At 38.2% G+C, this 72,089-nt stretch overlaps 1 protein-coding gene across 7 annotated transcripts; it reads right to left on the bottom strand.

Moving 5' to 3' along the window:
* Positions 1-18,816: 18,816 nt before the first annotated feature.
* VSTM2A (V-set and transmembrane domain containing 2A) lies at positions 18,817-47,434 on the bottom strand. 7 transcript variants are annotated; one of them, XM_009453091.4, is made up of 5 exons: positions 46,947-47,427; positions 44,966-45,132; positions 42,793-42,843; positions 39,613-39,949; positions 18,817-21,006 (listed from the first exon to the last, which is right to left on the bottom strand). In XM_009453091.4, exons 1-5 carry the CDS (start codon positions 47,023-47,025, stop codon positions 20,960-20,962), a joined length of 681 nt encoding a protein of 226 aa, XP_009451366.1. In that variant the 5' UTR covers positions 47,026-47,427; the 3' UTR covers positions 18,817-20,959. The 7 variants fall into 7 exon arrangements, with proteins under 7 accessions (XP_009451366.1, XP_001155754.2, XP_009451363.1 ...); XM_001155754.6 differs by having other exon boundaries at positions 18,817-20,868; positions 46,947-47,426; XM_009453088.4 differs by having other exon boundaries at positions 18,817-20,746; positions 46,947-47,410.
* Positions 47,435-72,089: the final 24,655 nt, after the last annotated feature.

Genomic DNA, 72,089 nt, shown 5'->3' with positions numbered 1-72,089 from the left:
TGTGTATACTGTGTATATGTGTATACTGTGTATATGTGTATACTGTATGTGTGTATACTGTGTGTGTATACTGTGTATACATGTATACTGTATGTGTGTATACTATATGTGTGTATACTGTGTATACTGTATGCATATGTTGTATACATGTATACCATATGTGTGTGTATACTGTATGTGTGTGTACACTATATGTATATGTTGTATACGGTATGTGTGTGTATGTGTATACTGTATGTGTGTATACTGTACGTATGTGTTGTTGCTGTTGTTAATGTAGCACTGTCATTATAAGTGAGGAATCTGAAACCAGAGAGTGATGTATTTTAAATTCTGATTCTACCATACCATCTTGGTGACACTGAGTCACTGAGATTCTACCATACCATCTTGGTGACATTGAGTCATTGAGATTCTACCATACTGTCTTGGTGACATTGTGTCACAGATTCACATTACTTAACCTCTTTGAATCAAGTTTCTTCCCTCAAGAGAGAAAACTGCAGTGTCTACTTTGCATGTTTATGAGAATGAAATAAGTTAATATGTGTAAATATCAGAAATGTGGTTGGCACATTGTGAGTACTTGGTAATATTAGTTATTATCATATTTTGTGTAAAATTTCATGTTTTGATATTTTTCAAAAACATTTTTATAATGTTGTAAACACATATCCTTTTACCCACCCCCATAATGCTTTGATTATAAAACCTTTGAATTGATATATTGATTATTTTTTCCATGTTTGGATCCATTTGTCTTGAAATAGACTGTGAAAAGTGGTTACAAATAATTTAAGGCTTTATATATTATTACATTTATTTAAAACATAGTAGTAACACTTGTATCTGATTGGTTTTGTGATCAACATGTACCCTTTTCATTAAATCCCGCTGTTTTGGGTTCATTTATTTTTCAATGTATTTATGCATGAGTTTTCTCTTTTTGCAAAATAAGAACTAAAAGAGAGGGCTATATCAAGACCTATTGTCTGCTTTCAGGGTAGGAGTATTGGTCTCAGCATTTCTAACATCCACCCTTGTCCTTTGTGAGTTCCCATCTCCAATCTGTAACTGCTGAACAAGCAAAGCCTGGGAGTAAATGTCCAGCGATTCACTTCACGTGGTTCTGCTTGTTTACTGATGTTGAAGAGATGGTGGCATCGATGAAAAACCCCAATTCCCAGATTGCTTGGACATCGGACCTCTTCCTGTCTTCCCTGACCTCATCCTCTGATTGGGAGCATACATTTCTCTGCTGTCTCACAACAGCTACAGCTCAGCCGAGGATGGCCGCTCCTTCCTCCCGGGGAAGAACAATTGTAATCTGTGAGCAGCAGCCCTGTGTGATGGATTTTGAGTGTGGTAGACTCCCAGGGACAATTCTAAATCCAGCTTCCTTGATGTTGTAATTAATATAAAACCCTTGCAAATTCTAGCAATACACTTACTGTCAATCTTAGCTTTTAAAAATGGAATGAATTTTCATTAGTCTTCCTAGGCCTTATTTTGGAACTTTCTAATGAGACTTCAGTTTAATCGAAGCACAATCGGTAATCTTACTGAAAACCCAAAGGCATTGTACTTTAAAGAAGAACGTTTCTAAGAATTCTTAAACACTCTTAATCTTTTGCAAGTTTGCTACTTCTTCTGATGTCTTGAAGGCTATTTTAATTGGTAGGTGGGAAGGCATTAGTCACCATCAGTTTCCCACAAACCTTGGTTCCATCCCTAGCAGGGACTGTGCGAACATTTTGTTTAACATTGTTATTTCATAGTTTGGAAAAACATTAAGCCCAAACAGCTTTCATTATTTGCCATGGCAACACAGTAAGAGGTTAAATCTGGTATTTTTAATCCCAGTGCTCATGAGTTGTCTTTCATGTGCAGATAATAAAATGACACTTTTAATTTTTTATTAGCACTTCAGAAACTTCTTCACATACATTATCTTATTTGCTTCTTGCAGCTGCCATACGAGATAGGCAGGACAGAACTCATAATTCCCTCTGACAGATGAGGAAATTGGGGCTCAGGGAGGTTAAGTGGCTCATCACGGCCACGACACTTCTCTGGTGAAAGGCATCATTTTTATGGAAAGGAGCGTGGAGGAGGAGGAAGACACTGGCTTAGAAAACAGTATCTGTGAATCCTGTCTTTTCCTGTCTTCTGTAACTGGCTTAGCCATGTCATTTAAATTCCCTGAAATCTGTGTTTTTAAATGAGACACCTAAAATGAAACACACCAAATTACAGAAACACCTTAACTGCAAACCCCTAAGGTGAATTGGAAGCTTCAGATAATGAATGTGATGAGCCTAGAGTGGGTAAGTCAGGCAGGGTGGACCAGGCCAACAAAGAGGTCAGGTGACAAGGCAGGGAGGGGTGAAATGCTGGCAATGACATGGAAAGGTAGCTTTTGTGACTATTACAGCCATGTCCCACACAAGTTTCGGTCAATGATGGCCTGCAAATATGATGGTGGTCCCTGAAGATTGTAGTGGAGCTGAAAAAATCCCTATCTCCTAGTGGCTTAGCCTTCCCAGTGTTGCAGCACACACTTTCCTCAGGCATTTGTGGTGACACTGGTGTAAATGAATCGCTGTGCTGCCAGTCGTAGGAAAGTCTAGCAATACAATGATGTACAATACCTAATACTTGATCATAATAAATGACTATGTTACTGGTTTATATATTTATATACTATACTTTTATTGTTATTGTTTTTTTTTTTTTTTGAGACAGTCTGGCTCTGTCACTCAGGCTGGAGTGCAGTGGTGTGATCTCCGCTCATTGCAACCTCCACCTCCGAAGTTCAAGCAATTCTCCCACCTCAGCCTCCCAAGCAGCTGGGATAACAGGGGCCCACCACCACGCCTGGCTAATTTTTGTATTTTTAGTAGAGACGGGGTTTCATCATGTTGGCCAGGCTGGTCTCGAACTCCTGACTTCAGGTGATCCACCCACTTCTGCCTCCCAAAGTGCTGGGATTACAGGCGTGGGCCACTGCACTCGGCTACTGTTACTTTAGAGTAGAGTATACTTCTACTTATTAAAAAAAGTTAGCTGTAAAGCAGCCTCCGGCAGGTCCTCCAGGAGGTATCTAGAAGAAAGCATTGTTATCATAGGAGGTGACAGCCCCCTGCGTGTTATTGGCCCTGAAGACTCTCCAGTGGGACAAGATGTGGAAGTGAAAGACAGTGATATTGATCATCCTGACCCAGTGTAGGCCTTGGCTAATGTGTGTGTTTGTAAGACATTAAAAAAAATTTAAGAAGTAAAAATTAAAAAAAAAATTTAAATAGAAAAAGTTTATAGAATAAGGATATAAAGAAAATCTTTTATATATATATACATATATGTACATATAAAACCTACATAATGTGTACTTTAAGCAATGTGTTATTACAAAAGGGTTAAAAAATTTAAGTTTGTAAAGAAAAAGTAAACTAAAGTTTATTATTGAAAAAATATTTCTTTATAAATTGAATGTAGCCTAATTATACAGTGTTCATAAAGTCTACAGCAGTGCACAGTAATGTCCAAGGCCTTTCCATTCACTCATCACTCACTCATTGACTTGCCCAGAGCAACTTCCAGTCCTTCAAGTGGTAAGTGCCCTATGCTGGTGTACCATGTTTTCTCTTTTATACTATATTTTTATGTATCTTTTCTATGTTTAGATATGTTTATATACAAAAATGCCTACTATTATGTTACAACTGCCTACAGTATTCAGGACAGTAGTGTGCTGTGCAGGTTTGCAGCCTAGGATCAATAGGCCATACCATATAGCCTGGGTGTGTAGTGGGCTCTACCAGCTATGTTTGTGTTAAGTACACTCTATGATGTTCATACAATGATGAAATCACCTGAGGATGTATTTCTCAGAATATATCCCCATTTAAGTGACGCATGACTGTATTTGTGATTATTTCCTCTGTTGAAACACTTATCTGTATATATAATTGATGAAGACCTATGACGTTTTTTGTGCTGAAGAATACGTGGACCTTACTGTTTTGGACATTATAACCTTTTCCCATAGTATCTGCTACTTCTTGAAAATAATTGGATGAACAGGTGGTTTTTTGTGTGTGTGTGAAGAGACATTTAAAAAATAGTCTGAGATGTATCATCCTGAGGCTTGGGTTGTGTCACTAATGACAACTTGCAGTGCATTGGGGTGTGGTAAATAGGGTTTTTGTTGAACCAGAGAGTATCTGGGAAGAATCAGTATGGGATGGGGCCAAGACCATAGGGTAAGCCCAGGCCTTGAAGACTTCTAATTGCCGACTTAACATAATTTATGTTTTATGGACACATGGGAGATATTGAAAAGTGTTGAGCAAAATTATACTATGCATTCATTGGATGGGTTCATTGGTTACCAACTGGATTTAACAAGCTAAGTGACTTTAAAATTGGAAACTATTTACATTATATGGTTTGCATATTATTATAATTGTGTACATATTTCTTACTTTGTTAGACATTTATAATAAATATGATAGATATTATTAAGAATATATAGGTTAATGCCTTGTGGCAATAGTTCATGAAACCATTCAATATGTACATTCTCTCCTGTATATTGTGGGAAAACAATACAGGACCTAAGATGAATTAGAGTGCATCAGCATTCATTTAGGATTCTAATTTTGCTGAGTTTAATGGTGACATCAGTAACTTCACCTCTTCTAGTTTTCCTGTCAGTATAATTAGTATTTTGATTTTAGAGATTTTCGATGGAATTCTTCCCTATCATGCTTTAAGATTGGTCTCCTGGGGCCATCTTTATTGTTGTCTGGTACCAAAAGGATCGCCTATTTTTGCAATTTTATCTGTTCTTTCCCAATGCCCATACCCACTCTTCTCAAATTTATGAGTTTCTCCTTTCTACCCTCTCACTCCCTGAAACAGCATAAAAGGAAGGTAAAAGAGAAAGGAGGAAGGCGATCAAATTAATATGTAACAAAAAGAAGCATCATTGTCATCTAAAAGCCTAGTCATGTTCCTACAGATAGGTATAATTTAAGAAGCTTGTATAAATCATTTTCATTCACTGCCTGAAACTGTGGATAATAAAATGCAATGCTGCACCACAATAAATATCTAAAATGATGTGACAGTGCTGTTCATTCCAACCATGCTGTTGCTATAATAAAGGGAACAGGTATGTGTTAATGCTTGGGAATATGAGAATGTGTGCTGTTGCTGCCAATTTAAAAATGAAGTGAGGCTCTTATTAAACATTTGATGCATTCCTGTCTTGGAACATTAAAATATTTTAGGCACGTCAGCCTTATCCATAACTGTCATTGAAGCAAATACATACAAAACAGATTCTTTAAGAAAAATCTGCAAGAGGTTCGGAGGAAAATGAGCTTAGTTTCAAGGCAACCAGTGCTGTATCTAACACTTTCTGATATTCTCAGAAATTTGAAATATAAGTCAGATACAAGAGAGTTTGACTATCTTTCTGATTCCTAAAATTCTGTAGGATGGAGAATACTCAGAACTCTCTCAGGCTTAAACAATGAATTTAGGCATTTTCACACACAGCTCAATCAAGGAATCTTCATTCTTTCCTTTATATTTATTTTCTTTTGCTTCTCTCCTCCCTTGTTTCCTTTCTTTCTTTATATGCATGCATTGTATTTCTACTCCATTTCAACTCCAAGAGCCTACACTACTGCTAGAGATAGATATATTTTAGAGAAACTTATGAAATGGACCACTGGCATCCACCCATAGGTCTGTGATTCACATTTTCAAACCTTTGAATCTGACATGCAGGCAGAATGAAATCTTGTAGCAAAAATTCCTAACTTGGCATCATGTAGAAAATGTGTATGATGTACTTTAAGGGTTCATTGCTTCCATTATAGTTTTCTTTGCATAATCAACATAATCATAACATTTTTAGTAGCATAAGGTTTAGTGTGTATTTTGCATCTCGGTGTGTGAAGATATAATTATTGTTTGTCTTGATTTTTAGTTGAAGATATTGACTTCATAATTACTTAGTGACATTGGCATTTGACATTAAAGACATAAGAGTAATAGCAAAGTGATTGCTGCAACCCTGTCCAAATCCTTGACCTCAATCATGCTGAGTGGTTAGAGTGTCTCAAATTTTTTCTGAAACACAGTAAAGTGTGTTGACACATTTTACAGCATCAGAGTCACCTTTTAAAAAAAGATTAATAGCTTTTGTTTTTTAGAGCAGTTTTAGGTTTACAGAAAATTGAGCAGATAGTACAGAGAGCTCTAATATACCCTCTCTCTCCTCTACTGTTTTCTCCTATTATTACCATCATGTACTGGTGTACATTTGTAAATATTGATGAACTAATATTGATACGTAATTATTAACCAAAGTCTGTAGTTTACATTAGCGTTCACACTTTGTCTTGTGTAGTTCTAAAAATGTACTTCATGTACTCACTATTATAGTATCATACAGAATAGTTCCACTGTACCAAAACCCCTGTGCTTCATCTCTTCATATTTCCCCTGTACCCATGAATTCCTAGCAAGTATTAATCCTTTTAAGTCCCTATAGTTTTGCTTTTCCAGAATGTCATATACTTGGAATAATACAGTACGCACCCTTTTCAGATTGACTTATTTCACTAAGTAATATGCATTTAAGTTTCCCCCATGTCTTTTTTGTGACTTGATAACATTTCTTTTTGCTAATAGGCTTTTAAAAAATTCATACATAATATTTTCCATATATATGGGGTACACGTGAGTATTTGTTACATGCATATAATGTGTAATGATCAAGTCAGGATATTTGAGGTGTCCAGCACCTTGAGTAGTTATCATTTCTACGCATTGGAAATATTTCAAGTCCTCTCTTCTAGCTACTTTGAAATATGCAATACATTCCTGCTAACTATAGTGATCCTATGGAACCTTAGAACTCATATCGCCTATCTAATTATATGTTTGTACCCACTGATCAACGTCTCTTCATTCCCCCAACCCACACACCCTTCTCAAACTCTGGTATCCATCATTCTCTGCATCTGCATGAGATCATCTTTTTTAGGGCCCACATCTGAGAACATACCTTTCTAGCTTATTTCATTTAACAACGACCTCCAATTCCATCTATGTTGCTGCAAATGACATGATTTCCTTCTTTTTTTACGGCAGAATACTATTCTCTTGTGTATACAGACCACACTTTCTTTGTCCACTTTTCTGTCGATGGACACTTAAGATTCCTTATCTTTGCAATTTTGAATAGTTCCACAATAAGCATGTGAGTGCAAATATCCCTTTTATATACTGATTTCTAGGTTCACCGTAAAACTGAGCAGAAAGTACAGAGAGTTTCCATATGCCACCTGCCCCATGCATGCATAGCCTCCCACACTATTAACATCCCCTACCAAGTTGATGAACCAATATTGACACACCATTATCAACTAAAGGCCATGCTTTACATTAGGGTTCACACTTGGTGTTGTCCATTCTGTGGGTATTGACAAAGCCAGAATGCTATCTGTCCACCATTATAGTGTCCTACAGAATAGTTTTACTGTGCTAAAATCCCCAGTGTTTCACTTACTTACCCCACCCTCCCCCCAACACTTGGCAACAACTGATCTTTTTATTGTCTTCATAGTTTTGGTTTTGCCAGCATATCATATATTTGGAATCATACAGTATGTGGCCTTTTCAGATTGGTGTCTTTCACTTAGTAATATGCATTTAAGTTTCTTCCATGTCTTTTCATGACATGATAGCTCACTTCTTTTCAGTGCTGAACAATATTTGATTGCTGGCAAACCACAGTTTATTTATCTATTCACCTACTGAAGGACATCTCGGTTGTTTCTAATTTGGGTAATTATTAAAAAGCTGCTATAAACATCTTTGTGCAGAGTTTTGTGTAGATGAAATTTTCAACTCTTTTGGGTAAATACTAAGGAGAATAATTATTGGATCATATGGGACAAGTATGTTAGTTTTGTAAGAAACTGCCAAATTGTCTTCCCAAGAGGTTGTACCGTGTTGCATTCCTACTGGCATTGAATGAAAATTCCTGTTGCTCCACATCTTCACTAGCATTTGGTGGTGTCAGTGTTTTGGGTTTAGATATTCTCACAGTTATGTAGTGGATCCCATTGTTTTAATTTGGAATTCCCCAGTGGTATATGTGCTGAGCATGTTTTCATAGGTTTTGTTGCCATTGGCATCATACTTTCTTTTGGAAAATGCCATATTTTCTTTGGTAAGATGACTGTTCAGATGCTTTAACCATTTTTAAAATGAGTCATTTTTAATTGTTTTTTGTATATTTGGGATGCAACTCTTTTATCAGATATGTGTTTTGAAAATATTTTCTCTTAGTATGTGGCTTGTTTTTACCTTTTTTTTCTGTTCTTTCACAGAAGTTTTTAATTTTAATGAAGTTCAACTTATCAATTTTTTTTCTTTCAAGGAGTATGCTTTTGGTATTGTATCTAAAAACAAATTGCCAAATCTAGGGCAATTTTCCCTAAGTTTTCTTCTAAGAGTTTTATAGTTATAGTTTTACAAGTCTTACATTGCGATCCATTTTAATTTTTGTGAAAGGTGTAAGGTCTAGGTTTTTTTTTTTTTTTTTTTTTTTTTTTTTTTTGACATTTGAGTGTCTGGTTATTCCAGCACCATGGGTAAAAAACTATAGTTGCTCCAAAGCATTGCCTTTGCTCTTTTGTCAGAGGTCAATTGGCTATGAATGTGTGGCTCTATTTCTGAATTCTCTTTTTCACTCCATTGATCGATTTGTCTATTTTGTTAATAGCTTTGTAGTGAGTCTTGGAGTTAGGAAGTGTCAGTCCTTCACCCGTGCCCTGCTTCAGTGCTGCATTAACTTGAGTCATTCTTTCATAATTTGCATTATATTTTCCCATTGTGGATTTGCCCACCATATCAGAAGAGAAACTGCATACTGATTAAACCTAAATGGAAGTCTGGACTATTCCATGAAGTGATCTTGTCATCAAGAGAAACTACAGAAGGAAATATTTATTTTCATCTGCTTTGTGCTGGATGCTGAGCAAATCACTTTGGGAAACTTGAGCAAAAAGAGATTAAAGCAAATGTCTAAACAATTCATTCTCAGGCAGGTCCTTGATAGTTTTGCCGTATGTATATATAGGCTCCTGGAGGCAGTTTTTGCTGCCAAAAAACTACCATCACATCTTACAGCAACAAAAATGGCAGAGAGTGCTAATATTTAGATAAAGGTTAAATAGATAATTTGAGTGAGAGAAAAAATATTTTCACAACAATTTTTAACATTAAGGAATAAAATTAAAAACCCTAAAAGCTTTTAGAAAAAAAAATTGGATCAACCCTAAGATAAAATTCAGACTGTCTTCAGGCATTTTCTTTATAATGACAAATAACAGAGATCACCTAGGCAATGAATGTCTGCAGAGTACTGAGTGGATGAAAAAGCATTTAATGTCTATATCCTCACTACATTTATATTTTCAAATATATTCGCATAGATTTATATAAAATATTCTTATAATTTTAATTTCCTCTATATCACTTCTGTGTCCCTTTCTTCCTATTTTAAATATATTTTTCCCTTTTGTTTGGTAGCTGTATGTGTCTTCAGCCCATTTTCCAATTAGTCAGTTCTTTTCTTATTTATAATCTCCTTAATATTAAGGGTATAATTCACTTATCTGTGTTTTTTTTTCCTTTTTTCAAGTTGTTGTCTTTCAATTTTTTGTTTACTTACAGAAATTTTATGTTTCAACACAGTTTATTACTTTCCCTTGTAATTGCTTATTTCCAGTGCTTCATGCTTAGAAGTTTTTTTGCCACCAGTTTCGAATGTCTTGATTTTTCCATGTAATTGTCTAATCCTCTAGAATGTTCATGGGTTTGTGGTGAATAGGGACTATTCAATTGCCTTTTTAATCAAATCATAATTACTGATTGAATACCCCACCTTCCCAGTTCCTGTCCATCTCATCTTTATCATGTATTATTATTTAAATACAATCAAGCACTTTCTGGACCATTTGTTGTGTTTCATTCATCTTCCTGTCAATTTTTGGACCTGCACCACAATCTTTTAATTATTGTACTTTCATTATCTTGGTGGTTAACTCTCCATTCATTTATCTTTAAAAATCTTCTTTGGCTATTTTCCTTCATTTCTTCTCTAAGATCAAGTTTAAAGTAATTTGGCAAAATTCCAAGAAAGAAAAAATCCACCAAAACTATCTAGGATATATTTGGAGATGCATGACTTTAGGAAGGATTGTTATCTTTATAGAGACTCATTCTGAAATAGTGTATAATTTTCCAATAATTAATCTTCCTTTGCGCCCTCAGTATTTTGCTTTGTTTTGTTTTCTTCATATAGGTATGGCATATTTCTTGACATTGTTATTCTTGCTAAATTTATGTGTGTGTGTTCTCATTGCGAATGCATTTCCATTTCCATTATGTTTTTTCTAACTAACATAGAGGAAAATGCTGTTTTGTATATTAATATTTTATCTTTTATCATACTAGAGTCAATTACTAGCTCCAAAAAAGTCAGTTTATTCTGTTGTGCTTTTTAGCAGATAATTATATTACATTCCAATTGTAATGATTATACTCTTTCCAGTTTTTGTTTCTTATTTCTCTCTTTTGTGCTCACTAGATTATTAGATCAATATTAAATATTAAACATTAATAGCAGAGATTCTGGTTGTTTCTAAGCTTAATAGAAGTGTTTGTAGTGTTTAAAAGTTAAAAAGGTGGTCTGTTGTTAGTTTTAAATAGATTTAATTTCTTTTATTGAGAAAGTATCTTTCAAATTCAAGTTTATAAGGTTATTTAAAAAATATTTTAAATGTTATCGAATACTATTTATTGTCTATGGAGGTGATTACTATTTTTCTAGTGTATTGCAGTCTTGTACTATCTTGCCTAACTTCATCTTATCTTAAGTGTATACATATGCTTGCTTGGGCTCAATGCCTGGGGCTCCGCCACACAGGGGCTGTTTTGGTTGCTACAACTGTTGAGTGACCAACTTGCTGATAGTAGAAACTGGCGCTGAGACCCCCACATTCCCAGGATGCTCTGGTATTCAGTTGGTGACACTGGATTCTCTCCATCATGGAGGGGGTGGGCCTTTGCTTGGGAAAACACAGGCTTTCTGCATGTGGGTTTTCCTCTCTATGATCGTGCTTTTGCCGGCACTATTATCCCAACATTGCCTCTGATTAATGTGCTTATTGCACAGAGGACACGCGTTGAAGGACTCAGGCCCAGAGGACTCACCATACTACACCTAGCTTCCCTCTCAGCCAGAAGCAGCTAACCTGATGAAACAAATGCCCTGGCCTTGGGAAGACTTAGCTATATCCTAATTGGAGCCAACACCCAGAAAAAAAGAAGCACTGTCCTAAAGATAGTAGATGATTTGAATCAGCATGTGATATGGGGTGCTGATTTTTCCAAAGCTTGAATATATGGGTCCAGGAATCAAGGACCAAGTGGGAGTGTTTTCTCCACTATTACACAAGATTTCTCACTTACAGAATTTTTATATTCTTCCTCTATCAAGCTCTACTACCTTTGGTTCCAACGGAAACATGCCTGTACCAGGTGAAAACACTAGTTTCATTTAACTGAAAGTGGAGATTACTCCCTGCCATTTTAAGCTTTATATGCCACTGAATATGCTGTAGAGTATCATGACACGTAACTTATATTCTTCTGTAGTTTTTTCATGTTTCATCTCTCTCTTTTTTTTTTGTTTGTTTGAGATAGAGTCTTGCTCTGTCACCAGGCTGGAGTGAAGTGGCGTGATCTCGGCTCACTGCAACCTCTACCTCTGGGTTCAAGTGATTCTCCAGCTTCAGCCTCCCAAGTAGCTGGAATTACAGGCACACACCACCACATCCAGCTAATTTCTGTCTTTTTAGTAGAGACAGGGTTTCACTATGCTGGCCAGGATGGTCTCCATCTCCTGACCTCGTGATCCACCCCCCTCGGCCTCCCAAAGTGCATTCATTACCGGGATGAGCCACCACGCCTGGCTCATCTCTTCTTATGTCTTAAAAATTTATTTCTTCCACTTTTTTCTTGACTTTATTACCCAGAGTTTTACTTATTTTGCTATTATTTGTCCAACAACTTTCTCCTATCTGTTCTTTAAAGTTTTTCCATTATATAGTTTATTATTTTTATCTTTATTATTTCTTTTTATCCTGTGGTTCATTTGAATGGTAATTGTTACCTTCTCAGGTTGAGAATATAATTTATACAATTTCTTTCTTGTTTGGAAATAAAATATTTAAGAACATCCATTTTTCTAAAATTCAGAATTATATATACAAAGCATTAATTACTCTTTGTTTTAGTTTGTTCAGGCTGTGAAAATAAGAATACCATAGGTTGGATGACTTAATCAAACACTGACTTCCTATGGTTCTGCAGGCTGGGAGGTTTGCCGATTTGCTGAGGGTTTGCTTCCAGCTATAGGTTCATAGTCAGCTGTCTTCTCACTGTGTCTTCACATGGTGAAAAAGGAAGAGGCAGGTCTCTGGTTCTCTTTTATAAGAGTAATAATCCCATTTCATAGACTTCACTCTCATGACCTAATTATTTCTCAAAGGCCTCAGCTCTAAATACCCTCACTTTAGAGTTAGAATTTCAATTTATGAATTGATGGTTCACAAATATTTAGTCCATCATAGTCATGGTGTAATTGCTTTATTTTCAGTGAGGCTGAAAATTTTCATGTACTGGCTATTTTTTTCTAGAAAAATTATGATTTGCCCAAATTTTAAATTACTGAGGTATTTTTCTTTGTTTATTGAAATAAGATTTTTAAAACTAGTATGTGAAGTTACTGATTTTTGACAATTATGTATGTTGGTTTTTCTCCCTTAGTTTTACATCTTTTGATGTTGAATCTTTACCTACTTAAAATTTAGGTGCTGTACTCTCATTTACTCTTTTCTCATTTAGATTTTACTTTGCTAGATTTTTTTCAAAGAGTCCATGAATTATTCATTCATAATGCTGTAAATAGCCATAATTTATTCATTTTCTTTACTGCCCAGTCTTCCTTTTGGTGAATATACGACTTGCTTATATATTCTACTGCTAATGATTGTCATTTATGTTCTTCCCAATTGTGGATTAGTAAAATGTTCCTAAGAACAGTTTTGCATGGGAGATAGATGTGGGGTAATGGGCATTGTTGTTTTGTTCCTCATTTCTGATTATAAAAGGAAAAATATTCCATGTGTCATAATTAAGAACAATGTTTGCTAACATTTTTAAAAAATACCCTTTACCAGGGTAAAGATGGATGTTTTTCTGTTTCTATAGTTTTCTAATCATGAATGGATATTGAATTTCATCAAATGCCTTTCCCTCATCTAATGAGATCTACGTATGCTTTTTTCTTTTATTCTGTGAATTGAGCACGTCAACATGTAAGCAAGTCTCCAGCTGCCACAATCTGCAGTTCTCCTCCTGAAGACTGTCCTGGAAGCTGCAGAAAACTGTTCTCTCTCCTCATAAGGCGGACTTCAAGTGCCTGGGTATTAACCTCTAACTTTCTTTTTTCCCTCCCAGGGCCAGCACCCTCGATCAGTGACTGACAGGAGCTGGTATTTATATATTCCAGATTCTCCTTTGGCTGGAGACAACCCTGAGGTATGTGTTTCATGCTATCTGAAACCCCCGTGGGATTAAACTCCTGTTGCATGTAGTGGTAACGAGTTTGATAACACATTCTGCCTACATTTTTTAAATCTTATTTCCTCCTCCTCTACTGATGGTTCCTGAAACTCTTAAATAAATTGATTAGACTCAAATTCTTGTCTTGTGTCTGCTTCTGGGGGAAATCCAGTCTAAGACTGTTGAGCATTTTATTGTGGGTTTTTCCAACTTTGCATTCCCGGAATAAACTATGTTTATTTCAAGTGATATATTATATATTGCTGGGTTTGTTCTGTCATTATTCTGTGGATGATTTTTGCACCTACATCCATGAGTTAGATTAACCTGTAACGGTCTTTTCTCTCACACTGTCATGGTCAGATCCTCTAGCAAGATAATGCTTGCCTTATAAAATGTATTGGAGAGCATTCCTTGTCTTTCTATTGACTGCAATAGTTGGTGAAAGACTGGAATTATTACTTCCTTGAATGTTTAAAGATATGTTTGGAGCCATCCATGGCTTCACATATTTTATAAAGTTTTTCCATCCTGTAGAGTGTGTATATAAATACATAAAGGCCTCTAAGGTGCTGCTTCTTCCTGATCTCCAGATCTCATCAATAGGACATCCTAGGGGACGGTCAGGCTGACTAAATTATGGCTTAGATCTGGAAAATCAATGCAACTTGGAGGCAAAATTATAATGTAAAGGTACTTCCATCCCTTCCAGGTAAAAAAGCAAATAGAAAACAACAAAAAAACAAGCCAGACACCTCTTTTTAAAATTCTAACTGCAGTAAGGTAGAAAATTACCAAATTATAGACTACAGGACAGGAGCCAGGAACTCTGCTAATTTGCTCCAGTAAGGAGCCCACATGAGGACCAGCAGCAACCACTGTGCTCAGCACAGAAGCAAGCCTGTGATGGCCCAGAGTGAGGACTCCGCTGCCCCGGGTACTGCCAAAGAAAGAGGGAGATCCACATTTCCTCCAGGGACAAGACATTGCTTTTTACTGACTATTTTGGTAAAGAGGAGAAATTCCCAGCCCCTTCATAAAATTACAGCCTTTACAGGACAGAGAACCAATGCAGACTTTCTTCCATCTTTAAGGTATACCTTTCAACAGTATTTTTAGAAGCTGCAGAAATATTACACATGGGTATAGTGGTCTCCTAGGGCTTAAGGGGGTCTAAGTATTCTATTAATCACTTGCCCCCTAAATCTTTGACTAAAGTGACCTCAAGATATAGTATTAGTTCTGAGCCATTGTCTGATCACACAGCGAGGTGTGAGTATTTCTTTTTCTCTAATATTCTCCAAAGGCCTCTCTCCATGGGAGGCTGAGAGTAATACTCCCAGTACACACAGGAAATATTATCGCTGGGGCCATTGGGCTCTTCAGTGTTGGTGCTCTAGGCTTATAAACTCTGCTGGTGGGTTTGGATCAGGGGGTGTGACTTTATTGTGGTGGCCCAAAACTCTGCTTTCAATAACTGAAGAACCATTCTTATGAGGTTATACAAGCCAAGCGTGTCTTCAAGAAGGTTGTCCTTCTCTTTCCTCCCTAGTAGCCCCATGGGCCATGTACCATTCAAAGTTGGTCAGACTAGTGATTACCCAGAACTTCTTCAAAGTCTTCTGCTCACTCTCTGGGTACTCGGGATAGCACAGGTGGACTCACAGGCTGGCATGCTACTCTCCAGTGCATTCCTGTAGCTTTGAAGAAGGAAATGTCTTCTGGAAGAGCCCATGACTTGTCACTAGGGGTTGAGGATAACTCAAAATAGGAAGGGGTTCAGAGGATCATAAGCTAGAAAAGAAGGACAGAAACCCAAAACAACACGCAAAGACCACAGACATGAAAAGCAGCCCCATTGCCTCCCAATGCCAACAAGAGTCACAATCACTTTTAGCAGGGGACAAATAACGCATTTTTTTTTCTTTGAATCATTTCTGACTTCCTGGCTTTTAATAACATAATAAGACTGTAAAACTCAAGTTATCATTTTCTATGATATATTCTCATTTAATTATGTTTGCTATTGGTATTCTATTTTGGAATAAATACATCTGTGATTTTTATTTCAAATTGTAGGTTGCAAAACCAATTTAATGTTTTGTGTCAAGCATGAACAAAAAAAGAGACAGAACAAAATAGAAAATATTATAATGCACTGCATATACAAAATAAGGGTAAGTATTGTTTGGTGAAACTTGTTTCTTTTCACATACAGTGAGATACAATAAAATACTGAACCATTCTTTAGATTTAACACAATCTGGTGGACAGTTTATATTATCCCTATTTATTTTCAACCTCACCTTTGATTCCTATCTCAGCTGGGGCATAAAGCCAACATAGATTTCAAGAAGAGTAAATACATGCTATTCTCTGAGCTTTAACTACCTCAAAATGGTCTGTTTATTTCTTTAACAATGAAAACATAACTAAGTATGCAATGATTTTATCATAATATTTCTCCCCTGACAACACTGTAATCCATTGTCCTCTGGGATTTGTATTGTGGAGTCTAAGATCTAATTTTTTGAATGTCTGATAACGTGTGTGTGTGTGTGTGTGTGTGTGTGTGTGTGTGTATGTGGTGTATATGTTGTAGCTCCTTTCCCTTATCTTTTTAATTACACTGCTTTTTCAGCACCTGTCTAGGAGTCAGTCTCTTCTTTCTGTCCACCTGCCCTTTCAATTTATATACTCATGCTTTTACTTTAAATTGCATTTGTAGTTATTACAACGAGTTCAGTGCCATCTCCACTCAAAGCAGTCCCAATCTTTCACTCTTTCCTTTGGCTCCTCAAAGTGATCAATTATAAAGCAGAGGTACTGATTGCCTTCAAGCTTCAGGTTATAGGACCTTAGGCTGGGAGCTGATGGCCCCACACAGCTGATCTTCTGGTTTTGTAATGAGAGAAAATGGAAGAATCTCTCTGGAAGGAAATTGAACACTTTAATAGTTCTGCCTATCTTTCTTTGCCAGATCAATTGTAAGTTAGCACTAAAATGTCTCTAGAGTTACTAGAGATATTCTAACTCTAGAAAGTTACAGTCTCTCGTGCCTCCTGTATCCCTGCCATGTCAATACAAAGGGGCAGCCTGGCCGGAAGGCTCAGTGCTGTGCCCCAAGGAGTTTTGCTAACAAGTTAGTTAAGCACCAGAAGAGGTCAGGCTGGGGAGAGAGCCTGTGTCCTGATTTTGGAAGTCATTCACGTTGGAATTTCCACACAGTCCTGCTCTGCCCTGTGCTCTCCCCTTGGCGTGGACTTGTCTGAGGCGCCCTTGCCTGATGATCTTGCCTCTCGCCACTCTCCCCACACTTAATGTTCTTGTCCTCTTTCTTGTCTTTGAGCAAGCCTAGATGGACTTCACCTCTGGGGTTTTGCACAAGTCCTTCCCTTTCCCTGGAGGGCTCTGCTCCCAGATCTCTTGCCGGGCTTCCTATCATTCAGATTTGCATAAACATCACCTCCTCAGAGCAACCTCCTCTGACCTCCTAGTCACACCCCTGTATATCATCCTACTGGGTTTTCTTCTTAGAATTTATCAGTATCTCATGTTCTTGCTTTTGAATGTTTATTGTCTGTCTCTTCTTAGATCTAGGAAAGAGCCTTATCAATTTCATTGCTGAAACCCTGAAGTCTTAACACTTCCTGAAACACTGAGTGCTCCCATAATTAATGAGCAGTTCTGAAAATAAAATTACTTGGGCCTAATATTTGAAATTATGTGCACACATATTTTTTAGCTTCATAGTCTTAACTCCAAAATACAATCATCAGAGTTTTATGTGTTATCTCAGACAGGTTACATTTACGTCCTGCAATTATTTTTTCTTATACAAACTAAGTTATGTTTAATATTTTTACTTTAAAAAAATAGGATAAATAACAGAATCACTTATTTGAATGGCATCTACGTATCCATTGCAAAGTTACATTGCTAGTCCTGAAAATTCAACCAACATCATCCTGTATCATTAGTCCATGCTGTTTATAACAAATTGCGATGATATTTTTTCTGAACTTAAAAATGTGTTTTTTTTGTACTCCCCCTGCACACACCCACACATATGTGTGTCTTAACATACCTTCCTAAATTATATTCAAGAACTTTAAGGCAAACCAGTTCATAATTATAACTATCAGGTTTTCTTAGATGCTCAAAATCATCTAAACATTCTTCTTTTAGGCAAGCAAATCATAATCAAATCACTCAGAATCAATGAATTGATTGGCCGTATGAAGGACCACCTCCATAAAACAGATATGCAAAAATATACATGGAATTCCAGTGGGTTCATGAACTCCACTAAGCTTATTTACTAACCCCGACTAGTGGCTTCTGCTTTAAATAATTTTTATCTTATTTTATTATTTTACCCTCATGTGTTTTCATTTGCATTATTTTATTGCAAGCAATTTATAAGTCTTTAAGAAAGAACAAAAGCATTCAACTTAAATTCAAGTAAGCAATTTTAATATTTTAGGATTCTCTCTTATGATAAACATTACATAACCTTGGAAACAAGGTTGAGAATGTCTGATAACTTTTTTTTAAATCTTTATTCCTATTCATAGTTATGGTTATTTACAAAGTTATAGTCGCAGAGACACAATATCTGAAAGATCTCCTTAATTTGTTTTAGTTTCTGTTCCAATTTTTAAGGTTCCATATTAACTTCTTGAGTGTGAAGCAAATAGTGCACCATGTTCTTTCTCAAAGTAGCCAGTGAGTTGGACTCTTGGTGGCACAGTGACAGATAAATCTTCATTATTTTGGACACTGATACAACGAGCCTAGTAGCTCATTCCAAACTAGCGTACGTCTTTGATTATGAGCATGGTAAACATTGCTGATACAGGTACAAGTCTGTGTTGCTTTAGAAATGACCAATCTCATGACCTAAATTTTGAGTAAAAGTACATTACATGTAGATTTTTCCCAACTTGACTGAATTTGAAACAGTATACTTACTTATGCTTTAATGTATGCAATCTTTAAGGCCCAGATAAACTTAATAGATGGTGTTTATCTTACCATTATTTTATGCATTTTTAAGTATTAAACTTTCAAAGAAAATACATTTCTAGGTTAATAAAATAGTGCAATCAAAACCTTTATTAATTTTTCTCATTAAACTGAAATGATAAACCAAATGAATGAGAAAAGTGGCAGTAAAAGATTTAGCATGAAGTATTATTTCTCAGGTAATGTCAAGAATATTATGAAAATATATACTTGCTTATAACTGAATCAAAGAAAATGAATACATTTACCTTTGAAAAGCAGAGGTACTGATTGCCTTCAAGCTTCGGGTTATAGGACCTTAGGCTGGGAGCTGATGGCCCCACATAGCTGATCTTCTGGTTTTGTAATGAGAGAAAATGGAAGAGTCTCTCTGGAAGGAAAACTTAGGTCATTTATCTCTCAAGCTGTATCTATTCCATAATGTATATGGAACACTTTAATAGTTCTGCCTATCTTTCTTTGCCAGAGTAGAAAACAGGTTCAAAATAAAATAGTCTGAATTATCATAAAGACAAAAATAAGAATGGAATATTTAAAATTATAATTCACTTAACCAGTGAAAACTGAACACATTAATCTTCTTTAGTCGGGGACCTGCCATCATCTTTTGCATATTGTATTTAGCCAACAACCAAATTCTAATTTTTAATAAGGAGACATTAAAATATAATTAGCAGCAAATAACAGAATGACAAAGGTACAGAAATTCATAAAGGTCAAAGGAAGCAGCATTTTTAACCATAGCAAGAAATGTTCTAACATGAATTTAGGGAATTATGGTGAGTGCTTCACCTTCCCCACATTCGCCTCCTAGGCAAATTTTCTAGAAGCAACATTTCTATTTGACAAGATTATAATGATAATAATACAGAAATAGCTGTCAAAACCAGACAGTGTACATTCTTCACAGTCAAGAGACTCTCAAACCTCAATAAACACCATGTATAAAGGAACATCGTAAATTCCAACTTAGCACAGACATAACAAAATTAATTCATCGATCAGAGACTGATACAATTTTGAATATGCACTTTCCAGAATGAAGCAGAGGACAATAGAGACCATCTGCAGCTGTCAAACCTGTAGAAGTGAAACAATGAATTACAAAATTCACGCAGTGTATGAATTATCAACGAAAAACAAATGCTTCGTCAAAAAAAGTTGGTCATTGGCCCAACACATAGATATTCTTAAGTATATATTTATATATATAATGATAAAAATCAGCTTGCATGAGGGTCGCAGTACATCTACTTTGAAGTTATAGCACACATACTATAAGCAATTTACAGAATTTGTCAGGTTTGCATATACAGGAATTGCAAAATGAATTAAAATACACTGAAATATAGAACACTCAAAATGTAGTTCTATAAACCTCCTAGGATTGACGGAGATTGGCCATAACCAGCACTTGCCACCATTGAACACGAACTGTAATCAAGAAAAAGAAGAAAAATCCAAGAAAAAAAGGGGAAAATAAAAAAATTTCTTTCTCATGTTATTCCTTATTTAAAGTAATGTCCTCCTTGTTGACTTGCAGTGTTGATAGTTTTGTTCTTCCCCTAAAAAGGGGGTTTTGTCTGATGATAGCTTCTGTTCTGTAGCCTTTTGGTCTCTGTTTGCTTCCTGAAGATGCTGGGTCCTTTAGTAGGAAATTAGTGGTATCCATAGTAAATATTCCCTATCCTGATGACATTCAGGCCAACCCTTGAGCAGTCAGTGAGATGATTTTAGTCGCCGAAAGAAAAGGGAAAAAATAGATCTTGCTATTAGAAAACGTTCTATCACTTCACGTTAATTCTCTTAAAATAAAAGATCAGTGTTTTGCCAAAGAAAATATGATCAACAAAGCATGTGATAGCCTCTTCATTTATGCTTCCGGAAGCAGGCGCTCCTTGTGTGGTGAATTAGAGTACAGTGGGTGCAGGGTGGTGCTTGGAGTTTAGGGTCAACTTTGCTGTCCGCTCCGTAGATTTTACAGGCGATTTGCTCTTTGCTTTAAGAAGAGAAAGTGATATTGGAAAAAAGTCAGCACTTTAGATTAAAGCAAAGCACCCTTCACAAAGCCACAAACAAGAAGCAGGACAGAAAGTCCATGGCTTGTAGCTATCCTCGCACCTGCGGAAGAAGTTATAAGATATTCGCTCATCTTGAAGATTTCCAACGCTCCTTATTAGGCTGTTTTAAACACATACATATATATATTTAATTAGCTCGCCAGCTTGGCTCTGGTGCTCATGAATGTCTTGGCATGCACTGCAAACAACAACACATACAAAGGATTTCAGTCCCAGGAAGTTGGTGTTGTTTGTTTTGTCTGTTTTCAAACAATGCCACCCCACGGCTGGGAACACTGAGAGGGGCAAATCCAGATACTTTTCCCTCAAGTAATTCCTTGAGGATCATTCCCTGAAGTCATCTGGTTCTTCCTATACTGGTACCTAAAAACACACCTTTTTTTTTTTCCCTACTGCATGAGCATAAATCCACAGGGGATATGACACAACCTAAGAACAGCAGGCTCCTCAAAGAGGGGCAAACTTGTTCTAGGGTAGGTGCATTTGGGCATTTACTTTTATAGTGTTTTTTTTTTTTTAATCCTCGAAATCTTGGAGAAAGTTAGTGCTATCAAGAATTGGAAACTCCTGAAAGAGCTCCAAGACTATCTCAGGGAAGAAATTGTAGTTTTGCATTCTTTTCTTCATATATTTTATTCAATAAGCTTCTAGCTACAAATGACATATTGAATACCTTTATTAGTAAAGAACAAAAATGTGATGAGGATCAAAGCATTACCTTCTTTCATTTTTAACTGGAGAAAGATTAAATGTGTTTGAAGGGGGTAAGTGTGGGGAAATGCAATCTTTTGAATACTTCATCTAAATCATGTTTGGGTCCACACTGACAATGATAAAAACTGTGGTAGAACCCCTTGTTCTCTAAAAGTCACTATATGTAGAATAAATATATGGGGCTTCCAAAGTAGCCATTTAGTAAACTCACATTACTGTATTTCTGCTAGGTTACTTTAGTGTTGTAATTGATTTGCCTTACTGGTAGGTGGGCTATATATTTACCAGTATACAGTATCTCCTCACAGAAACCTAGTGACTGGAGGAAGACCCAGAGGTTAGTAATGGGGCTCTGCAGAGTGGTCCTCTATTCAAGCTGGGTGACAAGTTTCAAAAAATGCAACAGTGATAGCTCAGTTCACGTGCAGTTCTAAGTACAGAGATTTTGCAAGGAAAATGTACACAATCTATGGAGAACCAATAACATCAGAGCTTTCCAAAATTAAACACGTATTCTCATTATCTTTTGAAGAGAAACTCTTTGACAGGAATTCATTTAATGAAAAAAAAAAGAAAGAAAAATAAATTATTAAATGCTTCCCCAAATAGGCAATAGTACTTGATTTCACACAAAGTATGTCTGGTATTGAATACAAGTTTTAAAATGCTGAAAGCAAATACAACTTGGTAAAATAATTCACTATTTAAAATGTATTTTGTGAAATAATGGTTTTCTTTTCAGCATGGGCATTGCAGATTGGCTCGAATTTGTTGAAACTGCACCATAATTTATGTCATCCCTTTCTTAATTAATCAACCCTTCATAGGACATGCCTGACCCCATTAGCCCATTGAGATATTATGGAAACAGCTGCTTCATTTTGATGCAGCATTTCCTATCATACTATATCCAGCATGTGCAAGTTAAAGCATGATTTACATGAGTATTATAACTAAAAAGAAACCCAATTATGCAGTGTAAAGAATATTTTGAGGCTACTAAAATTTTGAACTTCCATCAGATATGTAATATACTATTGAAGCATAGTACTTTTGTTTTCAGATTGTAATCATTCAACCACTCTAAGTACATGCATTTACTAGCATATTTTTAATTAAATACAATTAATTTTCGCCAGGAAAATTACAAAGATTTTTTCCTATATAGTAAATTCTAAAGCAAATCTGTATTGTCATCAAATCACTGATTGTGTTTCTCTCCTTTCTGTTTTTTATTTATGTCTTGAATGAAAAGATATGTACTTCTTTATCTTTGTAGGCCCAAAGACTTTTAGAAATGAAATCTGAAGATCTAAAATGCTATAATTTGTCCTGTGTAATTTTAACAAATAATCATCATAGTCATTTTCATTCAGATTTATACTAATTACATAATGCCATTACTTCTTATCAAACATGTTATGGTTTATTGTATGGAAATATTAACTTTTATACAAGTAAACCTCGGCCACTCTGTGCTCATTTTAAAGACAGAAACGCTTTTCTTTTGTGAGATACGCAGAGCCAGGATTGCCGTCAGGACCGCTGAGTTCTGATTTCCTCTGCTGCCACTCACTTTTGAGATCTTAAATGAGATACTATTTCCACATGTTTCCAAAAGTGAGCATAATAACTGTGTAAAATTGTTTTACTCTTGTCATATTAGTATGCCAGGTATTGCATTGTGATAGGATTGCCTATTTTGTTTTATTTGGTTTCTTTTGCTCTCTGCTGAGGCCAAGCAGGATAATGTTTTCCCCTTAATACAGTCACACATTTAAGCAACTATTGCCCTCAGATAATTGCCTGTCCATTTATCTGTTCCTAGTAGCTAGTTGTAATCTCTCTCTCCTCTGAACTTCAGCAGTATTTTCTTTTGCTAGGTTCTTTACCAGGCCTACATTGTGTGTAATTAATCATATTTGTATCTCACCTCACTGATTATGCTATTAGCTCATTAAAAGCAAGGAGTAAAATTTTTTGCAAGTTTAAAAATTACTTTCAATGTGTACAACAAGGCCTCGAGAGTTTTCAAACTTTACCCCCAACATAAAATGCTCTGTGAAGAAGAAAGGAAGATGCTATTATCTACATTATGTGAAGAAAATTTACAGGCAGCAGGCCTAGATGAAGAGAGGCCTAATGGGACCTAGAGGTTTCTCTTGGACACAGAATGCCATTTCATAACGTCCTTCGACATCTATTTAATCATGATGCCTTTCATTTGCTTTGTTTTTATGCTTGAAGATTTTCACAGTGCTCTCGCGACTGTAATTCCCCCGTCTTTGTAAGGCAGAGGAGGTGTTTTCTCCATTTTGTAAATGGAAGAGTCTGAGAAGTCTTAGAAGTCTAAGCAGGGCAGAAACTTGGCTTCCATTTCTCATCCTTTTCTCTTCCTCATGCAAGAGTGGTGTGGGCCTCGCCTCCCCTGAGATGCATCAGGCAAGCATTTCTCAAGAGAGTTGACAAATGAAAGCCCAGCCAAGGAGAAACATGGAAAAAGCCTTCCAGATATTAACTTCACTATCGTATGATTTCAGAGAATAACAGAAATTCCATATATTTCATTACAAAAAGAAAGCAAAATTAAAAACAGTCAAAACATAGTAGTTGAGATCTTGGCAGCCTCAGCAGTCTGGCGGAAATGGTGTGAGGCTGCCCCTCCCTCCAGTGGACTGCCTGTTGCCAGCCAGACAGGGCCACTGCCTGGAGAGGTCAGGGCCTGCTTCCGCGTCACTGCCTGAGTGCCACCAGCTCCTGTTCTCGTGCCTCTTGCCCCTCCGTGCCCCTCTCACATGTCTGCCAGGTAGAAGTGCTCAGCTGCCTTTCAGCACCTTCCTTTTTAGTTTAGACCTCCGTCTGTGCTACCATTTTTTCCCTGCATCTGCAGTCATCAGGCTGGGAGACAGTGGGCATGCTGAACAGTGCTGCATCCCTCCGCGTGCCCACACCTTGCCCTCCAAAACGGCTGAACCTATTGGGGACCTGCTAGGTGCCAGGCAACATGCAGTAGGCACCGTGCCTCCATCATATTGGTCAATCCTCACAACAATCCTGTGTGGCAAATATGCAGATCAGGAATATGTAACCCAGCAAAGTGAAATAACTCATCCTAGCAGGGAGTGATGCAAAGACAAAGATATGAAGAAACAGCAATGTGGTCCATCAGCACAGAGCAGAAATATGCCGCTTTCGGAAACCACCTGAGGCAAGCAACCTTTCTGCAATACCCCACATTTGTTAAATTGAGATGTGCAGCTATCATTTGAATGTATACTCATCTTTTCAGAGGAAATGTACCACATATACCATAGTTCACATATAACATACTTCATACTTGATATAAAACTTAACTTTTCCCCAACTCTGAACTGATATTGGATATGAAAACATTATCAGCCTCTTGGTTTTTCAACGCATTAATAAAATGTAAAGCTTCTTTGTTCTTTGTAATGTACCAAATTTCTTACGATATAACAATATTTTGAACTTTTCATAGCATAGACTTTTACAGCTTACAAAGGTTCCTCTGAATTCTTTTAAATATTCATTTAATACCTGGCTCCACTATTATTTTAGCATTCCTTCTTCTTTTCAAAAACCTCTTTTCCAAGCTTTTATTCAAATTTGGTAGTCTGGGCCCAGGAAAGTTTACATTGATGGGTCAAAGTGCCATCATTAGTTAGTGACAGGGAGAGAATGAGAACCAGAGCTCTGGGCTCTAGGAAAGATCCCAGAAGAGGATGTGGGTATTTAATTCAAGGCACTGAGTGGAGAAAACTAAGTAAAAAACTTATTCCATGTACATTTGATAAGTTCTCCAAATATCTACTTTCTCTTGGCTTTGAATATTTTCTGATGGATTAATTTCCTGTGTAAATACAAGTTTAGTTGGCTTAGATAGGGGGCACATTCAGCATTTTCAGGGCATCGTTCTGCAGCATTAGGCGTGATTCCTGATCAGCTTTTCTCTTCTTTCTCTTCTTGTCTGGGTATCTAATGTAATCAAAAGGAGCAAGAAAAAAGAAAGAAAACATTTTCTACCCCCACTCGTCACCCCACTGTGGCTGCATGGTCTGACTCCAGAATCTTTGTTTTGTAAAAGTGAATATTAGTGAGGCTCATAACAACAAACCTAAAAATGGAAATCCTCCAATAGTAAAAGTAGCAACAGTCAAATACTTCTCTGTCTGTGAAGAAGGCCAGCTTATGAAGAACTGAGTGTCCATTACAGCTCTTCGAGTAGACGCGGCCCTTCAACATATTTCTCTTTTATTACAGATGCCAGCTTCAGAAATGAAAATCGCTGTGTGAGAAAAACTGAGCTAGCTTCTAATGCAATTTTTATTCAGGTTTGCACATACTAAATCACTGTTTAAGGGGAAAGGTCAAATAATAGAATGATTTTATCCCATAATTTTTTGAGAAGAGTATCTTTTTATTAGAATGCTTACATGTCCGGTGCCAATTTCTTCCAGAAATCTGTTTTTTAAAAGAAATGTGCTTCACTTTGACCTAATACATAAATTGCCTATTTTGTGTGCCCTGGCATGCTGGTAGCAGCTGTTTAAATTCCCTTTCTTGCTTTCCTTTAGTCAGCAAATTTACAGCTCTGTTCTAGTTATGAGGGCTCTTACCGTAGCTGAGGGAGAGTACAGTTGCCCATGAACGCAGGTCTACAGGACAGGGTGCATGGGTGCCACTCCATTCACCAGAGACTGTTCTCTCTTGTTGCTTAGAACCCTGCTCTGCAGCTGTCAGACCTTTCTACCTCCTGCAGCTACTGAAGAGTGGATGCATGCACACAATGCTGCCTTCCTCCTGCTGGGGACACTGCACATCTGAAAACAGCACATTTTCATGGTAGCACACCCATTCAAGCAAGAACTGATTTTGTGCAGATGGGATGATGGTTATGATAGAAGCTGCTAATAATTTTGAACACTTACGATTTCTTTACCTCTGGCTGTGATCCCAAGAGGTAACCATAATCATTTTACTGATAGGGAACTGAAGCTGAAGGGGATTATGTAACTTATTGGAGTTTATTCAACTAGTAGGTAGTACAGGTGAGACTCAAATCCAGTTTCTGTTTGACTCTAGAGCTAAGATGGTACAAATATTTGCATCATAATTTCATCTGGCAATTCCTCATATCTGAAAACTTTATACTTTCCTAATTCTGCTTATTAAAAATATATAGAGATATGAATGGCTTTGGCAAAATGCAAAGGAGAACAATATAAATTGGTGGAAAAACAAACAGAAACCTTTCCAAGAACGGAATTCTAATACCACATATATTTAATAACTGCTTTAATGCATAAATAAGAATGATTTATAATTAGCACTACATTTACTGATATATAGACAAATGTTGCTAAAATGCTTGAAACTATTTAGTCACAGAGTTTAAAAATGCTTCCTGACTGTCTGCTTTCATTATTCATTAGCATTCTCTTTATTAATCACGCATAGGTGGTTTTAATCCAAAATTTATTTGAATAATCACAAATTCCATATTAGGAATTCCACATGTGGTTTTGTTGCCCTGATCATGAATGGTGCTAAATTTGACTAAGGGTTTCAGAAAGTGTATTGAAGTTGGGGAATGCAATGGAGACAAATGGCATCCATGTGCACTGGTGTCCTTTCAGCGATCATGCACCCAGAGCCCTTCCCTGGCTCAGTCAGGACAGCTTGCCCTGAATTAGGAAGCCAACAGAAGTGCATCACAGCTAGTATTATTGACTACTAACTGAAAAGGGCAGAGAAAAGAATAACTCGTGAGTTGAGGAAACAGAGGTCAGTTTGGCTGCATATCTGAGAAATCGCTCATCAGTTGGTGAAATAAAGAATACCTCTCCTTATCCACGCCCTCTTTGAATGTTTCTATAGACCTCCATCACCAATACTGTCAGAGAAAAATCTCTCATCAAAGTAGGAAAAACAACTCATATTTTTAAAGAAATGGCAACTGAGGAACTCAGAGTGAAAAAAATAGAAGAAAAAGAAAGAAGGAAAGAAACATGGCTCCAAATATGTGATTTCATTTTCCACATATCTTCTTATGTAAATTGAAAAATAAAGATATAGCCATGATTTATAAATATAAAAACTAAAGGCTGGGAGCGGTGGCTCACGCCTGTAATCCCAGCACTTTGGGAGGCCGAGGCAGACAGATCACGAGGTCGAGAGATCAAGACCATCCTGGCCAACATGGTGAAACCCTGTTTCTACTAAAAACATAAAAATTAGCTGGGCGTGGTGGTGCATGCCTGTAGTCCCAGCTACTTGCGAGGCTGATGCAGAGAACTGTTTGAACCCGGGAGGTGGAGCTTGCAGTGAGCCGAGATCACGCCACTGCACTCCAGCCTGGGTGACAGAGTGAGACTCTGTCTCAAAAACAAAAAAACAAACAAAAAACTAAAAAACTGATTTTTATGGTTCATTAATGTCTGACTTTGAGGAAGGAATTATTGGAGGACCTAATGTCAATAGGACCTACAAAAGCATAAATTACATGGCTTCAGAAAACACACCTGTTTTAATACAAGGAAAATGTCTTAAGATTTTACCCATATATTTTCCAAGTTTGAGCCAGTGGCCTTACCCTTTTCCTTAATTTAGCTATTTCAAGTTTTCTTAATTAGAATGCTTTATTAATTATCTTCATTAGTAGAAGTTATCTTCTTAGCTATCAGCATTAAGTAACTAGAAATATTTGACGCAAGATTTTTAAAATTCACATCTCATTTATCAAGATATACAAATAAAAGGACAGAAGTAAGCCATTGCCTGGAATTTGTTCATCAAACTTCCCAGACATAATTTGTCATTAAATATCATTTTAAATAAATTAATATTATCATCACAAATACATAATGAAGGATGGTCCAAGGGCTGTTTTTTAATCTTTTCTGACCATTGCTACATAGGCAGTCTGGAGTTGTTTTCTTGAACGTTCACCAAATTACATTAAACTTCATGGATATTCTTAGCAGTGGTATTATCCTCAGAAGTGCTTTGCACTATACATAAACCAAAACGTAACTTTCTATCCCTAAACATTTAACTCTAAGTACATGCTAAACACAATGCTAGGTGCTGCAATGACACCCAAAGTTCAGGACACAATTCCTATCTTCACAACCCTTATAATATTTTCAGATAGTTTGAAATAGAGTGAGGTTTTAAATTCTAAACTTTTTTTTTTTCTATTTAGTGGTTGTGATTCTACAGCTTAATCCCTAAATGTAGGATTTTTCAAATTAACTATTTACAACGCTAGAAGTTAGAAAATTGCCTTCATAGCATATGGATTTGTTTAATCAGAAAAACTAAAGATAAAAGATTATATACAAGGCTGACGAACAGGCTCCTCAGGGTGTGTCTGTAACAGAAGCCATCAAAATGAAGCAAGAAAAACATTGACTCATAACAGAGCCCAAATTGCTTAACTTAATTTCATCTTTAAAATTTTCTCTACAGCTTCATATTTGTCAGCTTCATGGAAGAAGAAATCACAACTCCTGGATTTTACTATTTGCTTTAATTCAAGCACTGTTTCACCTATATTAGGTATGTTTTATACCTATAGGATTCTGAATTCATGCAAAAATGCTCTCTCAGAGTCTGTTGTGAAGCAGTTGCATTAAGTAAAACATAATTCTCATTTATAAATCTTCCTGTGTCCGATTTCCCTTGATACTCCCAATGACAATGCATTGCTCCTCACTTTGATCTCCCTTGGAATTGGGGGTTGTGTGAGTCATCTCATTGACAGGAAAAATGATTGCATGATATTTTATTTGCTTGTATGTGTTTATTTAATCAATATGAATTCATCAAGATCACACCTATTTGCTTAGAAAAACAAGACTAACTTGATGGTCAGATTCTCTACCCAGCCTCCAGGAAATAAGATATAATAAAATACAAAGTTCCTAATTTCAATGCTACTAGCAATTTCTGATACCGACCATTTTCACAACAGTACTTTGGGTACATATATGTACATGTGTAGATATTTTTAAGATTTTGTCATGAACTCTATAATTATACACCATTATTTTACTTTGCTTCTCTTTATTTGTTGAAATATTTTATGTGTTTGCTAATTTATTTTCTCTCTCATGAGACAACTGTTTACCATTTTTTAATTGGAAAAAATTTAAATTTTCTTTTTCTGCTTATAACAAAGTAATACATTATCATTGTACAAAAGTTATAAACAAGCGAAACAATAAAAAATTAAAAATCATAACTTACATTGACTGCTGTACATTTTCTTTCTTTCTTTTATTTTTCTATGCACATGGCTCAGACTGATTTAAAGTTCTGTATGCTATATATTTTTTCACTTTAAAGTTTTGTATCCTATGTTTTTTCATGTGATGTCATGTACTGAATCCTTTCTAATGTCTCCAAACATTCTTTGAGAATATGATTCTAGAAGCTGCTTAATGTTCACTGTATGCTTTAACACATTCACTAGGTAACTTTCCTTTTGGTCATCTGTGTATTTCCAGGTGTATGAAAAACTCCATGGTAAGTATTGCAATTCATGACTCGCTATGATATCCTTGGAATTTCTTCTCAGAAGTATGATTTCAGGGACATATGGGCTGCACAATCTAAAGCCTTGTGAGTACTCTTCCCTGACAAATTTTCCTTCACAAGGGAAGTACTGATTCACCATGCCAGTGGCAATGTAGCAGAATGTCTGATTCACTGTAACCTTTATGATGCTTGTTGATTTAGAAAACTTTTGCCAAGATTATACCTGTCAATTTTTTTTTAATGAGAAGGGGTTTTGACTGGGACTGCATCAAATCTATAAATACTTCTGAAAAACCTGACAGATTTGCAATTCTGAGATGGGCCATCCCAAAACATAGCATTGTAACTCATTTATTCAAACCTAAACTCTCTCAATGAAATGTTTTAGTGGTCTTCATATTCATACTACTTATTTGCAACCATACTTTGTAAAAAAAAGATTATATATTTTATATCTTTTACTTGTTGCTACTATTGAGGATTCAATATTATTCCTAAAATATTTTCTATTTTGGTATTGGAGTTATGTAGAAGGTTGACCTAAGTTTATACTTTTATCTTAATTTTATTCATATTATATGATCACTTTTAATATCTCTATTACGATTGATTAGGAGTGATTAGGAGTGGGTTACATAATCACAGCATCTGTAAATATTGACATTTATTATTTTCCTAAGTATTAGACACAAATATTTCCTTGTTTGATGCTTTACTTTTTAGTTACATATTATTTAGTTAAATAAAATTTTAAAGTTATAGCAAAATATTTTCACTTGCAAATTATTTTGTAACTTTTAACCTTCAAAGCCACAAGTATCTTATTTTATGCTAATCTTCCTATATTTGATTTTTCTTTTCTGCTTAGTTCTTTAACTGGCCTTCATTTGGATATATATTGTAAACTGTGATCATATGTCTCCTTTTGGCATTATTAATTAAATAAGTCCTTCTTTAACTGTTACATTTTTAAATTCATTAGATATTATTTTGTATAATTTTCGAGCTTTCCAGGCTTGTTTTTATTTTCTTTAATATCTATTCATATTTCTGTTTCTTTATTGTCCTCTTAAATAATAGTTATTTTGTAGCATATTTTCCTATCTGGTAGGTAAAGAGGTAGAGAACTAGGCATTGCTGAGCTCACTCACATGCTAGGTTTACTCTCCTAGATTTTTAAAATCCATTATCTCATTTAATGCTAAAAATGACCCTTGGCAAATAAGTATTACCATATCAGTTTTATACATAAGACTTTAAGGTTCAGAGAGATTTTGTGAGCAGCTCACCCAAAGTAACAAGCTGGTAGATAGCAAATCTAAGAATCAAATCTGTATCTACCTGGTACCATAAACTATGAAATTTTAATTATTAATTTATAGTCCTATTTTATTTTTGTCTCTTTTTAAGGCTTTACATAATATTCTAACTTGTTTATGTTTTCAGATGTATTGCTAATTACTTTGTGATTTTAAAAACTCAGAAAATCTTTTTTGAAAGCTTGAATTTAATTAAGATGAACACCAGTTTGTATAATTATGGCTTTAGAATGCCTGCTATTTATTCAGGTTGCAGTTTAAATTCTTAAAAATCCTTTGGAATTTTATCATGTTTTATAATACAGATCTAGTTACAACCTTGGGCAAGACAGCTGGTGGCTAATATGTTGTGCTTTTTTAGAGGAAAATTTATCATCAATTAATGGCATTGTGACAGAAGAAAAAAAAGCAAGCTCTGAAATTATAAATCATAAAACATAAGCCAGAAATGGAGATCTAGTCTTCCTTCCTCAACCCATCACTTCCACACAACCAGCAAGGAAGATATTTGCCTAGAAGAACCAGGTGGTAAAGACCATTAACTCTAATCATTTCATTGCTGATAATTGTATATAAGCATATGCAATAATAGTCATATTATTACAGCAACTAGTCACCATTCATTCAGGGATTATTAAGTGTCAATCTTCATATGTACATCGTTTCCTTCAATTGTCAAAACCCTGTGAGGATTATAGTATAGTTCTCATTTAAGGAATGAGGAAACAGGCCGGGGACAGTGGCTCATGCCTGCAATCTCAGCACTTTGGGAGGCCAAAGAGGGGGGATCACTTGAGGTCAGGAGTTTGAGACCAGCCTGGCCAACATGGTGAAACCCTGTCTCTACTGGAAATACAAAAATTAGCCGGGCGTGGTGGTGCGCACCTGTAATCCAAGCTACTCAGGAGGCTGAGGCAGGAGAATTGCTTGAACCCGGGAGGTGGAGGCTGTAGTGAGCCGGGATCACACCACTGCACTCTAGCCTGGGTGACAGACAGAGCAAAACTCCATCTCAAAACGACAACAAAAAAAAAAAAAAAAAAAAGAAAGAAATGAGGGAACAGACATACTGTGCTGTGAGTGATGGAGCTGAGATGTGAAGCAGCCTTCCTCTTTAACCGCTGTGCACTAGTGCCTCTACCAATGAGTAGGCAGAGCCAGAGGCAGAAGGTCTGAGGAGTGTGTCCCTGCTCATTTATGCCCCTTCGCTGCTCAGATGAAGGCACTGGTTCAGCCTATCAGTGGCAGAAGTGGTCCTTGGAAGAAGGAGCTCTTGACCTTTCTTGCTCTTTTAGGGTGTGTGTTATTGTGACCAACAGAGTGAAGCCTTTCTAGCAAGTTTTCAACACTTTGGCCATCTAGCCAGGAAGCTGCTCCTCTGGTGGCTTCCTGAAGTGGCAGACATCATGGAATCACTTGAGACAAGAACTTAGAACACTGGCAAATTCCGTTTCATGTCTTCTTAATTACAGAGGAACTAGTAGTCACAAGCAAGCCTTCATGTGGCCAGTTATGAATGGAAAAACCCACCCAACCTTGATATCATAGGCCCAAATAGTTCTGAACTTCAATGAGTAAAATTAAATATGGTTTGCAGGAGAATTTAACCAGTATAGACTCTTAATCTACATAATTCTGGTTCAAATATAGCCCTAGCAGATTCCTTGGCCTGTATTATCCAAATCATTCCCTTATATCTATTTTTGTCTTATTCATAGACACTTGATTTACATAGTTGCCATTTATATGATAGAATTACAATGATTAAATTAATTTAACCTGTGTAAGCAGCCAAGTTGGATCATTTAAACAAAAATCAGCAGTAAGGGCTGAATTACATGACTGACTCTACCTCAAAGCAGTGCACCATTTACTCACATATTAAATGAGACAAGCACTCTCCCTGCAAAGACCCTCAGTCCCTCATCTCCCTCCTCCCAATGACTTTGACATCCTGTGTTAAGATCAATCCTGCTGAAAGTGGCCACTCTTGGCTCCTGGCAGCTGTTGCAGCAGCTGCCTCTTAACAGTCAGGTTCACATCATGGTGAACACACAATAATTGTATTTCATAGTTCAGAGAATCAGCATTCCTGCTGAGCTACTACAGACTCCACACACGGAGACACAAGTACCACCTTCACCGCAGCCAGTTTCCTTACAAATACCAGCTGTTGATCACAGGAGTGAACAGCTTCACAAAAGTCCATCCCAACATTGGAAACAATAAGAGCAACAGAACAGAGCCTCTAAAAAAAGTATTTTGTAGCATGACACAGATACACATACAGATATATATCTCATAGTAAATGATAAGAAGAAAATTTTTTTACCCTGAAAAACTTCAAAAAGCTAATGATTCTTTTAACTTTTGGAACATAGAATACTTATTTCTGGTTCTACACTCAGAGATGCTGATTCAGTAGGCACTGGGTGGAGTTCTGGAATATGAATTTTTAATAAGCTCCCTGATGAGTCTGGCATAGGTAGACTGCACAACTCACTTTGAGAAACACTGTTTGGGAGTCTTGATCAGTTCTAGAGTAGTGGTAAAATTATCTAATTATGAAAACATAATTATACAAAATAATAAGAACATGAGCCCCACTTGTTCAGGGCACATAGAGGAATTGCAGAAACAAGCTATAGTATTTGTAGCCAAGAAGTTATAGTTAGGGTGATCAACTGTCCTAGTTTGCTTAAAACTAAGAGGTTTTCCAGAATGTGTGACTTTGAGCACTAAAGGTTCAACAATACAAGGCACAGTGAGGGCTTCAAAGTAAGTATAAACGAATTGCTGAGAACTTGATGAGTAACCAATTCTGACTAAGAGAAAAGGAGAAAGCTTTAACAAAGGAGTTTGCATTTTTGTAGGAACTCAGCAAATAGGAAAAGACTCATACAAAGGAAACAGCATTTGCAAAGCCATAGAGGTAACAAAATATCTGAAAACATTCAGGCAATACCAAATGGAAAGACTGAATGAGATTAGGAACTCAGAAGAAACAAGGCTGGAGTTAGACTACAAAAACTAATGTTGGCACTTTGAAAAAAATAATCATTTCACACATGCTCTGTTGTGATACGTCCCTTGTAGTAGAGTTAAAACGAAATTCTTTTTGGAATAGATTGGATTAGATGAGGAAAGTGAAGAGGGCCTGTGTTGACAATGAAACCAGTATTGGTTAGAACAGAAAAGACGCAGTTTCTCAAGGATGTTTTAGGGAGACAATTACTAGGACAATTCAGTGTGGCAGCTGACAGAAGAGATGAGAACATTTTCAAGGCTTCCTCAAGACCAATGACTGTGATGAATGCTATTAAAAGAGTTTGGGATCATAGGAGGAAGAACATTTCTTTTTGGTGAGAAAGCTAAGATAAATTCAGTCTTGAATATTTGAGTTTTAGATGTCCGATCTGGGTATCTATCATGAAACAAACCTCACTACAACCTAGTGCCTTAAAACGACAGGAGATCATCATCTGTCTCTGTTCTGCGTGTTGTCTGTACTTAGCTGGGCAGTGTTTGCTTGGGCTCCCTCATGCTGCAATGAGACAGCCACTGGAGCTGTGGCTGGAGGAAGGCTGGGGTGACTGGCTGCCCAAGGCTGCTTCCAGGCTCGCACACCAAGGTCCTTGGCTGGGCTTCACTCAGTAAGGTGGCTGCACTGCTTCCACAGTGGCTGGCTTCCAGGAGGGCTCAGCAGGTGCTGCCAGCCCCTGTAAAGGATAGGTCTAGAATTGGCACAGCTCACTTCTTCATACTTTACTGGGCAGAGTGGTCACAGGCCAGCCTACGCTCAGGGGAAGGAAAATAGGCTTCAATGCGTGGGATGGAGACAAGTGTGCAGACATCCTTACTCTGCCACAGTTTTTGCAGGATATATATGTAGATACTTTGGGGACAAGAGTGAACATGAGTCTGGATCTACAGAAATGAGTCAGAAGTACAAAGTTGACTCGAACAATTTCCTAAGAAAATTTAGCAGTCAAAACCATGGAAGTGGATGAGAAGATCAGGCAGTTGACAATGGGAAAAGAACTATATTTAAGAGAGGAATTTAGTTGGGGAGGAGGCCAATAAAGGAGAGAGGAGAATGCTAGGAGCCAGTAAATAGGGGACCAGCCTGCAAAGAGAAGAGAGGTAAGAGTGTCAGGAAGGAGTGATCGAGGGAGAAAGGCTGCCTAGAGACTGGGAAGGACGAGATGTGAGAGGGTGGGGAATTGGAAGCAGGAGACACCAGTGACTTGCATGACAGCTTTGGGAGTGCGAGCGACCTGGGCAATTTACCTGGAGGAGCCAGCACGCAGCTCTGCACACCAGGCGTTGATCCATGGCCAGGTTGGGGAAGAGGAGCAGGAAGCTGCTTCACAGTTCTGTGTGACGTTGGGAAGGTGGGAAGGGGGTCAGTAGAAAAAAGTGAAGACAGAGAGAAGAAAGGAAGGACTAGTAGAGGTGGTCTGTGGAGATGTTTGACCTCTGGAAGGATTGGAGACACTGGATGAGACAGGAAGAAACAAGTAGAGAATGGCTTAGTATATTGGGGTATTTGGGGGCATGGTGGAGGGGCGTTGAGTCCTGTGTTCTCTGCGAAGAGGGACCTAAACCACTCCATCCTGGTCAAGATCCTGGGACTTCCACAGTCAGTTGTGCTTGGTGCCACCCTCCTCTCCGAAAGGTCTTTCTTCTCCATATTTGCTTGTATGAACTCTCCCTATCCTCCAAGTCCCTTCTTCCAGGTTGCCCTCCCTGACTCCTCCAGCAAGAAGCAGGAATTCACCTTCTCAGAACATCTATAGAACATTTCTTCTGCTTCTAACTCTATGTATTGCTTTCCTGATAACATCATATTTATTGGCATCTTCTCTTGATAAGCTTCTTGCAAATAGAGCCAAAAAAAGTGGGCAGAGGGGAGTGGGTTTGATATGATCTAAGGTGGTCATGGTACACAAAACTGGAGAGTGTTCAGAACAATTGAAGACGGCAAACTTCAAAGGGATTGCAAAAGCCAAGTTTTGTTTATCTGTTTGCCTAACCGTTTTGCTTCATTATTTTGTTTTAATTGCTGATTACTAAATGGAGGTAGAATTCAAATAATTTTACAAGTGAAGGATTCACAAAGATAAAAAAGAATTTTAAGTGGGAGGGGAAAGTCACATGCTCAAAAACTTTTGGAAAATATCTGGAAAAGGTATGGGACTAGCCATATTAAATAACAGTTAGCTTTATCCTGTGATAGGCAGATGGTCATAGACTATCTTTTCCATCTTCTTCTATTCATGTAAATCTCTGCTCTAGAAAAACTGGTTAAATTAATTGTATGAAAATTTGAAGATTTTATATAAAATTATTTTCAGCGAATATGTTTTCCTTCATTTAAAAACAGAAATTCTTTGAAAGAAAAATAGTATCAATTAAGAGGTGAGTGTTTCAGTTTAAATAATTTAGTCAACTAAGTCAAAGATTATGATGAAAATAAAGGGCCAAACGGGCCAGCTTTTGTGACAGAGATGACAGTGTCCCATATACCATAGATGAAGGGTGCCTCTTTGTATCAAACAATAAAAGATAAAAGGCTAGTACAATATAGCTATTGGCTTCCAAAAGCAAGATTTTGATTTTTGTGCTTTCATCACATCTTGCCTTTCATAGAATAATGAAATAAAGATGGATGATAAATGGAATGTACAAATATTTTGTTTTCTTGCAAACTAAAATACAAACTCCTTGAGGAGAAGAAGTGTGTCTTCCATGTTTGTGTCCCTGTGCCTGGTATGTGAGTTCCTAGGCGGGATGGAAGGTGAATAAATGAATGAATAAATGAAGCATGGGTATTGAAATAAGCTTTATTTGAATATAATCTGAAAATCGTGAGGCAAAAATCATAAATCAGGATGTGGGTATTACAGTGAATATAATATATAAATATCCACCCCAGATACTGAATCATATATAATAATTGTGCAAGTATAGGAACTTACACATAAGTAAAGTGAGTGACTGGACTGCCCCAGCTTCTGAAATCGAAATTAGAAAATGTTGATAGAAGTATATAAAAATATTATCCAGTATTCACTGGTTGGAAATATTGAAATTAAATATTTTCAGATATTTCAGGTTACTCTTTGATATAAGCAGATATGTTTAGTGAACAGGACTTTTAATGAATATAGACTTCATGAGTCACTTTTTTCTCTCCTTCTACCTTTACATCTAGAAAAAGCAATTTTGAATCTGACAGCAAGGCTGGCAATGGGATGCAAAAAGAGCAGTAATTTTTATTTGATAATTGTTAGAAGAGATCTAGAGTTTATCATTTAGCACTAATCACAGCGCTAAGAGATATTAAAATAAAATAAATAGATATTTTGAGATTGCATTATTAAACCCCAAAAGCTAAGAAAACATTCTAGAAATAGATAAAGCATTTCATTCTACCCTTGGAATTCTTCACTTGGAATAGGTAATCTGTTTGATTTTATTCTGCCGAACAGATTGATGACATCTAACTTGGAACAGTCTATGTAGGATAATAATAATTTCACTTCCATGATTTGGAGTTCTTGCTAATTAGGTTGTAAATTGTCTGCTTAGGCTACTCTGTAATCTTGCCTGTAGTGTCTCACTTCTTTTATGATAATGTGAAGAAAGAGGGGAAAATCACTCCAAAGACATTAAATCTTCCTCAAATAATAGTCACAAAGTTGTAACCATCATTTGGTTACCATTACAATTTAGCATATACCTGTGTGTTTAGTGTGTATGGATACACACATATATGTTCCAGCTATATTAGTTTGTCCTTTAATTTGGTAAGCAGAAAAGATTATAAAGAAAAAAATTAGACAAATCCACACACATTGGGCTTCAGAGAGGCTAAGCCATCTATTCATCAGACTGACATAAATTGCAATGACCAAGGCATGCCAGGAGAGTTGCTCATCTACATTATAAGGCAGGGCAAACTCAGAGAACCCTAATCCAAGTGCCCTACAAATCTGCAAATCACATCCATTAGGAAGTAAAGCATTAAGAGAAAACCTATTTTGGCATACAGTATTTTAAAAACATTTAAAAGCATTGTTCACAAGCAAGGACTTAAAGATACATACCTATATGTATTTCTACATGTATATATATATTTGATATATATAAAGTCTATATTTGATTAGGATGATTTCTGAGATGTGTGTGTGTGTGCGTGTGTGTGTGTCTGTGTATTCAGGACGATATGAGATGAGATCTCAGAAATCATCCTGGTGAAGTAATCAGACTTTTTAATTTAATGGCTGAAGAGACCTTAAATATTAGCAATATAATTTTCCATTACCGATGGTAGCATCAATACTTCTTTAGGGAAAAACCTAAAGAAGGATAAAGTCAGTATGTTTGTGCTCCCTTCATCCCATGTCACGTGTTTGAGGAAATCGGGACGGCCGCGGGGTTGTGCAGGGTACTGCTCATTCCACGAAGCCTTTATCCCACATCAAGGTTAAAACTTCCACGCGTTTCCATTGGCTGAATGACTGCATACATTAATGCCATTCAGAACAGCTTTAACTTGCACAGCTGCCTTCAGAATCCTGTGACTAAGCTTCTAAATTGGCCTGGAAGGCAAATTCACAGAGGAGTTGCCTTATCTTTGCACCACTTACAGTCTTCAATCCCCCCTCCATCCTTCCATTATCATCATCACAGGCAGCTGAGGTTTCTCCTTCAAAATCAAAAGCCCTTGGAGAATAGTCCTGCTTAGAGCTATGGGTCGCTGAAAATGCATGATATGGCATGTCTCTCTCATTTACATTTTGATTAAGTGAAAGCCTCTTAATTTGGGTCATTATCGATACATAAATCTGTAGAGAAAATGAACATGCATTTGTAATGTAACCAACATTACATGATTTATTGTTCTTATAATGTGTAAATACAGAAAGGATAAAAACCAGAGTCCAGCTCTCAGATGCCCTGGAAATGAAGCACCACTAGGGGACTGACGGGGTGCACCCACATGCTTTGAGCTCTGAGTGAATTGGTGCAGGCTCAGTGCTCACCTCTCATAATCACTTGCACTGAACTAGGTCTCCGATTTTAAAAATCACCATTCATAAATCTGTCTGCTCTATACAACTGACCTTTCTGTGGAGCGTTTGTGAGTGGTAAAATAAAAGGCTCGAAATGGGTTTCCATACCTGATTGTGGACTTTGTTTGGGGATTTTGGCTACCGCTTGAGGGCTGGAGGTGGAGTGCGTTCGTTGGTTGGCAGAGCCATGGATGCTGCTGGGGACGGCTGCGGAGACGTTCTTGCGGGGCTTCATATCCTGCAGCCACATGGGCGAGGCTTCGAAGGCCTGCATTCTGCGGGCATGGCTGTTGGCATTGACTTTCAGATAGGCCTGGGCCTTGTGTTCCTGAAGCTCCCCGTAGTTGGCATCAGTCACCCTGCACTCATATAAGCCTTCATCCTTTTTCCTCACTTTGGAAATCTGAAGCTTGTGGGAGATGTCATTGCCTTGGACTTTCACTGTCTGAAAAATTGCAGGTAAAAAAAAACAATAAAGTGCTACATCAAATGATTTTGTTCCCATTTTTTACCCTGAGCTTGCTAATACTGGAAAGTTAAAGGGTCTTAATGGCCCCATAGCCATAGTGAAGGAGCTTTTTATTTCCTTAACGTCACATCTGAAGGCCTTGGCTATCCTATTCCACCAACCACTGCACTTGCAGACTCAGGAGATAATTAGTTCAATGCAGCCAGTGCCAGATTTCTGTCAGCCACGTGCCCCCCATTGTCTACATGCCAGTAGCAGCTCCGTCATTTTTCCATCATGGGATTGGCCTCTGCCTGCTTAACTCAGTTCAATGAAGCACAAACCAATAAGGCCAACTCTATAGGTGAAACAACCTCTTTTCTTCCCTGTGGGCTATAAACTAACTCCCTCAACTCTGAGACATCACAAAAATATTTTGTTGGTCATGAGTTTGAGTGAGAATGCACTTGTATCCCCACACTGGGATGACTACTAAAGGTGCTATTAATGAACTTGGATATTAATATTTTTCTTCTTAAATTTTAGATGCAGTCTTGCCTCTAGTCATAGGGTGGCATGGCTTGGGGTACAGCTTCATATCACCTGAAGTCTTGTTGCTCAAAGTATGTATCCCATGCCATTATAGGGACTTTATGCTACAGGGACTTGGGATGCCATCGATAAAACACTGGCTTGATTTTCAAAATTGAAATTGGCTTTCTTATTTCTTCTAATAAGTTTTATTCCAGATTAATAGCAAGATCATATATCTGATAGATATATTAGATATATGATTTTATATTATATATCCTATATTATATATATGAGCATCTTTATCAGAACAGTTAGGTTTAATACATAATCATATGTTCTTCATAACTGAGACAATGATAGGGTTCATAAGACATTTGGGATTCAAGAATTTGGTTCATTTTGAAAGATACAGAAAAGAAATGAAGGAGGCCGAAAGTTATTTTTTCTGCTAATGGCCACTACACTTTCAAACGGCCATAAATTACTAGGAAAACCTGAGAAGCACTCATCTGCTTTTACATATGGAGGTATATATACAAATAATTTCCAACATTTGAACCCTATGGGTTTATGTGTATATAAAATTATATATAAATATACTAATACTATAAAAATGAAATGAATACTTTCACATTTATTCTGGGTTAAATCTCCTAACAAAGTTTGAGGTAGTTAGAGTATTTATATTATTATCCCATTTTATAGTTGAGTAAACTGAGGCTTGGGGTGTTTGGGTCAGTGATTTTCAACACTGAGTGTACATTAGAATCACCTGGGGTGCTATTAAAAATACTGGCATGTGGAGTAATGCAGAAATATTAAGTCTGCATCTCTGGAAGGTGGAGCTTATATCATCAGTATTGTATAACAACTCTCCTGGGAATTCAAAGTTAATAACTAGTGGTTGAGAAAATATGTTCAAGGTCACACAGTGGGTAAACAGGGAACAAACTACTTTCTGCCTCAGTTTGTGTCTAAAACTCTCTTCTACTCATTAACTTTTATGCATTATTGGCATAGGTAATACTATCAACAGTTGTGTGTGTAATCATGTTTCTCAATGTATGCATCAGGGGTCAGGATGTATGAAGACTATTTTTGTTACTGGCCTTTAGATGATAGGGGGAAGGGTGAAGGGTGAAGGAAGAATAGTCACCAAGCAATTTATCTAGTTATATATGTATGTGAAAAATAAAATAATTAAGAAAAAACTAGATTTTACCAATAAAGCTTTTCTAATATTGTAGGAAAACAACAGTTTCTGTGATATAAGAATAATTGAAGTATTCTAAAAAGTCAGTAATTTTATGAGTTTTAAATCAGAGTTTATGGCTGATATTTCATCTTTGTCATTTTTTCTTCCATGTTGAGATTACACATTTAGGTCACAGAACTAGATTCTGTGTACAATATATTTGTACATTTTTAGTTATGATGTAAGTCCAATCTTCTACCACTTTACGCTATTGTAAGAGCCTTAAAATACATTTTCTTTTAAAATGTAGGTCATTGGGATTTTAGATTTCTAAAAACAAACAATAATATGTTTATGCTTAACAGATTTCCTCCTTTTGTATTACATAACTATTTCGTTTCTATTTATCAAATGAAGCAGTATTATTAATATTAACTGATGCTATGCGGCTTATTTGAGGTATAGTAAAAAAATAAGACTCACTTTTTAAATTTTACACACACTTATTAAAAGTAATAAGCAATAGAGTGGAACTATAAGTTTACATTTTCAATAGGTCAAGCTCCTATAATAATGGTTTTACATTTAAATTGGCTTTTGGCATTATATTTATATATTCTTAATAACAGCACTGGAAATACACTCCATGCATTAAAGTGACATTCAAAATTTAGTTGCTTAATTTCATCACAATTTCAGTATCCTGTTGGATGCTTTATATTTTTCTCCCTAAAAATATTTTCCTATGTTAGTGTTTTACTTTCTACTAAAATATAATTGTTTTCATGATTTTGAATAGATATTAGCAATGTATTTACTCTTACTGTTAGGTAAGTTACAAAAAGCAAGGAAAGAAAGTGTCACACAACTTCTCTGGATAGCAAACGATCCTCTAGAATGTTTAGACATTTACATGACTAAAATATGTAATTTTATTTAGGGACTCTAAATGTGCTTCCATTTGTATGTATCTAATGAGGCAAGCAAGGGGCACCCGGCTGTCCGGCTGTCCTACTGTCCTGCAGCGCTGGCCAGCCGCCTTCTCGGGGACAGGGAAGGGCTGTGCGTCCCGGGCCTGGGCCCGCGGCCCTTGGCGCGCCCCCGCACTCACGCTGATCTTGGTCCCGTCGCTGTCCGGGTCTCTGTCGGGCAAGAGCTCCACCTGCGGGCAAGGAGCGAACGCTCAGTCCCGCGCCAGACCCGCCCGACCACCCGCCCCCACGCGAGCATAGCCTTCGCGGCTCCGGGCAGGGCCGTCAGGGTGACCTGGGGACAGGGAAGCGACCAGGGGCGTGGCCACCCCTGTCCAGGCCCGGACCGCACCGCCCCCACGCTGTCCCTGGCATACCCCACGCCGTCCCCGGCATACCCCACGCCGTCCCCGGCATACCCCACGCCATCCCCGGCATACCCCACGCCGTCCCCGCGCTTTCCCCGGGGCTGTCCCGGCGCTGTTCCTGCCGCGCGGCTGCTGCGCTCGGGAGGCGGGGCCGGGAGCCGCCGGGTCTTTTTCGCGGGTTGACCCGTGCGGACGCGCGCCCGGAGGTGGGCGGGCGCCAGGGGTGGGGCGGCCGGCGTGAGTGAAGGTGAAGTGCTCCGGGACGAGTTTTCGCGCCTTTGTTCCGGCCACCATCCCGCCTGCCGTCCCGCCCCGCGCTCCTGGCCCCAGATTCTCTTGCTGGCTCGCAGGGGCGCCGCCTCTCGCTCAACTAGGTCTCCCTTGCCCGGACCCCCTTCCCCTCTCCCCTCCTCCCGCTATTTTCCTTTTCTTCATCTCCTCCTTTCTCCCTCTCCTTCCCCACCTCACCACCCTCTCTCCTGTCTCTTCCCAAGTCACCCTCCGTCCCCTCCACACTCCCCATTCCCCTACTTCCTTCTCTCCTCGCTTCCTCTCTTCTCTCCTCTTCCTTCCCTTCTCCACTCTCCTTCTCTCCTCTCCCTGCCCCTTCTCTACTCCTCTCTCCCTCTCTTCCTTTCCCTCCCTCTCCCTTTCCTGTCTCTCCCTTCCCTCTCCCTCCGTCTCTCCTTTTCCTCTCCTTCCCTCTCTCCCTTCTGTGCCCTCTCTCCCCCATGTCTCTCCTGCTCCCTCTCTTCCTCCCCCCTTCCCCCTCTCATTCTCTCTCCTCTCCCACCCCCTTCCCCATCTCTTACCTCTCTCCCTCTCTCCCCATTCTTTCTCCCTCTACCCTTCTCCTTCTCTGCTTCCCACTCCAATTCTCCCTCTCTTCCTTCCCCCTCCCCTTCTCTCTGTCCCTCTCGCCCCCTCCCTCCTTTTCCCCTACCCTCTCTCCCTCTCTTCTCCTTTCTCTCTCCCTGCCCTCTCTTTCCCTTCCCTCTCTCCCTTTTTCCCCTTCCCTCTCTCTCTTTCCCTTCCCTCTCTCCCTTTTTCCCCCTTCCCTCTCTCTTTCCCCTTCACTGTCTCTTCCCGTCTCCCCCTTCCCTCTTTCCCAGCCCCTTCGCCCTCCCCTTCCCTCTCTCCCTCTCTCCCCCTAATTTATCCCTCTCCCCCTCTTCTTCTCCCCTCCCCACTCCAATTCTCCCTTCCCTCCTTCCCTTCTCTCTGTCCCTCTCCTCACTCCCTCTCTCCCTCTTTTCCCCTTCCCTCTCTCCTTCTCTTCTACCTTCTTTCTCCCTCCCTTCTCTTTCCCTTCCGTCTCTCCCCTTTTCCCCCCTTCCCTCTCTCCGTCTCTTTCTCCTTCTCTGTGCCTCTCCCGGTCTCCCCCTTTCTTCTCTCCTCCTCTCCCTCCTCCATTTTCCCCCTTTCCTTCTCTCTCCCTCTCTCCCCGACACCCCACATATCTGTTAGAAGTGGAGATGAGAGGAGCTGGCCGCCTTGGTTCTCTGGTTGTTCAGCCTGGGGGCTGCGGTCCCAGATGGTGCCTGGTGCCCCGAGAAGGGAGAGGGGGTGGGGCGGAGGGTGGAGGCCGCCCACCGATTCCCCTGCCACTCCTTTCGTCCTGGAAAGGGGCTCCCGGATGTCCCGGGATGTGGCAGCGCGGTAGGGGCAAGGCGGGCATCTGCCTAAGTACCAGAACTTACAGGAGGAGGCGCTTCCCGGTTTAACAGGAAGATACTGGGCAGCAGGACTTCCTTCTGGGTTTTAACTTCGCGTCCCCAGGACAAATTCCCTTTCCCTCCCTAGAAGTCCTGGGGGTCACTCGCTTCCACAGAACCGGGCAGGTCCCCAGGGGTGTCCAGGCAGCACCTCGGCCCCCAGCCCCGGGCCGGACACCCTGAGGACCGGGCGAGCGAAGGGGAGACGCGGGGTCGGCGGGCTCCGCTACCTGCGCGCCGGCCCCCTCGGCCCCGGGCTCCAGGTCCTCCGGCCCCCGCAGGAACCACCATTGGATCTCCAGATACACCGAGGCGGAGCCGCTCTGGAAGGCGCAGGACATCTCCACATTCTGCCCCTCGGTCGCCGTCACGTTCCGCGGAAACTCGGTAAATTTTGCTGCAAAACAGAAAGGCATCCTGTTGGAATATCCACACCCCTCTTGCCTGAGTCTCTTTCCTTGAGAGCTCGCTACATTTTTCCTGGACTTAAATAGCAACAAAACCCCTCTCTTACATCCTCGGCTTCGTCTGGTTCCCCCAGCCCCCTTCCTTTGCCTCTTTCCTGTCTAACTTTTGGTATCATACCTAAATCACTATGTTGTTGATCAAATCCAGATAATGGAAAGGTTAACAAGCTTGCCAATAACTCTTAGCCAAGATCCCCGCAGGTAGATCCAAATACCTTTTGTCAGATTGCAGTATTCCACAACATTTACTGAGAGAGTCAGTGAGATACAATTTAGGCAATCTGTCAAGTTGATAAATGAGGAGAGTCTCTTGCCTCTAAGTTTCTAAACAATCTACCACTAACTGGATGTTTCATGTAACAGAGTAGATCATGATTATCTGTCAAAATGCACATTCCTGATACATCAAAACGGTTATTAGCAACACCAGTGAAACACGCCTGCAGCAGTGAAACAAGTTGCACACTTTATAAACTGTATATGTTTCCTTCTCTCCAAATTAACCTTTATTTGTTCCCATCAAGTCACTGTATTTTGAATTGCCATACATCTTAAGATGTAATGATCACACATCCAGGCTTAGTTCAGATTAAATATTATTTAGAAGTCACTATGGAGATGTTTCTCAGCCTTTTCATTACCAACCTTGACACTGCTAGTTTGCAAGATTCATGCAACCCTGGTGAAACTCACAAAAATATAATGTTTCCTTCCTCCTAAAGGCATTTCTTGAACATGCAATGCTCTTATCTTGTTACCAACGTGGTTGTTCTTATCTTATCTAAGGGGCACTTTGCAAAGAGCTGATGGTTCCCTAAAAGCAGTCCTGGGAAGATTTGTATGGCCAGTGGAAATGCACAACCACAATGCACACTTATGGAGAAGAGGGCCATGGGGAATGCAGAAATGATTTGGGGTGGATGCACTCCTCCCCCCACCCCTCACCTCACCCCCGGTTTAAAGAGAGACACTGTCTCTTTTCAACATTTTATGAAATCCCAAAAATGATCTCTAGTGAAATGAAACTATATTTGTACCTAAAACAGGGAAGCTATTAAGGAGACATTCTGATCGGAAAAGGACTTTTCTATTCTAGCTGGCAGAAGGAGTATGGCATTTCTGCTTGCAGAAGTGATGCAGTCTTTTGGCACCAGAGATGTGATCTGTTCATGGTGCTGAAACGACCACTGCAGCCTACGATGTCCTGAACAATCGGGTTCAGCAGGCTGCCGCTGCTTGTCATGCAAGTTGTGGCTTTTTATGGGTCCTCAGAGGAGTCTGTCCTTTGATAAACACACATACAAAAGGAGTCACACGGACCTAGAAAAGGGAAACTCTAAGCCCAGTCTGACTACACAAGGAAGAGGGACTGGCAATGGAGAGTCCCAATATCCAGCCCTGTGTTTGTTTGTGATGATTATGTATGCATGAGTGGCTACCCTGTGCATGCACACAGATAGAAAGCACACACACACGCACACACACACACCACACGACCCTGTGTTTGTGCTCACCGAGGAGCCCACCTCATTGTCAGGCACCAGCTAGATTTTCTCTCCAGCCTAGCTAGTCTACAGTTTAATAAACTTTAAAAAAAATCGTCAAACAGAACACTATTTATACAGCCTAAGCCCACTGTTACTTGCTAGGAAGCTTATTCTATCTGCCTGTCCATTCTTTTTGAGTGTAGGAAACACGCACACACACGCAAGCAAATGTATATTTGCCATTGAGCAAGACTTACCTTGAGAAGAAAGCCCTTGTTGTACATATAAAACGGAAAAGAAAACAAATCCAACATACACCAAAAAGATCCCCATCATTCCAAAAAGGGAGGGGGGTCACATCAGTGTAGCCAACAGCCGAAAAACCCTGAAAGAAAGGCGTGCGAGTGGATGGCAGGCTCAGTCTCAGAGCCCTGGGCGCGACACTGCAAACATCCTGCTGCTTGCTCGGCGAGGGCTGGCTGTGGGGAGAAGGGATTGCGATTCTGGAAGGTTAGAACCAGCTGGCTGGGATTCAGCGAGGCTTCCTGCGGAGCCCAGGCTGGAATCGCTGGGAAGTGTCTCGGCTGTCTGGCTGCCTGCTTCCAGCTACCTGGCAGCTCGTCCAACGTCAGCCCGCCGCTCCGGCTTGCGTGATCACTGCCCTCCCTAAACACGGAGCCGGCTCGGGAAGTGGGGAGTGGGCAAGTGGGGCGGGCTGAGGACTTCGCCGGGCTCGCGGCGCCGCAACTTTTCCCTCTAATGGCTGCGATGATGCCTTTAACTCTGTGCGCGCTGGACAGCGCCCCGCCCGGGAGCTCGCGCCGGGCGGCCGCGGAGGGCTCAGGGCTCGGCGGCGCCGCTGGGGTCTCCCTTCTGGAGAGCAGGGACGTCGGTTTTTTCCCACTTTGCTTCTCTTCCCCATCGGGTGTCTTTCTGGCTCGGCGGATCAGATCGCTCGGTGCTGAGGAGGACAATACAGTGGCGGGATTGCGGCGCTGGCGGGGGGCTCGGAGCGAAAGGTTCCGGGAGGGAGTTGGGGCATTGCTGAGGACCGGGGAGCAATGGGATGGGGGAGAGACGGGTGGGCCGAGGAAAACAGCCATTTGGGGAAATGCCGCTTAACCAGTTATTAACTGCTCCAACCAGGAGCATCACATGCTACGATTTCACACGAATTTCTTGCTGAACAGCCTTCAGTACAAGCAGCTCATGCAGGAGCCGTATCGCTCCAGCTGGCAGACGGAGAAGAGAAAAAGTACAAAAAGTCACGCAATGAGGGAATTTTCTCGAAAGAAAAGCCTACCATACTATGTTTACTTTTTAAAAAATTACGTACCTCCTGCCTTCTTTTCCTTCATCTTCCATGTATTTTGGAGGGGGGAGGGGTTTTAAATACCTTTAAGGTCTTCATTACGTGATTTTGTTTTGTTTATTTGCTTTTCTTTTGCATAGCACAATACTTATGTAATGTTCCCTGGGACTAAGTAAATAAGGAATCTTATTTTAGACACAAAAAATCACAATAAGTTTCAGAATGTGGAACAAATCTACTTATCTGCCCTGGTGAAGATTTGAGATGTACATTCTATTTTTTATTAAGAACTGAAACAACAATGTATATTATGTTAAAGACTCTATCTGTCCTTATGCAATCCAACTATTAGTGGATTTAAATTTTTTTAAACAAAATTAATAGCATTTGCCATCTAAGAAGAGTACACATTTTTTATTTCCATTATTATTTCTGTGCAACGATACCACAAATTTTCAGTATTAGTTTGAAATATGAATTAGTCTTAATAATGCTATCAGGAAGCCAATGTAGGGTATGTATTTTCATTTTACAGATAAAGAATTTGTAGTTGGCTAATGCCTTTACTAGCCAGAAAAAAAATTTACCTTAACATAGCGGTTGCATTTTAAATCACTTATCTTCTGTTGCTGAATGCAGCAATAACTTAAAGCTCAGAAAACTAAAGACACAATAACGTCATCACAATATTATTTATTTTCCGAAAATATATTTATTTTTTACTGTGAGTAGGGGCAGAATATGGGATTTGGAGACAATCATGGGAGATATTTTATATCTGCTCATGTTTAGGCCAACCAGACTCTGTATCCTCCTTGTATTTAGCAAAGGATTTTGAAGTTTATCGTTCTAAGAAAAGAAATCTTTTTATGTTCAAACATTCATGGACAATGAGTTCAGAACATAGAAACATAATCCAAGTTAATACACCTGAACCATACTAAGCATTACGTGGAAAGTAAACAACAAAACCTTGCATATGCTTTAAATGTTAAGCCTAACAGGATGTTTTCAATGTGCTAACATGATTTTGGCTTTATTTCAACCTTTAACATAAACATGGGTATAATATGTCATGGAAATGACCTGACTTCAAGGTTATCTGCTGTTAAAACAGTTCTCAATATAAAGGGCATTTATTTTAAGTAAGAGGAGTTCTAAATTAATTTAGCAAAGCATTTCAACTATTTAAAAGAAGTACTTGATCACTGTAACAATAAAAGTACAATAAAAATAAGCTTAAGAGTGTGAAAAATAAAGTGTGAGAAAGCTTTTATAGTACAAGTAAGCCATTGAATTACTTTAAAATAAAGTTATAAGCGTTTAAGCTATGAAGGAAACAAAGAAGAAAGGAGGGAAGAAAAAAAGGAAGGAGAAAGATGAAATTGAAAAAGCCTTTTGTTCTTATGAAAAGTGCCTGATGGGTATTTTAGTTTTGCCAATGTAGACCAACGTTTTTTCTTAAATATGTGTTATATCATCTCAAGGACTGTAAATAGTGCTAATAAACATGTATGCATTATCTTCTATAGGTCATTTGCCTTGTTAATGACAAACTGTCTCTATGTTAACAGTTTGAAATGAGAAAATTTAATTAAGAAGTAAATATATTCAGTATATCACATGATCACAGTTCTGAGACTAGGTCCAATTCTTTATACAAGTTCTTGTAAAACACTGTACTCTCCTACAAGATTGGAAGTAAATTATCAGGACAGACAATTTGTCTGCATCCAGATATAAGATAAATATTTCCTGCCCATTTCTCCTTTGCCAAAGTGATTGCTGATGCCTTATCCTATAAAAATAACTGCAAATCTCTTCTTAAAAAATACCTATTGATAGTGCTCCAAAAATCAAATTCTACCATCTCACTTTTTGATTGCTTTGTTGCCCTCTTAATGAGCTTTTGGTCATTATTTTGCTTCTTAAAATTCAGACATTTCCCCCAAAACCTAAAATAGGAATGTTTATCTGAATATGCTCTTTCCTCGGGCATAATAAAATCTGTTGGAGATCATTCCATTGTGTTCCTTTGGCATCTTATTTAGATTATATTTATTCATTTTTTACATATTCAAACTTATTTAACTTACTCTTTCAAACACTGTTTCTTTGTGATGTCTGTAGGCTTCTACATACACTTTGAGAGCAATTGATCCACCTAGGAGCTGAACTGGCGAGGGGGAGGGTCTTTATATTTTGTGGCTCTGTCCTTTTCTCCTAAGGATTTGGAGACATTTTTCCATCTTGAAGTTGAGGGAGATCACTGTATTTCACTCCCATAGGCTCATGATAGAATGGCTTTCCATATCACACTTTCAAAATTTGTCATAAGTTGAGGCTTAAGAGCCAATGTAAACTTTAAAAGCTTTTCATAAGTAATTGGAAGATACAAAATTAGATATTTCCTTTAGAAGTGACTTTTAAAATAGCCATCTAAAGAATTGGAAGACAGTCCTCACTGGGTTAGATGAGCTGTTCCTGTCCATGCCCTTCGATGTGCATCCTACTGTGTTCTTGAACACTTTCTTTGGAGATGATCAAAACTGCATAAGACAGAATATTTCAGGGTATTGAGAAACATTTTCACTCACAATCTCATTCCTGGATTAAATTCTTTTCTCACTTCAGGAAATAAAAGGAAATAGTACAGAGTCTTTAAATGTTGAAGCAATATAAAAAATATCCACAAAGAAATTCTATTTCATTTGAAGAAAATAAGAGTACAGGAGAAAGCTGCTAACTCATACTAACCAAAGATGAGCTTTTCACATTTGCTTTCCACTTAATTATACCAGTCAATGCTTTGGCCTGCTGAATGTACCAGTCTCTCCCTGTTGGCAATTTCAAAGACACAGGTGAGTCTGTCATGTGATAATGATGGAAGAAGCAACATGAATAATACCTCTTTCCATATGTGTACAGTGTCTTCACAGCGTGTGTGAATTTCAGAATTGGAATAGAGTTTAATAAGCAATTAATACAAACCACTCATTCTACATATAAGGAACCTGCCATGACTAGTCACTTGTGTCACAGAAGCAAATCAACACTTTATTTCTTCAGCATCCTAAGATCTAAATTGCTTTAAAGGTAGGGTAAAACATTTAGTGTCTTGAGGTAAGCAAATAAAAGTTGTTGTTTACTAAGAAAAATACCACATAAAACAAAATTAATTGCACCCAAACTCTTTTCTAGACACTGGTAAACAAGTCTTTTAAGATTCCAGAATCCTAGATAGTCCCCACATCTCAACACAACTTGTTGTTTTCTCAGAGCTTGTGTTTTATAAAGTAAACAATTGGTAGAGAGAGAATAACTGCTGGCCACTGGAAGTGTCAAACATTTTAAAGAGGCAGGTGACCTATGTGGACACTAACTGCCCATTACATGGCTACTGTTGATTTTAATCTTCCAGATGGCATTTCTCCTTTTATCTCTTCCTTTTATACATGACTAAAATGTAAATTACTTACATCTGGCTTTCATTCTGTGGAAATCTATGTAACTTTATAATTGGAGTTCACGAAGTTAGACCTCAGATTATTCATGAGGTCATGTTATGTCATTTTAAATCGTAATATCTGGCCTAGAGGCAACATCCAGGAAAGGCAAAGGGAAGCCTCAATATCACAATCAGCTTAGATGCCCTCTACAAAACTCATGGCTACTTACATTCATTTTTTTTCTCTTATGAGAAATTAAAATGGGCTCATGATCAAAACTAAGCTGTGCCTCTCAATGTCTTCATTAGCAACACAGTTAGCATCAATATTATGTGTCCATCCCTTTGTGAAAAAAATCTTCAACTAGAGGCCACCAGGTAAGAAAAGCTGAGGATGCTGTGGCTGAATCTACTGTCTCAGGAATGCTCCTTCCTGCTTCAGAATTATGCTGCGGTTAAAGCTCAGGATTTGTGATATTTAATAATTTCAATATATGTGTATCTCATTAAAAAATCTGTTATGGATTTTTAGCATGAATAACCAGGTAACTGCCTTCCATATCTATTTTTGTGTAGCAGATAATTATTTAGAGAAAGAAAACAAAACTATGAGAAAAGCAGCAATTTTTGATAAAATCTATAATTTCTAAGTTTGTCTATGGTTCTATACCTCTATTTACAGTTTGAATGAATGTAAATAATGACTTAAAACAATGCTTTTGAAAATCTTTCAAGAAACAAAACAAGTTATAAACATTTAGCTAGCCTTACATTTTTTAAGTATACACATTCTCAGTTAAAAGTGGTTTCTGGGCCAGGTGCGGTGGCTCACGCCTGTAATCTCAGCACTTTGGGAGGCCAAGGCAGGCAGATCACAAGGTCAGGAGTTCAAGACCAGTCTTCCAACATGCAGAAACCCCGTCTTTACTAAAAATACAAAAATTAGCCAGGTGTTGTGGCACATGCTTGTAATCCCAGCTACTCAGGAGGCTGAGGCAGGAGAATCGCTTGAATCCGGGAGGCGGAGGTTGCAGTGAGCCGAGAGCATGCCATTGCACTCCAGCCCAGGTGACAGAGCGAGACTCCATCTCTAAAAAAAAAGTGGTTTCTGAGTTCTACCAACCTGGGGTCAAATTTCCTCTCAGTATTTATTGTCTATATGTTCTTAAGCAAGTGGCTTACCCTTCCTAGACCTCACCCACTTTCCCTGTAAATAATAGTTCCTTTTTCATATTTTGTGCAGATCCATTGAGATAATGCATGCAAATGCTTAATCACAGTGTCAGGCATACAGTAGTGTTCAATAAAAGCTAACTGATTTTTATTGTCATTTATCCCTATCTTTGACGCATGAACCTGAGGCTTTGTAAAATTCAGATGGAATGAAAAGGGAAGTCTCATTAAACCTTGTAGTGATATTTTTAGGAGAATGCATGGGAATATTCTGAGCTTCTCCTGAGGCAAACTGTGGTAAGTATACTCTGTGGATATTGAGGAATTAAGAACTAATATTTGAAAGAAAAACTGAAATTAGTTCAAAACAAGACTACATAAAAAATACACTAGGGCCTTGAGACTATATTTATGAGATATGTGTGAGAAGAGGGGCAGGGCAAGAGTCTGGAGTTCTATATTTGATTTAGCAGTGTTCTAGCAGAGTTATTTTCGGAAAAGCGTTTTGGTATGACTCCAGTATGTATGGAGCTTCCACCCATCCTAAAGTAAACTGAGCCAGGTATGTTATTAAATGGCGATGGAGTGATTCTTTATGATAATAAACTTGATTGGAGTTATTCGAGTCACAGTAGGAAGGGCTCAGTGACTTAGGAAAGGGATCCTAGTCATCACAGAGCTCTGTGTAGTCCCTGGACTCTTAGAATCCTGAGAATTAGGGGATCATCATGGAAATCCTAGGTTGGTTAAAAATGTGACACCACTAGAATGGTACTGATTTATGTCAGTTGTCCCATTGTAATTATTAATAACACACACTTTTATTATACTGTCAAAAGCTGTGCCCTTTGGATGGTAAATGATATGACTACCCTAGCTAAAGAGTAATGTGAAGACCTTAGATCCGATATCAAGTTAAGCATCATGACTGGGTAACTGGCAAGGTACAAGATGAAAGATCATTTAAGAGTCTTTTAGGCTAGGCGTGGTAGCTCGCACCTGTAATCCCAACACTTTGGGATGCCGAGGTGGGCGGATCATGAGGTCAGGAGTTCAAGACCAGCCTGACCAACATGGTGAAACCCTGTCTTTACTAAAAATACAAAAATTAGCTGGGCGTGGTGACATGTGCCTGTAATTCTAGCTACTCAGGAGGCTGAGGCAGGAGAATTTCTTGGACCCAGGAGGCGGAGATTGCAGTGAGCCGAGATCGCGCCATTGCATTTCAGCCTGGGTGACAGAGCGATACTCCGTCTCAAAAAAAAAAAAAAAAAAAGGAGTCTTATAAACAGTCAGAATTTAGTTGGGGGGTTATTTGAGGTGGATAAAAGTAATTTTTTATCCCAAGTCAGAGCGTCCTAAATTCAGGATTAGGAGTCGGCTTACATTCTCTTTGGAGAGACCTATAGTTCCTGTGGGAGTAACCCCAATGGCTGGGCTGAATCATCAATTAGTCTTGGTAATTGCTAAGATTGGGCAAAGACACTTTAGATTTAAGGAAACATGGGTACAGGAAACTATACTTTGGAAACTGCACTGCGATTTAAGAAGGAGAAAAGAAAAAGATAAAGCAAGTCTTCAAAATTTCCTGGGATTTGTGCTATATTCAGAGGGCTTGGTTACTAATTGTGAATATTGTGTTTGCTGCTCCATACTGAGAGGGGTGGATATGTGTGTTGTGTGCATGCATGCACGTGCACAGGAATGGTGTGCTGTGACAATGAATTTCAGGGGTGTGATAGAACTGGAGAGAAGGGAGTAAATGTAAGAGTAAAGGAAAACTGTAGCTGGCACTATTTTAGTTGCAGTCTTTTAGCCAGACAACATGACTGGACCACATGTGCTAGATACCCTCATTCTCCAAGCAAAATGTACCAGCCTTCTGTACTCTATGGGACCCTCTCTTTTCCATACTGGTCCAGACCTTCTCCAGTTCTCTCCATTGCATCCTAGAGTTCTCTCTTCTTCTTCTTTTATTTTGTTTTTGAGATGTCTCACTCTGTGGTCCAGGCTGGAGTGCAGTGGCATGATTTTGGCTCAACGCAACCTCTGCCTCCTGGGTTCAAGAGATTCTCCTGCCTCAGCCTCCCAAGTAGCTGGGACTACAGGCATGTGCCACCATGACCAGCTAATTTTTTTTTTCTTTTAGTAGAGATGGGGTTTTGCCATGCTGGCCAGGTTGGTCTCAAACTCCCGACCTCAGGTGATCCACCTGCCTTGGCCTCCCAAAGTGCTGGGATTACAGGCCTGAGCTACCATGCTCAGCCTAGAGTTCTCTCTTCTAAGATTAGAGACATAGAGAAACTTCTCTATGTCTTCTCCCTCTTCAGTAAATATTCTCTCTCTCTCTCTCTTCTCTCTCTCTCTCTCACACACACATACACAAACACACACTCAGTTCTTAATAGAGATCTACTCTCTGGATGATACCACATGCCTAGTCATGTTTCTGTTGACCAGATCTAAAGTCTTTTATGTTTTTTCCCAGTTGTATATATTGGGTAATACTATGTATCAGTAGTTACATATTTAGTTTCTAGGTCCATCATGATTAATGGGCCACAAGCAGAGATCCATACCAGATTAAAATCCCTGGATGGCCATGGCACTATTTGGCTTATTACTGCACTTTTGTGCTTAATTAAATGTTTAACTGCTGCCATGAAGAAGTCATCCCCATCAAAAAAGGAGCCCATTACAATGTTGCACTACAGAAGGCTGACCCCACAGAGCTGGCTTTATGGCAGCTAGTGATGCTTCACTGATAATTGGTAATGTCTTAGAGAACAGGGTGTCTTCTGAGCCCTCCCAGGGAATAGCGGGAAGGTAAATGTGTTTCACATAATAAACACATACAGCATTCCTATCTTCCTGAATCTTTGGTATCTTTTTCCATATTATACTATGGAAGTTTATAATTTTAACTTCCTTGAATGTAAGCCATCTTTAAATCCACGTTTCAGTTACCGAGCCAAGCAAACTCTTAGAACCACTTTCAACTTCTAATGCTAGCATGGTAAATCTTGGATCTCATTTAGTGAACTACTTTAAGAAATTAATGAAAATGTAATAAAACCAAATATCAATTTGTGATTATTATTTAAAAATTTTCTTAACACAAAAATATGAGAACTGTTTTAATATTAAGAAGGACATCTATTACATATCAAAATCAAATATCATATTTAACAGCAAAATGTTGATGTGTGCCTCTGAGTTTCGGACTTAGAAAAAATGCCCACAACCTTCAGAACCATTCAACATTGTATTGGCGGTACTAGCTAAAAGCACATTAAATCAAGAATAATGAATAAAATATGTAAGAGTCAAAAAAGTGGAAATAAAACTGACAATATTTGCAGTTGATATGACTATATATGTAGAAAATTCAAAATCTAAAGATAAATTGTCAGAATTTATATGTAAATTTAGAAAAAATTGTTGCATATAAGGTCAATGTATCAAATCAATTGTATTTCCATATCCTAGCAACAAAGATTGACTATTAAAATAGTTTAAAAAGATAAAATTTACAAGAGAATAAAATTATCAAACACCTGTGAATAAATCTAATGAAAAAGTGCAGGATTTCTGTATAGAAAACTATTAATGAGTTGAGAGAAATGTAAGAATATCTAAATAAAATGAGGGTATTTTCATCTTCATTGACTGGAAGACACATGACTTTATGTATTTATGCAATCTAATAAAAATGTCAAAAGGTCATTTGTGGTGATTGACAAGGAATTTTACATTTCTTCTGGAAATTTTTGAGAATAAAGAATAGCAAAGATTTTTTTTTTAAAGAAGAGAAATTGCCGTAGTCAATCTGGGCTGCCACAACAGAATACCATAAGGCTGGGTGGCTTATAAATAACAGAAATTTATTCCCCATAATTCTGGAGGCTGGGAAATCCAAGATGAAGGCACTGGCAGATGGTGAGGGTGCACTTCCTGGTTTATAGATTATTGTCTTCTCACTGTGTCTTTGCCTGAATATCCATGGTGAAAGAGCTCTCTGGGGTTTCTTTTATAAGGACACCAATTCCATTCATGAGGTGTCCACTTTCGTAACCCAATCATCTTCTAAAAGCCCCACCTCCAAATGCCATTGCATTGGGGATTAGACTGTAACATCTGAATTTTGTGGAGGACACAAATATTCAGACTATAGCAGCTATGAAGGCTTGATCTACTAGATATCAAGGCAATATAAAGAATTGTTAGGACATTGTCATATTAGCATGAGGTTAGAGAAATGAACAAACGATATTAAAGGAGAGAATTTAGGCATCTGAATGTGTATATATGGACTTTTATATATGATAAAGGTGAGATTTGAGGTAAATAATCAAAGGAAGATATTTTCTATAAATGATGGTCGGTCTTTTGGATGGCTGCATGGAAACAAAGGAAAATATGATTCCTAACTTCAAACTCTGTTGAGAAAAAATCTAGGTTTAATATGGTCGAAGTTAGAACACCAAAACGTTAAAGTTCCTAGACAATAATATAGAGGTAAATACTCTTGATTTTGGTATAGGGAAGTATTGCTTAAATGGGGTTAAAAATACCACCCATAAAGGAAAAAATGGACAAATTGAACTCCATTAAAATTAAGTTCTGTTCACCAAAAGATACTATTAATTAAGAATGAAAGATGTAGAGTAGAATGGGAAAGCTCATATTCAGAATATATTAAAAATTTCCATAGATCAATAAGAAAAGACATACTATTTTTTAAAATCAGCAAAACACTTTACACTCACTTCACAAAAAAGAATATCTAAAAACTGAATAAATACATGAAGACATTTCATCTCTTTAGCAGCAACTCAAATGTAAATGAAAGCACAGTGAGATAGTATGCTCCCATTAGAATCTCCAAATTTAGAAGATTGTTATTTTCAAGTATTATTTCAAGTATTGATCTGTGAAGGAATATGTGAAGCAATATAGGAAGGCTCATGCAATGTGGTGGGAAACCACCAAATTAGTACTAGCACTGTGGAACACATTTTAACACGTCTACTAAGTGTAAGATGTACTTACACTATGAACTCTAATTCCATTCCTAGGTATATATGCAATAGGAATTTGTGTATCTCTACACTAAGAAACTTATGCAATAATATCACAATAATTACCTGGCATAATCCATCATAGTTACCTTTAAGAGATCAAAACTGTAAATACCCCTAATGTCTATCTACAGCTTAAAAAGTTGTGGCATATTCATATAATTAAATATCAGACATCAAAGAAAATCAACAAGTATAGCTATAGACAACAAAATTGATAAATCTCATAAATGTATCGAACACAGGAGGTTAGACGCAGAAGAGCACATACTCTATGGTACCATTCAATAAAGTCTTAAAACCAGGTAGAGCTATACTATGGTAACAGAAATAAATATTGGAAAAGTGAAAGAGGTGTCATGTGGGCAGAGGCCCAGCGGGTCTCATCATATTCTATTTCTTGACCTGGGAACTGGTTCTATGGGGGTTCTCTGTGTTGATTTGTTGATCTGGACATTTATGTTTTCTGCAGTTTTCTTTAATTAAAAAAAACAAGAAATTCAAAACCATTACCATTAAACTGATATCATGAAACGTTCATTCTTAGTAGTCTCAAATGGGCCCTTGGTGTTGCTTGTAACTCTATTATTTTCATAGCAATAATTATAAATCTATTAACTCTATTATTTTCAAAGTAATAATTATCAATCTATTAATCCCTTACTTGGTTCACTCCACACTCTCCACAGTCACTATTTCACTCTCTTGCCAGCTACCCCTTCCTTCAGCCTCAAGAGCTCTCCTTTTGTGATAAAAAGACAGCCACTATTGCTGCTCTAAATATTCAATAGAGGCTATGGGAGGAAAGCTCCTTCAGCTTTCTGTCACCAAACACACAAACTTACCTGCGGGAGTGAAGCTAGCATCGTTAAGGCAGCAGGTTTTTTAGAAAGAATTAAATTATGTTCAGAGTGACGAAACCCCCCAAATAACACCTTAAGCGAGATTGAACTTTATCTACCTGTCACACAAACAATGTCTGGAGGTCAGAGATTCAAGGCTTTTCTGACATTCTGCTCTTTGAAGTCTGAGAGAGGCTGAATGTTGTCCTCATCTTTGTGGTTCAATGTGACCACATCTACATTCCAGACAGCAGGCCCGGAGATGGGAGAGGGCAAAGGACCAACGTGACGATGGTCACAAGACTCCAGGCAGCTGATGCAGTTTCCCCAGGGGTGGTTTCCAGCTGTTCCGTTGCTCTGTGGCTCATTCCACACAGACTCTGTTGGTGTCGCCTTATTCCCCAGATGGTCCTTATGGGCCAAATTTAGGCTGGTTCTCAGATGGCTTTCTCTTTTATAAGATATCCATTTTCCATTCATGACTTAATCCAGTGTAATCTGGATTGAGCCAACAGAAATGCACTGAAACTCATTTCACCAAGGTGACTAAAAACATTCTTGCAAAATAAATCAGTGGACATTTTTCATGTCTTATCTAATTGGACCTCTCAACATAATTTAACTCTGATGGCCAACTCATGCATCTAAAACTTTATTTTCTCTTGATTTTTAAACATCACAGTCTTCTATTTCTCTTCCTATTTCCTTGGCCGTCCCAGTACCTTTTTCCAAGGCCCTCTGTTTCAACCCTTCATTCTATGCTAGTACTTCTAAGAACAATGTCCTATACCATATTCTTTTCATTCTTTACGCAAGACTTAACAATCTCAGCTATTTCAATTTCAGTTACATCATTGAGAATTTCCAGGCCTGTATCTTTAATTCAAAACTTCTCTTCTGAGATCTAGGACCATCTGACTATTGAAAATATTCACTTTAATATTTCCCAGGCACATCAAATTCAACATGGCCAGGACTTATCTTGTGATCTTCCCAAATCTGTACTTATTTTACTGTTTCCTAACACAGCAATGGCACTATATTGCAATCATTCTGCAATTAAGAGAGCTTCAAGTCATCTTGCTGTTTTCTTTTTTTCCCCCAATTTCCAATGAATCAAGTCCTGTTGATTTATCCTGTTATTACTATTTGAATTTCAACTCTTAACATCATCACCAGGCTACCTAGATTACCACACAACCTTTGAATGTGATTTTCTATCTTTACTGTTGCTTTACTCCATATCTTTTCCACCCTGCAGTAATAAGGAGCTTCCAAAACTGCAAATCAAATATTGTCTCTCTTTCAACATCATCACTGGAATAATTGCTGTAACATTTTGGGGTGCCATTCCTGCCTAGCTCTTTAGCTTTACCTCTTGCCATTGACACATTTAATTTTATCTTTTTTTTTTAATCTGGTAAAAAAGAATCTATGCTTTGTCAGCAAAAAAAGATGTTTCTCTCCCAGAACAACGTTTCTACCTCCACCTCTCCCATTTCTAGTTTTCAGCTGGATCACTCTGAATCAACATAAAGATAACACTTGAATATCGCTTCAAAAAACTCTTTCTGATCACTCTATGCTATAGTACACCTATTCTGTGCTTCCAATCACCTGCATTTCTTTATAAAACTTGTCATACTCTGTGGTAATTGCATATTAATATTCTATTTTTCATTATAGACTATTAGCTCTGTTTTTTCATAATTTGAGTTACTTTGCTCAATATTTTTTCTTTAGTTTAGTGTTTGTCAGAAAAAAAAACTGTCCCTGAGAAGGAGTAATGAATACAACACAACAAAAAATGAATACCTAGAAACTGTGTGTACTTTTGTTCAATGCCAAGATCATTGGTGAGAAGAACAATTGCTTATTTAATAATAAACCTGGTCTAAATCTATTATTCTTACATCAAACAGCTTTAGAATATTTTTCACATCTGTGATTAAAAATACATGAGAGACAAAGGCACAAACACAACCTAATTGAGAATGGATAGTATTTTCAACAAATGTTTCTTTCTCAACTCCATATGATCAACATAGAACTCCATATGATCAATAATGTACCTAGACATATGCATTACACTATTCACAAAAATTATCTCAAAAGAGTAATAGACATACATGTAAAATTCAAAACTATAAAACTTCTAGAAGAAAACATAAGAAAATTAATGAGATTTTGGGTTTTAGAATTAATTTTCAGATACAATACCAAAAGCACAATTCATAAAAGAAAACAAGTTGTTACACTTTATTAAAATAAAAAAAAATTTTTCCCGTAAAAGACATTGTTAAGAGAATAGATAGGCAAGCTTCAGACTGAGAGACACTATTTGAGAAACACATATTTAATAAAGAGCTTGTATCCACAAGATACAGAAAACTCTTATCTGAACAGACAACTCACACTAAAGAGGATATACATATTGCAAATAAGCATGTGAAAAGATACTAAACATTTGCCATTTGGGAAATGCAAACTAAAACAATAATGAGATACTGCTAAACTTATTAGAATGGCTAAAATCCAAAAACCTGACAATACCAATTGCCAGTGCGGATGCAGGGAAACAGAAAACCTCATCCATTGCTTCTGGAACTGCAATATGGTACAGGCCCATTGGAAGACAGTTTGACAGTGCATATTAGAGCTAAAATATTGTCTTTCTTATGATCCAGTAACTGTGTTCTTAGGTATTTACCCAATTTATTTGAAAATGCATGCCCACACAAAACCAGTATACAAAAGTGCTATTAGAAACTTTATTCATAGTAGCTGGAAGCAACTAAAATATCCTTTAAGAGCTGAATGGATAAACAAACTGCGCAGCCAGACAATGGCATATTCCTCAGTGGAAAAAAAGGATGACTTATTAATTCATACAACAACATGGAGGAATATTAAATGCCTATTATTAAATAAAAAAGTCAGACTGATATGGGTACATACTGTATGATTTCAGTTATATGACTTTTTGTAAACATAACAGTGGTTGCTGTTGTTCAAAGCAGGTGTGAAGGTGGAATAAGTGAACATGAGAATTGTTTTAGGGGCCAGGCATGGTGGCTCACACGTGTAGTCCTAGCACTTTGGGAAGACAAGGTGGGCGAATCACCTGAGGTCATGAGTTCAAGACCAGCCCGGCCAACATGGTGAAACCCTATCTCTACTAAAAATACAAAAAAATTAGCTGGGCCTGAAAAGAGCCAGGCACATTCCTCAGCCCCGGGCTCAAAACAAACAAGCCCAGTACAAACACATCCCATCCTCCCATCCCACCACATATCACCATATATCTCTTAAACTTCCCCCGGGCTCAAAACAAACAAGCCCAGTACAAACACCACCAGGAAAGTCTCCGATAAAGGGACAGATGAGGGGACAGCCATTCAAAGTTTTACTGAAAGAGCGGGAAGCAAAAGAATTCCTTTGTTCCCCTGTAACTTTCAGGCTATAAAAAAGCAAACACTCGCATTGTTCAAGGCTCTTTGACTCTGGACTCTGGTGGTCTTCTTTAAGGAACAAACGGTCTAGGCATAACAACTTTGCTTTGAAGGTAGCATGGTTCGTTTAATATCTTTCCTATATGGGACATTTGGGTTATTTTAGTTTATTTGCTATTATAAATGATACTTGCTCTGACCCAAATATTTGTGCCCCCCCTAAATTAATGTGCTGAAATCCTAACCCCTACAGTGATAGTATTAGGGGGTGGGGACCTTGGGAGATGATTAGGTCATGAGACAGAATCTTCATAAATGGGATGAGCACCCTTATAAAAAAGGCCTGTTATACATATACAATGGAATACTATTTAGCCATAAAACAGAATGAGATCATGTGTCTTGAAGCAACATGGATGGAACTAGGGGCCATTATCTGAGGCAAAACGACTCAGAAATAGAAAGACAAATACTGCATGTTCACACTTAAAGTGGGAGCTAATAATGAAGTCGAGTGTAGGGTGATGGAAAATGGAGACCTGGAGGGATGGGAGAATGGGAGGGGAGTGGGCTATGTGAGGTTGGTGATGGGTACAGTGGGGGAAGGCCCCGACTTCACCACCATGTATCAATGTAGCAAAATTGCACTTGCACCCCATGAATATGTACACATACAAAAACAACAAAAATAAACACATACAAATAATACAAATCAAGATAAAAAATAAACGAGGCCTGAGGGAGACTGTTGCCCCTTCCACCGTGTGAGGGCATAGTGAGAAGGTGCCGCCTATAAACCAGAAAGTGGGCCTCCATTAAACATGAAATCTACTGGTATCGTGATCTTGGACTTCCAGCCTCCAGAACTGAGGACAACACATTTCTCTTGTTTATAAGCCACCTGGTTTATGGTATTTTGTTATTGCAGCCCAAATGAACTAAGAAAATAATACCATAATGGAGTTCTGTTATAGTGTTCTAAATGAATATTTATATCTTTTGGGGGAATAAACTTCTGTAAGTAAAATTTCAGGATCAAATTGTATGATCGTTTTAAAGGCTCTTGGGTGAAAAAGGGCCAAATTGTTTCTAAAAGTTTGTCAGTCCACACTGTCATCAGCAGCACAATGTAGCGGAATTTGAAAGTGTGTTTTCTAGAGTTTGACAGTGAAGTATGGTACTGCTTGTTTATTGAGGCTAATAGTTTTACCTTTTATTCCTTTTTTCCCAGTGGTTATTGTTCTATTGAAATATGTTTATGACATCTATTAAATAATGATGTGGATCTTATTAGATTAATCTTTATGATAAATGATTTATTAGAATTCATGCTAATTTGCATTAAAGAATAAGCTTATAACTGTAGGTACTTAGTGGAAGTTTTTAGAAGTGAGTCCTGGGGAAAAATAACCCAATTAAAAATATGTAGGCACATTACTTGAAAAAAAAACTCAGAAAAAAGAAAAACACCCAATATGCATGTTAAGTGGTATATATTATAACAGATATTAGGAAAATGCAAATTAAATCCACAGTGAGATACTACATTATAACTATTAGAATGGCTAAATTGGTAAGACTGACAAGCTCTAAGGTGAAATGTTCCATAAATCATATTTAAAACTTCTTAACTGTATTAAGTAAATATTATTTTGTTTAATATTTTTTCTAGTAATTTCTGACATTCTTAAAAGCGCATGAGTGCTAGGACTTCTTGCATTGTAAGAATGTCTTCTGTGGCATTTACTTATGAAGAGTATCTTAGCTATGAGTAGAGATTTTACATTGCAATTACTTTTCTCACTCCAGCAATGTAGCCAAATTTCTCTATTGTTTTGCAGTGGGAAGTCTTATTTCTTTAGTATTTAACTTTTTTCTTTCTGAATGTTTCTTAAGTTTTTACTTATTTTAAACAAAGAGAAAGGAAGGAAGGAAGGAAAGAAGGAAGAAAGGAAGGCAGGAAGACAGGAAGGCAGGAAGGCTGGAAGGAAGGAAGAAAGGAAGGAAGGAAGGAAGCAGCAGAGAGAGAGAGAGAGAAAGATCATGGAGCTAGTGTAGACTCTTGGCTTTTCCCCCAAAAAACACACTCCTGAGAAGCTCTGGACAAATGAGACTTATGAATATGAAGATCTAAATTAGGGATTGTGAGGCCTGCTGGCACTCCAAGAGGCAGTTAGGTTCAGGTCTCTGGGTGGGGCTGGGGCAGATACCTGGGGGTGTGGGCAGGTCTCTAAGTTCAGGAATTAGGCCAGAAAAAGTTTTCTGTTACTCTTGCTGCCCCACGTGTCCTAAGGGGCTCATTTTTTGTCCCATAGACATGTCAGGCAAGTTAACTAGGGTGAAGTTTGTGGCAGTGTTAATAACCAGCTGGAGTAAGGAACAGACAGATGGTTTAAGCACAACCACCAGCTCCAAGCATCCCCTGCTCTCACATTTCCTCACCCGCTTCACACCTCCAGGACTGGTAGATTACAAGAGAAGGAAATTATCACTTTCCAGGGCTTATTTCTTCAGAGTGTAAAGCAAAATGGTAGAAGGCTGGTTTGTGGGCTGAGGAGGCAGTCACAATCACAGCACAGTTGTACCTCTGGCTTTAGGCCTGGGCACAACCCTTACCCCTTCTTGAAACATACATTCACTAAATCAAGAAAGAGTGTTCACACCCAAGGAGTGTGACCACCATAACAGCAAAGAAAGTATATTAGAAAGCAATGCCACAGGAGGAAGTATAAATGAACAAAAAAGGATTAGGAATTTAAAGAAGTAAAATATCCATTTCATGCAAGACAAAGGAAGATTTTTGTGTTTTAAAGTCAGAACTAGAGACACGAACAAGAGCCAAGCGGAAATATCAACTATAAAAATTTAATAACTAGGTCAGGTGCAGTGGCTCACGCCTGTAATCCCAGCACTTTGGGAGGCCGAGGCAGGTGGATCACCTGAGGTCAGGAGTTTGAGACCAGCCTGGCCAACATGGCGAAACCCCATCTCTGCTAAAAATACAAAAAATACCTGGGCGTGGTGATGAGCACCTGTAATCCCAGCTACTCGGGAGGCTGAGGCAGGAGAATTGCTTGAACCTGGGAGGCGGAGTTTGCAATAAGCCAAGATCATGCCACTGCACTCCAGCCTGGGTGACAGAGCCAGACTCCATCTCAAAAAAAAAAAAAAAAAAAAAAAAATTAATAACTAAGAAAAAGAGCATGCTTGATGGGAAAAGTAACAGAATGTCGTTAATTAAGAAAAACTTAGGGAGCTCAAAATCAAGTTGCAGATATCTGCAGATGGAAGTGGAAAGTCATAAAGATATAGAAAACAATTTAAATGAAAAGATATAGACATTAAAGAGTGATCCGAAAATATTACAAACAACAACAAATAACCTCATGCTAGTAAATTTAAAATTTAGATGAACAAATTCTTAGAAAAACAGGGCTTGCCAAAACTGACACGACGAAATGGAGAATCTGTGCTTATTACACCTTCTCAAAATGAAGATCCACGTCCACGTGGGTGTGTAGGGTCTACAGTGGTATCTCATGTGGTTTAATCTGCATTTCCCTGAGGACATGCACTTGGTGTGGAACTTTTCCTGTGCTCATTTGCTTTTTGTGGATTGTCTTTGGTGAGGTATCTTTTAGGGTCTTTGGTCTGTTTTACTGAGTTATTTTCTCATTATTGAGTTTTAAGTATTCTTTATATATTTTGGATAACCGTCCTTTATTTTATATGCCTTTTGCAAATATTTTCTCATAGTCTTATGGCTTGTCTTTTCATTCTCTTGACAGTGTTTTTCAAACAGCAGAATTTTTAGCTTTCCTGAAGTTCAGTGTGTCCATTCCTTCCCTTGTGGGTACAGCCTGACATGGTTTGGCTATGTCCCCACCCAAATCTCATCTTGAATTGTAGCTCCTGTAATTCTCCCACGTGTTGTGGGAGAGACCCTGTGGGAGGTAATTGAATCATGGGGTTGGTTTCTCCCATACTGTTCTCTTGATATGAATAAGTCTCATGAGACCTGATGGTTTTATAGGGGAAAACCCCTTTTACCTGGTTCTCATTCTCTCTTGTCTGCCACCATGTAAGATGTGCCTTTTGCCTTCCATCATAATTGTGAGGCCTCCCCAGCCACGTGAGTTCATTAAGCCTCTTTTTCTTTAATTACCCAGTCTCAGGTATGTGTTGATCAGCAGCATGAAAACAGACTAATACAGTGCCTTTGGTGTTGACTCTGGAAAGCTCCTAGCCATGCCTGTGGTCATGTAGATTTTCTCCCATGCCTCTTGTCTTCTACAAGTTTTATGGTTCTGTGACAAAAGAGTTTTTTAGATTCATGTCCACTTATATTTTGAAATACCTCGATACTAGGTAAGTTACTGTTTTTTGTCTACTTTCTTTAGACATTACTTCTTAGATTTTTTTCCTTTCCTCTTATAAACCTGTACAAAAGTAGGCTTGGCTTGAATTACCTTGGTACTTATCTCAGTCAATCTCTCCCTAGGGACCAGAGTTATGGGCTTTCTGCCTGTTTTGTTTTTTGTTTTTGGTATTATTTTGTAATCTATATTATTACTTCAGAAGAAAGAGGAATGCTTTTTTTCTTTATATTTGCTTATACTTAACTTCCCTGAGAAGAGAAACCATGTACTTTTTCTCCAACTAGTCCCATTTTATTAACATTTGTGAAACTGCATTCTGTGTTAACAGTGTTCTAATTTGATTAATTAAAGCTAAAATCTCCACCTTGTTAAGGCTCCCTTTTCTGTGGAAAATTATTTATATTTGATGATCACATATATTTCACCAAGACACAAATTTAACAGGGAGGCATCTGTCCTGTTTGCCATAATTCTTGTGGTAGCTAAGGAGATAAAGCAACCTAGAAGTTTCTGTCTCCTGTTTTCTATTTAAAGTTTGAACAACTTTAAAGAAATTTGCAGGAAAGAAAGTTGTCTATAAATGATTTAAGTAGACTTTGCTTTCAATTCTGTTCAAGATTATTGGAAGATGATCTACATTTTACCAAAGAAAGCTATGATGAGTGTTTGCAGGTCAGGCCATTAATTTTATTTTGACACTTTCAGTAGGCAAAGAGAAACGTGGATTTGAACACAAAATAACCCATTACATGGTATTATTTCATTAAATATTATTGAGGCAGACAGTTTTCTAGCTGGAAGGGAATATAAAACATGAATAACAGGAATTTCCTATATATTTTATGAATTTTTAAAAGCCCAAGAGGTTAACAAGTGTTTAGATCATAAAACTGGACCCCGGGAGATAGAGGACTGGATCCCACTCTTCACATCTGCTGGTCCACATTCTTTCCACCCAACAATACCTTTTCTGAAACAGCATAGCCCAGGGCTCTCTGAAGTAAAGGGAGAAGTAATGCCAGTAATTGTGCCTCCTCATGCTCCATTTACAATGTATACAAATGTCTCACCAATTGAAACCCTTAGCACCTCAAACTGAAAAGTCAGCATTTATTTGCCTTGCCAATGATCTCAATAGGTCTTCCATCTATTGTTTGCTCAGGAAAAATAGTGAGGGCTCTTGGAGTCACCCTTGGGAGGAGGTGGGGGTGGGAGCATAATAAAGACCAGACTTCAGTTTTCCAATTCAACCCCACAAATATTTACTGATGCTTTCTCTCACACAGGTCCAGTAGCAAAAGCTAAGTAAACAAGAAGTAATAAGATCTGGGATTTTTGTCCAAGAGTTTCACAGTCTGAGTGCAGTACAGATATGCAAGCAAATGCTGCTGGTTGCATAAGTGCAAAGAAAGTGGATTAAGCAGGAAGCAGAACAAGAACTAACCCTTGAGCTTTGTATTTGGGGTCTACGGTGTTCGCCTAGGAGAGAACAAGGAGAAAGGGGGTGATATTTGTGCAGAAGGCGAGTATGCAGGAAAAAGTACTGTAAAACATCTTGCTATGCTCAGGGAATTTTTGTAGTTCAGTTTTGTTAAATAATGAAATGCCCTATGTAATGAAAGAGATGATTCTGGAAAAGTCCTCAGGGCTAAAATTATCAAAGAATGGGTCAAAGATCCTAAATAAAAACAATTTATTTTGCATGTCATGAAGAATCATTATTAATTTATTAAAAGAATAAACAGTTGCATCCCAAGCCCCTGAGGGAAATGACTGAGACTGTGGCCCATGATCTGAACTTAGATACACTTGCGGGGGTGGCCAAGAGTAGCCATGGGAAAAAGATCAGACAAGAAGGAAGCCAAAAAACATTTCTCAAAAAAGTTGCTCACCAAAGTAAGGTAGCCCAGTTTAGTTACCACAGCTTGGTAAAGATGTTCTTGCACAAGACCTGGCTCAGAATTTACTTGGTATCATAAACATTTTCCTAATCCTGTCCTATTGGCACTATTTATGGCAAACATTCCTTCAGGTGTCTGATGGCACTGCAGTCCAAATGGCATTATTTGGTGGCACAGAGGCAAAAGTTAAGGGATGAAAAGCAAAGATGCTGGCTACCCAGAAGATTCCAGAGGTCTTAGACATTGAGGGTGAGGAGGTTGCCACTCCCAAGGTCTGGTCCTTGCCTCCTACTCTCAGAATTCTGGTTTTGTCAATTAGCCAAGGGAAGGCTCATTTCTCCCTGCCAGGCTCCCATGAAGCTGCCCCATAGGGTGTGAGATGCAAAATGGCACCTTGTGAATCCCTGATGAGAAGTGCATCTGTCTGGGAGAACAGAGTGTCTGAGTGGACAGGGAAGGGCATTTGTTAAGTGAGTCAACTAAACAGAAGCAGAGTTGTGGCAGGATATTTGCTGTGAACATGGAATGCAGAGAAGGGCTGCCTATTGATGATTTACAGAGGAATTGTGCCTGATACTGGGACCTGTGGCTCAGGTCTTTGAGAGGACATTGTCCCACCCCTCGGAGCCCGCAGAGGCTCCTGAGGACGTGGGTGCTTCTGGCTGTGCTCCTTGTTCCAGTATGACTACCTCGTCTATGCCACCAGTGTTTGCACACCAACACAATTCACTGTAATTAATTAGGCTTGTAGATGTTACATTGCACTCACAGTCCAGTCAGGTTTTCTGCGATGAGACTGGGGTCACAGTTCCTGGGGTTGGGTGTTGTCAAATAAACACTGACAGAACCCTGTTATCCTCCCATGGATGACTAATGCTGTCTGCTGTGTGTGGGCTCTCCTTCCCATGAGAACACCTCATTACGCTTTCCTGCAAGTGAGGAGGGAGGCCCTACATCTTGCCCTTACACCAACAGTGCAAACAAAATGCTGCAAGACAACAGTAAGCACTTAGTGTCCAGGGATAATACAGCTTCCACTAATTTTGCACATTATAAGCATTTTGGTGGAATTTTTGAAAGGGTAAGAGTTGCCACATGATGTACTGTTCTTATTTTGAATAATTCATCATAGAACGAGTGGGGAGAATGCATGGCATAAACATGGAAGCAAAGATTTGGGCTTCCAAGCAATATAGTTCTTCTCTGAAAGACAGTTTTAAATAGTACGCATGTGAGGAGTATTATGTTGTTGTAGGCCAAAACAATGGTGAAGTGCGTGTGTGTGGGAGCAAACATACTAAAGTGCTCATATTTTATAAAAGGGAGCCAAGAAGTGCTACTTTTTAACTTTGATATTGAATGCATGTAAAATATACTTGGGAACAACCTGTACAATCTAAAGTGAGATTTGTGTCTTTCTGCTCATTTCAGACTCAAAAATAAACAAAGCCTGATACTATAGCAAAATGTGAAGTAAGACAAACCTAAACACAGAATGTGTAAGATAGTATGGCAACCTTTAAACAGAAGACAGTTTTTGCACACCTTGGATAAGAGTATCAAATTCCTGTACAAACCGGGACTTCTCTGTTAGGACAACAGAGCATCCCAGCAGGACTGAGCCTGCAAAGGGTGCCCAACCATGAGTGTTGGGGGCACCCACCCATGTTATGGACCCTTGTTCTGTCTTAGATGAAAGGCAATTTCTTTCTCTTCCAGAACAAACACTGACAGTACGAATATTGCTAAGGCTTTTTTCTCTCATTTCAATTAGTCTGTAAAGACAAATTCATTAAAAGAGCATTGCAAATAGCATTATCATTTGCTACTAGGAATGGAAATTTCACATACTATGAAATGCTATAAGAAAACAAGAAATTTGTAGTAAAATCTGAGTAACTAAGAACACAGGATGAAATAATCATTGCTATAGAATAATACATTTCTGCATCTCTCAGGGAAGTTAAGTCAAATAGGATTAACTTTAGTTAATTGGTAGAGAAAACAAATATGAATCATTTACTGACTTCAATTACTGTTCACGTGTAATTGAACAGTAGGGAAAGGTATTAAATAATTTGGGACAGAAAGGAGGATGTTATTTTTTTTTTACGTAAGCACTTTTCCTTGTTTCTCTTTTTGATTTTCATAGTACCCCTTGGGAGGAAAACACAACAAATTCCTATGCCAAGTCACAAATATTTGGGAAAACATTTTAAAAGCCCTCTGTTTTTTTTTTTTTTTGGAATAAATTTACCTTTGGTTTCAAACATTTTGGAAAACTAAGAAAGTAGAATGTGATATACAAGAAGAAAAACATGTATCTGTATCATCAGCTAATAAATGGCAAATGGCAGTGATATTCTGGGTGCACATCCTTTGTTTCAGCTTTGGTTGAAACATCCACTCTGAGTAAGGTTTGATTTTTCTACTTGCCTCTTTGTTACCAACTGTGACACTAATAAGGCTTAATTTCTCTTCACAATTCTTATAGACATATTTCTGGGCCAAATGAAAAAAATTGTGGGAGACTAGAGCAGTTAATTAGGGTTGGCAAACTTCTCACTGAAGCACTGCAAATTAGTTACTTCAGCTATTTCATATTTCAAAGTAGTGTCTAATTTTAATGCAAAAGTAAGCTGAAGGGAGATGCTCAATGTCTTTTGAAAGGCCACCACACAATGCCACAATGAGGGTGCCGTCCAGCTAGTGGAAGGCAACTTGTCATTGGTGGACTCGATGCAAAGCCTCTGCAGTAAATGCTATGTAGAGGGATCCTGTCTGCTCTTAGAAATGCCACTCCTCTTGCAACCATGAAACAGATAGGGCTCATATGAAGGTGATACTATAAGCATTAGTTCCATGTGTCAAAGTTCTGACTCCTCTTGCCTGTCACTACCTGATGGGCAATTGCCAAGAACCCCTCATTTGTCACTGCCAGTGCCAGCCCCTCTTTAGCCAGGGCCTTGGAGCGGCCTTGGAGAGACAGCAGTGATTGAGCACAGCTGCAAACCCAGGTGCTGAGCAGGCAGTTTCCTAGTGTCCCATTCCCCACTAACTCACCTGTCCAGAAAAGTGGTCTTGCTAAGGGAGAGTGACAGTGTTAAAAACTGGTCATAAATCACGAAAGGGACACTTGATTACACCGGGCTGGCTGGGCAGCATCAGGTTGACAGGGAAGATGTGAGCATGAAGTTGGTGAAAATCTTTTGAGAAAAGTCTGCTGTTAATGCTGATTTTTAGGCTTCATTGTGCTACATTATACCTTTCTTTAAACAAAGACAAACATTTTATCAATAAATTTTTATCATCATTATAGGTTTTTTATGATGCATTTTACTTGGGGTAAAGCACAAACCCCATAAACAACTATGTTTCCTACTCTGTTCATTTAACTTTGTAAAATGTAGTTTTGACACATTATACTTGGTGTATGTGGAGTTTTGTTGGATGCATAGAATGTGTAATGATCAAGTCAGGGTATTTAGAGCCCCTGTCACCCAAGTATTTATCATTTCTATGTGTTGGGTACATTTCAAGTCCTTTCTTCTAGGTATTTTGAAAAATACAATGCATCGTTTTTACCTATTGTCACCCTACTCTGCTATCTCTGTTGTACCCTTAAATCTTACATTACTGTCTGGTATCACATTACTGTCTGGTATCACCTTTCTCCCTGTGATGTTTGAACTTTATTGCATACCTTATCTGTGTCTTCTTAGTTGGTCATATAAATTATAACAGGTTTCCTAATTTTAATCCATTTCTAATTTTTAAAATCTTAATACTTATGCATTTTGTTATTGTTTTAC

This window comes from Pan troglodytes, chromosome 6 (assembly GCF_028858775.2).
Source record: "Pan troglodytes isolate AG18354 chromosome 6, NHGRI_mPanTro3-v2.0_pri, whole genome shotgun sequence".
Lineage (NCBI taxonomy): Eukaryota > Metazoa > Chordata > Mammalia > Primates > Hominidae > Pan > Pan troglodytes.
The sequence above is the reverse complement of the archived record's forward strand: the minus strand, read 5'-3'. Positions and strand labels throughout refer to the sequence as shown.

What these genes read in the sequence shown, in the direction of transcription:
- VSTM2A (XM_009453087.5), bottom strand. Translation starts at nt 47,025, where the DNA reads ATGATGGGGATCTTTTTGGTGTATGTTGGATTTGTTTTCTTTTCCGTT. An exon ending in ACAAGGGCTTTCTTCTCAAG is followed by an intron (nt 45,133 to 46,946) that starts GTAAGTCTTGCT and finishes TCTGTTTTGCAG; the next exon opens with CAAAATTTACCGAGTTTCCG. An exon ending in GCGACGGGACCAAGATCAGC is followed by an intron (nt 39,950 to 42,792) that starts GTGAGTGCGGGG and finishes GCAATTTTTCAG; the next exon opens with ACAGTGAAAGTCCAAGGCAA.